This window comes from Arvicola amphibius, chromosome X, assembly GCF_903992535.2.
Source record: "Arvicola amphibius chromosome X, mArvAmp1.2, whole genome shotgun sequence".
NCBI classification, from domain to species: Eukaryota; Metazoa; Chordata; class Mammalia; order Rodentia; family Cricetidae; genus Arvicola; species Arvicola amphibius.
In genome coordinates, this window is record NC_052065.1 from 58,948,424 (window position 1) to 59,019,355 (window position 70,932).

General features: G+C 47.0%; 1 protein-coding gene across 7 annotated transcripts; it reads left to right on the forward strand.

Annotated features, from left to right (window-relative positions):
* Positions 1-4,078: 4,078 nt before the first annotated feature.
* Positions 4,079-55,290, forward strand: Dlg3 (discs large MAGUK scaffold protein 3). Of its 7 annotated transcripts, XM_038316158.1 has the most exons (21): positions 4,079-4,435; positions 7,330-7,383; positions 7,638-7,688; positions 8,088-8,212; positions 8,405-8,574; positions 8,876-9,012; positions 9,315-9,459; positions 10,027-10,186; positions 11,665-11,821; positions 12,224-12,326; positions 30,736-30,850; positions 42,803-42,979; positions 43,592-43,667; positions 46,463-46,508; positions 48,110-48,151; positions 49,354-49,404; positions 49,918-50,019; positions 50,685-50,857; positions 51,579-51,688; positions 51,990-52,081; positions 53,112-55,290. In XM_038316158.1, the coding sequence occupies exons 1-21, from the start codon at positions 4,079-4,081 to the stop codon at positions 53,216-53,218; spliced, it is 2,550 nt and encodes an 849-aa protein (XP_038172086.1). In that variant the 3' UTR covers positions 53,219-55,290. The 7 variants fall into 7 exon arrangements, with proteins under 7 accessions (XP_038172086.1, XP_038172087.1, XP_038172088.1 ...); XM_038316159.1 differs by lacking the exon at positions 48,110-48,151; XM_038316160.1 differs by lacking the exons at positions 7,330-7,383; positions 48,110-48,151.
* Positions 55,291-70,932: the final 15,642 nt, after the last annotated feature.

Consider the following 70,932-nt stretch of genomic DNA (forward strand, 5'->3'; position numbering starts at 1 on the left):
TCATACTCCATTCAACCAATGAAATAAGTGTGTGTGTGTGTATCTCTGGGTGGATATGTGAAGATGTGAATGCAGTATCTGCAGAGGCCAGAAGAGGGTATTGGATCCCCTGGGGCTGGAGTTGCAGGAGGTTGTGAATTGCTCTGTGTGGATACTGTGCTAGCTGAAACATTAAACCCAGAATCTCAGCTCATATCAGTAAATTCAGCCTGGAATGGTTTTATGTTCTGTTCACCACTATGGTATAGCCTTAAAATCTATTAGCATATACATTCTCCAGACCTCTGCTTGTATGAACTAGAAAATTCAAGCAGTTCTTTTGGAGCATAGTGCATCTCCTCAGGGTCATACTGTGTTCCTCACCTCTAAGAGTCTGGTTATGGGTCTAGGACTAACGATGGGCGAGAAGGAGGTGTTCTGAGGGGCATCAGCAACATCTTGCATGGTATCTCCTTCAGAGACAGTGATTGTTAGTACTATAGATAATGAAGGATTGATTCTCTTGAACAGTGATAGAGAGAACAATACTTCAGGGGACAGAGTGGGGATATACCTATTACTAAGAGTGAGAGACTCTTTGTTCATGCAAAATAAACTCAACACTTTGGGGGTTGGAGAAACGGCTCAATGGTTAAAAAGAAATTTATTAATATCTGAGGACTCAATGTTTTGGCCTCACTAGGAATTCCTACACAAGTCTATCTTAAGTTATAGGATCCCAGTCCTTGTCCAGTCAGTGTCCTCACTTTAACTGCAGACACCCTTTGAGGCTCCAACCTAAACTTGTGATGTAAGTCAGCTAAACTAATAATGGGGGCTCCTATTTGGTTTTTGGCATCTTCACCACTATGGGTGTTGGAGAGAGGATTCCCTCTCAGGGCACACTTAGAAGCTTTAGATTTTTTTTTTTTCTAGACAGGGTTTCTCTGTGTAGCTCTGGAGCCTGTCCTGGAACTAGCTCTGTAGACCAGGCTGGTCTCGAACTCACAGAGATCCGCCTGCCTCTGCCTCCCGAGTGCTGGGATTAAAGGCGTGCGCCACCACCTCTTGGCTGAGCCTTTAGATTTTTTACTACACCCCTGGAGCTGGAAAACCATCTCTGAGCTTACGTTTTCCCTTTGTTACTTGATCCAGAGATACTGGAAGCAACCAGTCAACACCATTATATTCCGTTTTCCAGAATTATTCAAAAGTATTATGTATAAACTCATCAAATTTTCTGCTACTCACAAGTGGTGAACCAGAAGTGTCCAATGCATTTATTTCACATATTTTTTTCAAGACAGGGTTTCCCAGTAGCTATGGAGCCAGTCCTGGAACTCGACCTGTAGACAAGGCTAACCTCAAACTCACAGAGATCCTCCTGTCTATGCCTATAGAGTGCTGGGATTCAAGGCGTGTGCCACTACCGCCCAGCCCACATATTTCTTTAAACAGCTCATGTCATGGATTTCCAGTTAGTGCTCTCCATGCTAGCAAGAGAATATATATATATATATATATATATATATATATATATATATATAAAATCAAATTAGAGAACTAGTTCAGAAATCATTAAGCATTCATCCTTCCTTCTCTAGAACTACTTATGGTACCAAAATCTGCATTAGACAGGCTTCTGTAGAGGAATAGAACCAATAGAATGCATGTATATTATCATAATGGCTTATTGGATTGGCTGACATGATCGGAAAGTAGCAGCTCAGAAATGGCTGTATGTATAAACTGTATGTATACTGGAAAGGCACAGAACCTGGTAGCTGTTCAGTCCAAACTGTATGTTTCAGCAGCTCCAAACAAGTGCAGAAAGCCTGGAGGACCCCTGAAGAGTCACTGATGTTAAGCTCATTTGGGAGACTGAAGACCATGGAGTCTGATGGCAGCCAACGATGGCAACAGTAGCGGTAGAGGCGCTCAGTCAAAAGGGAGTGAAGAGGGGCTGGAGATGGCGCAGTGGTTATGAGCATTTATAGTTCTTGCAGAAGACCCAAGTTTGATTACCAGCACCCACATGCACAACTATCTGTAACTCTAGCTTCAGGGGATCTGACACCCTCTGCTGTCCTCTGCCAGCACTGCATGCAAATGGTGTCCATACATGCATACAGGTAAAACACTAGTACACAGAAAATAATAAACAAGTCTACAGATGGGTTTTGAAAAGCAAGTGAAAGCAGGCAAATGCTTGCTGCAGTTCACTCAGACTTTTATCCCTTAGTGACCGACCAGAAGATGGCACTCATATTGAGGGGCAGCTCATATGCTCTGGAAATGCCCTCATAGATATGCCCAGATGTGTATCTTCTAGGTGATTCTAATTCTAGCCAAGATGCCAATCATGGCCAATCATCGTGACTCTATGATTAACTATTTCTGTTGTGATTGTCTGTCTGCATCCCCTCAGTAGAATGTAGGCTCCTCAAGGACAGGTTTGTTCTGTGTGTTCTATATTGTTCAGTCTTAACTGTTCTATCATCAAATTCTAGAACAGTGTTTGGCGTGAACATGGAGTGAAGCAGCACTAACGCATGGACTTCCATGGGGGGTTAGTGCTCAATGAATGTTTGTTGAGTTAAACCTAGACCTCAAAGCTGTAGGAAAACTTAGAGTATATCCATTATATGGGTGGTTTGAGTCAGAGGGCAAGGACTTACGTCTTTCAGCTATGTTACCTAGCTGTGTTAACGTCGCTGAACTTCCCATTTTTATTGGTAGAATTAAGGTAACTTTAATTCTGCCTTGATAGGGCCTTTTGTTTGTGCTTCAGACGATTTAATGACTCAGTCATTGTCTGCTAAAGAGAAAACAAAGACAGCAACAAAAAGTTAGGCCAGGTGACACCTGTAATGGCACCAATCAGGTAGTTGAGGCAAGATGGTCACTCAGTCTCAAAAAAAAAAAAAAGATTCTGTCTTATCATCATCCCTTTCCCACCTTCTACAGGGAGAGCCGGGAGAATCTATGGAGACCTCCTTCAGCAGGTATTCCTAGGTGCTTTTCCTGAGCCGCGGAGCTGACTTTTCTCACATCAGAGCTTTCCTTGTCACTTCCTTCTACTCTGGACTCCCTTTCCTCTCAGCATCCCAAGGCTTCTTGGCCTAACAATAACCATGGAGTGGAGGCAGAAGTGTCGGAGGCAGGCTTAAGTAGTTTTCTACTATTGCCGGTTCTGGGGTTAAGTCTCTCACTGGTGATGTAAGAAGGTCGACTATGAAATAGCCATTTCAGGGCCTAGAGGATCGGAGAACAATGGTCCCGATTCGGATATTTAACAGATCTAGATGCTGCCCTCTTCCTTGGTCCCCTGCAGGAGGCAGCACTTCTCGCACCCTGCCCAGATGCCCCTACGGTCTGTTCTGTTGCTGTCTTTACTTCTGGTGGCCCTAGCTTAGAGCAGATTTAGGGACCCATTGAGCATCTCACTGCAACTCCCTCTTGGAAGTGGGGCGGGGTGGAGTGGGCAGAAGACAGCCTGAAATTGGCGACAGGGGGACAGGGGATCGTGCTCCTAAGCTCTCCAGCGGTCCAAATTTCAGCCACCTAGACCAGGGTAGCAAGTACCCCAGAGAACGGGGGAGCTGTGGCTGAGCTCGGGGGGGCGCCTCTGCTTCTGTTCCTTTAAGGAGCGGCTGTTTAGCATTCCTGCTGCTGCCGCCGCTGCCGCTGCCTGATTCTGTAAGCTGATTGGCTGGAATCAATTGAGAAGGGAGCCAGGGAGAGATGCTCTTGACTCCACTCAGATCCATCCTGGGGACCTGAGCAGAAGAGGTTCTCGCCGCACCTAGCCTTTGCCTGGGCTCCCGCTTCTTCTTTGCCGCTGGGCCTTGGCCCAGAAGCCACAACGGGCGACACGGAGCCACCAGTGCTGGAGGGGGAGCCATGGGCGCGGGGCAGCGTGGGGGCAGAGGCCCCGGGACGCCCGCCCGGCCCCAGGCCCCGCTCCGCCCGGGCACCCCAACGGGCGCCCCCCCAATCCTGGTCTGAGCAGTGCGAGTGTGCTCGGGAGCCCGGTGGTGGTGCCGGTGGCGTGGAAACTGGCGTGGGCTGGGGGGTCCGAGCCGCGGGGGGCAGTGCCATGAACAAGCACCAGCACTGCTGTAAGTGCCCCGAGTGCTATGAGGTGACCCGCCTGGCCGCCCTGCGGCGTCTCGAGACCCCTGGCTACGGGGATTGGCAGGTGCCGGACCCCTATGGGCCAAGTGGGGGCAATGGGGCCAGCTCCAGTTATGGAGGCTACAGCTCGCAGACCCTGCCTTCACAGGCAGGGGCTACCCCCACCCCTCGCACCAAGGCCAAGCTGATCCCCACAGGCCGAGATGTGGGGCCAGTGCCCCCTAAGCCAGTCCCTGGCAAGAGCACCCCTAAACTCAACGGCAGTGGCCCCAGCTGGTGGCCCGAGTGCACCTGTACCAACCGAGATTGGTATGAGCAGGTAAGGACCAGCGGATGGGCGGGTGGTGGGGGCTGGTGGAACAACCCGAAAGGACTAGGGATTGGGGTCTAGGAAGTCTGGGAAACAGTAGGGATTGCTGGGGCTCCAAGTCTATGTGTCTGAGCCTTAACACTGCGGCTGACCAAAAAGATACTGTTGCAAATATGTGTGTCTGTTTGGGGGGTCTCCATCTGAAGGGGATTGGGAGGAGCTGTTTGTGTCGGGGGTGATGGTATGGCGGAGGGGCACATTTTTTAGTGTGGGGGATTTGGGTTTGTCTCAGTGCGGCGAAGGGGGGGGGGAGGTTGGCAGTGTCTCTGTGTCTGGCAGGGGGCGGGAGGTTCTGCGGGGGTTGTATGTGGTGTGTGTCTCCACAGGAGGGGAGGAGGGGGCATGGTGCTCTGCGTGGGGGGGACATATGTGTTTGTATGTATGTTGGGGTGTGTGGAGGAAAGTAATGGAGCTTGGGTGAATGTATGTAGCGGAACCCATGTGCGGGGCTGGCTGAGCTTCATCTCAATATCATGAGTCCCTCTCCGTCCCAGTCCCTTTGTGTGTGAACGTGCACATGGATGTGCGAGGATGACTCTCTGGATGTGGAGGTGGCTCTGTAGACGAGGCTACAGGAGTAGTTGTGTTTGCCTATGTGTGTTTCTCCATGTATATGTGTATAAGCATGTGGTTTCAAGAGTGTACACGTGTGTGTGCCCGCGCACGCGTGTGTATATGTGTGTGTGTTGTCCCTGGTGAGAAGCTCTTGACAGGAAAAAGAGGGGAGGGGGAAGAGGCGAGACACGTCCCGAGCAAGGCTGACAGGCTGCTGAGAAGGACACTCTTTTGTCCAAGCCGCTCGCTCTGAAGTGTGTGTGCTGGTGGGGGTGAGGGGTGGGAGGTGTTAAACAAGTCTCCTTGCTCCAAAGCAGGCATATTGCCTGAAGCCAGGCGAAGGGTGACTGCCCTAGTGCAGGGTCTTCCCCGAGTGGGGCATGGCCCTTGTAGGTACCCACAGATGTGGGAAAACTTAGCTCCCCAGCTCTGATTTGGCACAGCTTGGGAGCCCCTGGGTGCTGGGCACAACTCCGGCTTCCACTCCCAGCCTGAACTGCCAGCTTAGAAAATGGAAGGAGCATCTGTGGGAGAAGCAGCAAAATGGAGGCTGGGCCGGCAGAGCCAGGTCTCTGGCATGCATGGCGGAGGGCCTGTCTAGTTCTGCAGCCCCCAGGGTGGAGAGAGAGGAGGAGGCTTTGCCATTGATGGCCATGTGCTGACTGCCCCAAGCTGGTGACCATTCTGACCATCCCTGTCCTCCTCTGAGGATGGGATGTGTTTCCACCTAGAAGAAAAAGAGGGGGCTTCTTGGAGCGAGGGATCCTGTGTACTGCCTTTCTGTCTGCCTACACCTCTTCCTGTGTCCCCTAGCCTTGGTTCTTTGCCCTCTCACGTGAATCCCCTCTCCTTTGCTTCTCCCTTACAAACACATGCTCATGCTTGGCCTGCCCAGTGGGAGATAGGTGCCAATTCCAGGGCTGGGCCCATTGGGTACCATTTCTTTACCCAGACTGATCTTTGGGTGGCAAGGGTTTTGAGTGGGAGTGGGACCAGGGCTAGAGGGTGAGCTACTGGGAGCTGAGACCTCCAGGTGCCACCCAAACTGAGCTTGGGGGGCCTGGCTGGCACATGTGGGCACACATGGTGCACCAGGGGCACGAAAGAGCTGCATGGATTTTCTTTTTCCCTGTAGTTATTGCATTGTACTTCAGTCTGCTGTGTTGGTCTGGGGGTGGGGTCTCTGAAGAGCCAGAGACTGTTTTCCTCCTGGGACCAGGATGAGGCTAGAATCCTACCACTGACTCCTTAAGACCACAGAACAAGGAGGAGGAAATAAGGGAGGGACGGCTAGTCAGTCCTCTTGAAGCCAGTCCTGCAAAGGATGGGACTGGGAAGGGGGAAGCAGAGCAGGATTAGCAAATGAGCCCTCACCCCTCCCAGCTGTTCTCCCCTGGGGCTGAAACTTCCGAAAGGTGCAAGACGGCCATTGAAATCTGGATTAGTGCTGGTACACATGGGGAGAGAGACAAGGGGGCTTCTTCAGTCTTGGAAATGAATGTGGGAATGAAGAAGCAGGTGTACTTGTCTGGGCAGAATCAGATTTCCATAAGAAAACCGGCCACAAGCTTGTCCTGTCAGGAAGGCCACATCTGTGTACTGCTGAAAACAGCCTGTGTTTTGGGAATCATTCTCTTGCCTGTCTTCTCATGGCCACTGTGTGTTAAAGATCACACGTTCTGCTTCAATGTCTGTGGGCCATCAGGCTCTCCTTCACGGGGAATTTTGCCTACTCTAGTCCTGCCCTACCCCTGGTTTGTCCTTAGACTCCTGACCATTTCCCACCCTGACCCTTTCTTCTGGGACACAAAGGATTCAAGTCGAAAGTCCCTTGGGAAAAAAAATGGAATAGACTTTTTACTCCCGTCCATTTGAGAACTTGACTTTCTGGAACCTTTGAAGAAAGTGTAAAAATAGGGCTTCCAAGGTACTCTGACAGGAATAACATGGAGGAGGGATGAGTAGCCAAAACGCCACTGGCCTTGAAGCCTCCTATAATCCAAAGAGCACCTGGACAGGTTTTACACCCTAACTCCCAGTGTGCCCTTAGGCACATCCTACAACCTCTCTGGGTCTTAGTGTCCCCAGCTATCATGTGAAAGTGGTTGGCTAAGATGGTGTCTGTTGTCTTCCTGTATCTGACATTGTGGGAGTCTATGATCCCGAAGTCAGGGGGAGCTGTGGTTCAGAAACGGAGAGGTTCCCTGGCCAGGCTTCTGGGCACTTCCTATTGATGCTGGGTGTGGTATGGTTTGTCCACCATGCTCCATCTCTGCCATCCCCCTTAGGCCAGCCCTGCACCCCTCCTAGTGAACCCCAAGGCCCTGGAGCCCAGCCTATCGGTGAGTGCACCACTGATTGGCTCAGTCTCAGACAATTGATCTGGACTAAACAAGCTGCTGGCTTTGGACTTACACGGTTGAACGCAAGGGGAGGGGTGTGCTCGCTTGGGGTCAACCTGTCCCCATCTGTGCTCTAGTGATATCCTGTGGTGTGCTTGAGATCTTTGTGGGAGTGGGGAAGGAAGCAAATTGACTAGAGGGCAGCTGGCTGGGAGGGCAGGAAACTCTGAAGGAAGCACTCTGTGTTCCCTTAGGTGAACGGCAGTGATGGCATGTTCAAGTACGAGGAGATAGTATTGGAGCGGGTAAGTTTTCCAGTAGGGAGGGTGGGAAATGGGAAGCAAGGGTTGCATCCAGGAGAGGGGAGGGCCCTGAGCAGCATTTCAAGACTCGCAGGGGAGCCTGATTGAGAGTATGGGGAAACAGGGCCCTCAGAAGCCGTATCATTCATCTGCCAAATAAATCTTCATTGATCTTGCTTGCTGAGGCCTGGAGAATTGGGGTGGGGGGGTTGGTTTGCTGAGGCCTCCCCACCCAAATGGTCAACACAGGCTGAGAAACTGCTAAATTTCTAATGAATGTGCCCCATCCTACCATGGGACCTGGAGAACCTACTCTGGAACATAGAGGGAGATGGAGTGCCAAGACCCTTCCTTCCTGTGCTCTCAGAATGAAATGACTATGCCCTTCCACCCCCTTCTCAGGGCAACTCTGGCCTGGGCTTCAGTATCGCAGGTGGCATCGACAACCCTCATGTCCCTGATGACCCTGGCATCTTTATTACCAAGATCATTCCTGGTGGAGCAGCTGCCATGGATGGGAGGCTGGGGTGAGATGGCCTGGAAGCAGGGCTGTGGGTGGAAGGGACAGGACGGAGGCGAGAAGACGAGGGTCAGCCTGGCAGCATGACCCTTCCGTTAGGTCAGAGAGGGAAAGGAGAGAGGGAGAGGAGAGGGAGGCTATAGAAGACACGGTAGAGGGATGGTGGCCCCGTGTCATGCTTCTCGGGCTTTCCCCACAGGGTAAACGACTGTGTGCTACGGGTGAATGAAGTGGACGTGTCAGAGGTGGTGCACAGCCGGGCTGTGGAGGCGCTGAAGGAGGCAGGCCCTGTGGTGCGCTTGGTGGTGCGGCGGCGACAGCCCCCGCCTGAGACTATCATGGAGGTCAACCTGCTCAAAGGGCCCAAAGGTGTGGCCCTCCTGGTTCCTAGCTCTAGCCCCCCACCCCCACTCCCAGGTCCTAGGTCACAGCTGCTCCGTGGGGGAATGGAAGGGAGTGGCCTTCCTCCTAGCACAAGTCCTCTAGTCCCAGCTCATAGCCTTCTTTCTTGACCTCAGCTTTCACCCCTCACTGCCCTTGGGGTGCTAGGCTGGTGTTTGAGGTTCCTAGTGGGAAAGGAGCTTTTGGAAGGGATAGTGGGATAGCTGGGAGGGAAAATGCTAATCTCTCCTTGTGGCCCTCTCCCACCTTCCTGCTGGGTGCCGACTAGGCCTGGGTTTCAGCATTGCTGGAGGCATTGGCAACCAGCATATCCCAGGAGACAACAGCATCTACATCACCAAGATCATCGAAGGAGGAGCTGCTCAGAAGGATGGCCGCCTACAGATTGGGGACCGGCTGCTTGCGGTGAGACAGCCTTCATGGGGATGCCCAAGTAGTAAGGTGGGGAGGGGCAGCCCTGGTGACCCTCTCACTACACCTAAGCCTCAGCAGAGAAGGAGGCATTTCGGAGAATTTCAAGACTATCACTTGAGTTGAGTATACCCAGGAATCAAGACCCTAGTTCTTTCCATGGTAGGGTCAACCACCTTTATATCCCTTTAGTCCTACCCCACTTGGACCTGTTACTACACTCAAAGGCCATTCCTCTGAGCTCCCTGGAGAGGTTTCCCTTTCGTAGACCCACCCCAGGGTGTCTCCTCTTCTAGGTGAACAACACCAATCTGCAGGACGTGAGGCACGAGGAAGCTGTGGCCTCACTGAAGAACACATCAGATATGGTCTATCTGAAGGTGGCCAAGCCAGGCAGCCTCCACCTCAACGACATGTATGCTCCTCCTGACTACGCCAGCAGTATGTACCCGTTGGTCTTTGGCCATGGTTTCGGGGGGCCGGGGGTAAAGTGTCTGTACAAATACAAATGCCCGTGTCATAACTGAGTCCAGGCCCCAGCCCTGTGCTTGGGAGTTGGGTGCCCTTGGGCAGGTTCTTTTTGCACCTTTAGCTTCCTCTTCAGCCTAAAGGAGCTAATGATACATATGCTGCCTTCCTCATTGGGCTGGTGCAAGGATCAAATGGGATCCGGATGAGAAAGCCTTTGGAAACTGTTAGGCTATAGAGATGTGAGGGATTATTATTAGTCACACCCCTAGCCATGCCTTTCTTTGTAGACTGCCTTGACTTCAGCTCTTTCTAAGAGGCACAGGGGTAAGCCCAGGGTTTAGAAAAGGACTGAGGAGGAGGAACCCTGGGGTGAGAGTGGGGGAGTGGATAAAGCAGAGAGCTGCTGCCTAGGGAATCAGCATCCCTGGGTCTTTTTTGCACCTGAGGTAGGATGTATGGAAAAATCCTTGGAGGGGGTTGGGAAAAATTCCATAGTGGGGGCATCTCTGGACCATTTTCTTTCTTTTTCCACCTCAGCTTTCACTGCCTTGGCTGACAACCACATAAGCCATAATTCCAACCTGGGTTATCTCGGGGCAGTCGAGAGCAAGGTCACCTACCCTGCTCCTCCTCAGGTGCCCCCTACACGCTACTCTCCCATTCCCAGGCACATGCTGGCTGAGGAAGACTTCACCAGGTAAGACCCTATCCTATTCTTTCCACCTAGAGTGGAGTGAGGATGTATTTTCTGCCCGGCAACAGTGAGGCCTTGGGATTCTAGGAGGGGGCAGAGGTGGCTGCAAGAACGAGTTCTGCCGTCAGGGGGAGTGCCTAGCGAGTGGCCCAGAACAGAAAAAGCAGATCCGGGGTGGGGTGAAGCATTTAGGGGGCTGGGGGGAGGGGTTGGGCGACAGGGGTTTCCTGCCCCGCGACAGTGGCAATCCTCTCTGCGGTAGCCATATGTAATCCCTGAGGAAGGTCTTTCAGCCCTCGGGGTTGGCGGGACTCTGAGAGACCGCCAGGCCGGCCCGGGACTGCGCGGGGAAGGGCTCCGCCCCATGGTGGTGGCGGCGGGCCGGGGCCGTTGAACTGGTCAGGCCGGCCAGGGTTGAAGGGGGACAGGTTTGCGGGGTGGGGCCCAGGTGGCTGCTGGGCCGGCTGCAGTGGAGACGCAAGGGTAGGCTGAGCCGGGGAGAACCAGAGGAGCCATGGAGAGGGCTCGCAAGTTCTCAGGCTCAAGCTTGGCCCTGGGTTTGGGCACGGCCTCGGCTTCGGCCTGGAGGAGGGCCTCGCAGAGGTGGGCATGGCCGCTCCGCTCCCTGCGGCCCGGAGGGGATGCCAGGTAGGGAGCATCGCACCCCGAGACTCGGAATAGCAAGAAAGGAAGAGGCTCGCTTGAGACCTGGGCGAGGAAATATGTAACAGATGAAGATGGCAGGATGGGACAACGTGCTGGGGAGTCGGGCGAGTTGTAGAGATACACATGTGCAGAGAATTCCGCTCACCTGGTGGCACTATGACCATTTAGAGAAAGAGCTTCCTTGAATATGGCCAGTTTTAGTCAGTTTTAAAAAAAATATATTTGTCTCCTCTCTTCAGTGTAGCCCTTAAGCATCATTTCGGGACCTGGGATTTTTTTCATCTCTGTCTTCCACACTGGCCAGCGGTAGCTGTTAGGTTGTTGGGGGAAGGTAGACAGGGTTCTAGTTGGAGGGTGGGACTTCAGAGCTTTGGAGCAGCAGGTGTAATGGAAGTATCTTTTGGATGGTGAGGGCCATCAACCCAGGGTCACTCCACTGCCCTTAATAGGTTTCTCTTTCAGCCCAGGGCCTTTCACAGACCAGAAGACTCAGGAGAAGACGAGCGAGTGAGCTGGGAAATCTGGGCTTTAGAGTTCTGGCTGAGGTTCTGTTGACCCGAGAGTGCGGAGGAATGCCCATTGGGAAATTGACTAGGGCGCTTTAGGAAGAGGAACTGAAACTTGGCACCTGCCATACCAGAGCAGCCAAGCAGGTTTCAAGAGACAAAGGGGAAAACAGGGTATCACATATAGAAGCCCAAGTCTTTTCCTGCAGCAAGTATGGCTCTCGTGACAGACTGGTCTTCACAGGGTCAACAGTTCCTGTCATCCTTTGTCCTGACCTCCCTGTCATGTCTTTACTCCTTTCCCTCCAGAGAGCCCCGCAAGATCATCCTGCACAAAGGGTCTACAGGCCTGGGCTTCAACATCGTAGGAGGAGAGGATGGAGAAGGCATTTTTGTTTCCTTCATCCTGGCAGGAGGCCCAGCCGACCTGAGTGGGGAGTTGCGAAGGGGAGACCGGATCTTATCGGTGAGACAAAGGCGAGGTGGGAAGATGGGTGCTGTGCCAAACTAAAAGGGAGGAGGGGAGCCCTTGTGTCCGCCAAGCAATATTTTTTGAGATGAGGGAAGGGCTAAGAACTGAAGAAAATGTAAATTGTCTTTATAAATATCTTTAATGAGGGAAAAGGGACCAAGACCCGACTTGTGCTTGAGGAAGAAATGAATGTCCCTGGATCTTAAGTTTGATTGGCATTTGACTTCCACAAAAATAATGATTACACTAGTGACAGGACTAATTTGGGGAGGGGCAAGGATGGAATTTGGGGAAAACAAATCCAAATCGGCTGAGAGATGGACTGTAAGCCCCCTTTCTAACTGCTATGATTCTTTCTTGCCATTGGGGTGACTCACCGCTCCTCTCTTTGGACAGGTAAATGGAGTCAACCTAAGGAATGCCACTCATGAGCAGGCAGCAGCTGCCCTGAAACGGGCTGGCCAGTCAGTCACCATTGTGGCCCAGTACAGACCTGAAGGTAAGGGAAGACGGGAAGACGAGTTGAAACCTATACTTAGTGTTGGCTTTTCCTACCAAAGAAAACAAAGCCATTTGACCAAATCTGCGGTCCTCTAGTGCGGTAACCTCTTATTTCCTTTCCCTTCTAGACAGTGTGGTTGGTTTGGGTGGTTTGGGAGCATCAATCAAGGGGCGTTTAAGAGCCTGCTGATGAGGGGTGCAATATTACACAAAGCCAGTAGTGGGCAGCAGCCCACGGGGAAGAAGCGCCACAGATTTTAGGGCAACTGGAAAAGCCAAGGAGAAGCGGAGGGCTCAGAGGCGGTGATTGGAATTGTGTGCCCTGGAAAAAGAGTAACTCTCGGTTAGAAGGACTTCAGAGAGTAAGAAATCCTAAGCGATCTTGGATCAAATATTTGTGAATCCCATTTATCTCCCTTCATCAAAATGACTGCAAGACCCGCACAGGCTTTGAAAGGTGATGCTAAGCCCTTGGGATGGGGCGCGGTGGGGGGGGTTTCAGGAGAAGACTCACAGCCAGTTGGAGATTTTGTTTTCTCAGCTAGCAGGTCCTCAGCAGGGGCGAGTGGGCGGGGCCGGTTATACAAACAAAGGTGTTTGATTGGCCGGGGCCCGCGGAGGCCCAGGTGTTGAGGTGAACCATAGGAAGGCGCGCCCCAGCCTGCGAGCCTGCTGGACAACCATTGGCGCGCCGAGAGCGGCCTCCAGCCGCACGCCCCGCCCCCTGACCCAGGCGGAGGGCGACGGGCGCCCCTCCTCCCCTCGCGCCTCTGGCGTCTCCTCCTCTATCCCCTCCTCCTCCTCCCCTCCCCTCGCGCGCCCCGCTTTGTGTCCGTGGTCTCCCGCGCGGGACAGAGGGACCGGCCGGAGCCGGCGCTTTCTCGACACTAGACCTGAACTCCGACTGGGCGCCAGGTGAGGTGGGACGGACCGGGGCCAGGCCCCCTCGCAGTCCCCCCTAGCCTCTCCACTGTTCTGTTCTCAGCCTCTTTTCCAACATTGCGCCCCATCTCTGTCCTCTCCCTCGAAAGCCTGAGCTGCGCACCCCGCGGCCCCTTCTCCACCTCCGGGGCTTGCTCGGCCTGCATCTGGGCCGCGAGGGGCTCTCCGTCCACCGAACCCTGGCTGGCTTTCACCTCCGTGCCATCACCGCTTCTCACCCATCAACTGTGCCCCCCTTTTGCCCTAAAGCCTCAGTGCTGCCCACAGCCTCCTTCCTGCTGCGTCCCTAGCTGCCCTCGAGTCCTCACAGGAGTTTTCTAAATCATCCCTTTCCCTCATGCGCATTTCTCTCCCTAACCCTAAGAATGCCGGCAATTAGTTTAGGATTCTCGTGCCCCCTCTTCTCAAAGCTTTCATTCTGTGCCAGACGTCTTTCGTCCCCCCTCCCTCTTGTAAGGCTGGCCTTTGTCCCTTAGGGCTGCAGCGCCCGGGGTTCCTTGGACACCCAGGCCCTGCAGGCCTGTAACCCATGTGGAGGAAGGGACCTGGTCCTGGCAGGTGCTCCAGTTTTGCGAGCAGAACCGCAGAAGCCAGCCGGGATCCCTGTGACAAAGCTAGGAAGCCTCAAAAGCGACCACCTTTGTCCTTCCTGCCCCTCCCCCACGCTGGTTTCGTGCTTTCTGAGCCCTAAAGAGCAATGGCCCTGTCACCCTTTACCAGGCTCCTTGGGAGACGGGAGTGAAGGGAGGTAACTAATAGGCGATCTCGTTAGTCTCAGGTAATTAGAAAGAGAGATGCAAATGGACATCTCGACTCCTTCATCTCCATGTTTGGCTTTCAGCTTCCTGACAGGGAACGAACGCACCTTACGGATCTTGTTTTTTATGAATCAGGCTTGTGCGGTTTGCTTCTCAGGAGAGAATTCGCCTTTGGATTTTTTCTTAGCAACTAATAGCTATCAGTTTGGGCTCTCAGCTTAAGAGTGGGTTCTGCAAAGGAAATGGCTTCTCATTGCCTGCCTGTCCCCCTCACTGCTCTCTCGCGCTTTCTCTCTCTCTCTCTCTCTCTCTCTCTCTCTCTCTCTCTCTCTCTCTCTCTCTCTCTCTCTCTCCCTCCCTCCCTCCTTCCCCCCTCCCTCCCTCTCCCCCCTCTCCCCCCTCTCCCTCTCCCCCCCCCCCCCCCTCCCCCCCTCCCTCCCCCCCTCTCTCCCCCTCTCTCCCTCCCCCCCTCCCTCCCTCTTTCCCTCTCTCTCCCCCTCCCCCCCCCCCCCTCTCTCTGTGTGTGTGTGTGTGTGTGTGTGTGTGTGTGTGTGTCTGAAGAGCCAGTGCTGTTTCGGTTTTCTCTCTGATGCTGGGCATATGGAAACAATACTGTGAGTTTGTCTGGTGGTTGTATACTGGAAACTGGTGACTAACTGTTTCTCTGACTTTTGTTTGGGGAATGCAACTGGTCTGCATAAAAAGCTGTAAGTGGCTAAAGTGATTGCTGCAGGGTTTGCTGCTCTCAGTGTGTTTTTGAGTTTATGATGTCTACTGAGGAGCTGTCTTGTGGCAGGTCCTTCTACCACTTGCTGCACAGGGCCTTCTTTTCAGGAATTAGTTGAAGCACTGCTAAGCAATACCACCTCCCCAGTCTTATTTTTTCTTTGATTTGCTCAATTCAACAGAGTTCTAATAAGCCAAGCTTTGTCTTCATTTGCAAATGTATCTTTAGGTACTGGTCGAGACATTAGACATTCTGTATTGAACCCACACTTTTCTTAGATTAAATCCTTGTATTTAATGGTAAGGATTCCACATTGGTAATTTAAAAAATACATTAAATATGGTTCTTTGGAGGATTGCATCATGGTGGCTGCTTGCGAGGGGAATAATCCAAATAGATGTGTCTTGTTGGCAAAACTGGCAGAGACTTTGCATACTATTGGCTAAGCAACCGTTCAATTGGATTTCTCACTTAGAACATGAGCACTGGAAAGGGTCAGATCACAGTCAGCACCCCTACTGTGCAGACTGGAACAACCTTGGCAGAGTTGCTGAGGGTCAGCAAACCATTTGATTTTGAGGTCCACTAGGGGCACATGCAGTGCTTGTAACAACTGTGACCCAAGACTCATGCAGAGTTGAAGCCCACCAGCAACCGGGGTGGAGAAATACCAGGGGGCTAGGGAAGGAATGCGGGAAAGACAGATCCGAATGGAAGGGGACTCTGCGAAGGCACCGTTCCTGTGCAGGCTTTGACTACATCATATTTAGCACAAGTGCTTAAAATAGCGCTGACTAATTAGAACAGTCAGGATAAGAACTTTTTCCCTGCCTTTTAAAATGGTTTAGATGAGATATAAGTCATAATAGCACTCATTTCCCACATGTAGGTCTATAGTTCAATGACACAGAGTTGTGCCTGTATTGCCACAGATAAATTTACAACATTTTTATGACCCCCTCTCATTTGAATACATAATGAAGGACAAGCATTGGGGATGTGATAGGCAGTCACTTCCTAATGTATCTCCCTTGAACATTCAGGGGGCTGGATGGCAACTTAAAATGCTCCTACCTTGAGACTTTTTGTAAATGTGATTGCTTAGTGTGAACTAATGAGGTATAGGAATTGGCTCTCTCTATTTGTGCTTTACAGTGTGCCTAGCATGGGTGTCTTACAAAGTATTTTCATGATGGAGTTTTGGAAATATGAAATAGAAATAGAACTGCTAAATGAGAAGACACCACAGTAAAAGATGTTATTTAATAGTTTCACTTCTGACTGCTCCAAACTGTAGTGGATTTCAAAATCCTACCTGTTAGCTAAAAATATCAAAATGGAAAAATTTAAACAACTGGTACTTGGCAGAGGCTTTCTTCCAAACTCTTTTAAACTGGATAATAAGTCTCATTGACTTATGGAATTGCGGCACCAAGGTGACGGTGGGCTTGCCATTAACATTTTGAGATGTACATTTTTTTGCCTAGTTACTCTGTTTCGGCCTTTGCTTAAACTGAGCTAGTGTTTTTCTGGAAAGACCTTTTGTTTTTAGAGTAGAAACCTGACGTTCAAATCAGAAGTGAGTCAGAAATTGATCACCTAAAGTAGCCCAACTGGGGACTGATCCTTTGTGAACAGTTTTTTCCTACTGGAATGTAAATCCACATAGGGTAGGAGTATGCCAATTCAGAGAATGACTTTTTCCATTTTAAGGTGCCTTTCACAGAAGGCCTGGAACAGCTAGAGGCCAGGGCTGCTAACAACTAGAATGTTTCAAAGGGTTATTTTTCCTACAACATTTCTCCAAATCTGGGAATGAAGGGTGTAAACATTGCTACCCTATCAGTATGATCTGTCATGAGAGCAGAGGTAAAAGTACATCAAGGCAAAGAAAGTTTGAAACACCTACTGCATTCCTAAAGCCAGACCAAGGTGAGGACAAAGACGGTTCCTCGGTAGTGAAAAGGTGGAAAAGCCCCAAATGTCCATCAAGCCAAGAATGGGTAAACAAAATGCACTCCCAACAGAGACCAGGTTTTTATTCTACCATCAAACAGAATACAGAACTGATTGTCACAGCATGCCTGTGAACCTTAAAAGCATGAAGTACTCCCACCAGCACTTGAGAGGCGGAGGCAAGCAGGTGTCTATGAGTCTGAGGCCGGTCTGGTCTACATAGGAAATTCAGACCAGTCAGGGCTACATAGTGAGACCCTGCCTCAAAAACCAAACCAAAACAACAAACACAATATAAACCAGGCACTAAAGGCCACATATTGCATGATTTTATTTACATATATGGGCCATAAGAGGCAAATTAATGAAAGCAAAGGACCTAGGGCTGTGGTGAAGGGAGGAATGGGAGATTTTCTTTATTCTCCTTTTAATACACAGAGAGGGGTAAGCTTTGGGGGGGGGTGATAGGTTGAAGATACTTGCTTTCTAATGTATCTCCTGCACAACTAAGGGTTGGACATCATCTAACCTGTGGACTTGGCACATAGGTTGTTAAATTGCTTTATTTAGTATCACTCTGATACTTTTTTTTCTGAGACAGGGTTTCTCTGTGTATCCCTGGCTGTCCTGGAACTCACTCTGTAGACCAGGCTGGCCTCAAACTCAGAGATCTTCCTGCCTCAGCCTCCCAGTTCTGGGATTAAAGGCGTGCTACTACCACCAGGCTGTACTTTTTTTTGTTTTGTTTTTTGAGAAGGTTTCACTTTGTAGCTTTGACTGGCTTGGAACTTGCTATGTAGATCAGACTGGTGTCAAACTTCAAAGAAGCACTTGCCTTTGCCTCCCCAAATGCTGGTGGGATTAAGGGTATGTGCTACTACACCCCATTTATCTCAGCTTTTCAGTTCAGGTGATTGTACAATCCTGTCCCCAAAGAAATAGTAGTGGACAAGGGATTTCTAAGCGTGTGGGAGGCTCTCCTGCAGAAGCAAAGTGAGTTTCCCACAGAGAGTGATTTTGTTGTGGGAGGGGGGCGTTTCCGGGAGGTGCCAAAAGGTGGAAGTTGCGTCGCTCAATTTTATAGCAAATGTGTACAGGTTTAAGAATGTTAATGGCATTAGTAGGCATTTCTCATTTCTTTTTAAATTTTTTTGTTTTTATTAAGCTATACATTGATATCCAGGGCTTTATGTGTGTTAAGCAGGGGTGGTACCACTGAGCGACATCTCAGCCCTGTCACTCATTTTTTATGACCTTAACAATTTATTTCAGACTACACATAATGGAACTTAACAGCTTAACCATCATCCCCAAACTTCTTATCTCCCTTAGCCTCAGGCAACCACAAATCTCCTTTCTGATGCTTGTGGGGTTATTGTTTTTTCTGAATTTTTCATGTAAATGAAATTATATGGCATGTGGCCTTTTGAGACTGGCTCCTTTCACTTAGCACAAGATCAAGGCTAATTTATGTTGTAACATGTGTCGGTACTTCATTTCTTTTCATGAATAAATAATATTCCTTTTCCTGTGTTTGTGTGTGTTGTTTTTGAGTTGTTTCTACTCTAGAATGATTATAAGTAATACTTTATGAACAATAATATTCAGGTCTTTCAAGGGACATAAGCATACATATTTCTTGGAAATAGTCTCTGGATTTGGAATCACGTGAACACTCAGTGTTCACCCTTTAGAGGCCTGTCCAGGCTGCTGTCCATTTGTTCAGGCCTGTACCATTTCCGTGTCCTCCCCAGCACTTGTTAGCATTAGTCCTTTTGGTTGTCACCATCCTTCTGGGTGTGAAGTGGTATCTCATTGTGGTTTTGATTTGCATTCCTTGATAGTAATGTTGAGCATATTTCACAGGCTTATTGTTTGCTGCTCAGTTTTGCTCTGACTGGATTCTTATCCTGCTTATAGATTAATTTGAGAATAAATAGAAGGCCCGGCATGCTATTGGGCCAGTGATGGGAAGGCACCTGAGGGTAACTAGCTCTCATTCTTGTCACCTGCCTGCGCTGCAGGGGTTTGAGACTTGAGCAAAGGTCCTTTAGCTAGGCATGCTGACCTGATGAAAAGATAGGGCCCACCTTTTTGGAGTCAGGTTATTGGGATATAATTCACATGCCATAATACAAGCATGTTCGCTTGAAATATACATTTCAGTTGTTTTTACAGTTTTCAGAAAAGCATTTTGATCACAATTTTAGAATATTTTCTTCCCTCCCAAAAGCCTTGACCCTAGCAGTCACTCCTTGTTTCCCCTTAGCTCTTTCCCTCCAGACAGCCCTAGGCACCTTCTAATCTTTTGTGGGTGGTTCATGTAAGCCTTGCAATATGTGGCCTTTTGTGCCCAGCTTCTAGTGTAAGCTTTTCATGGTTCAGTCATGTTGTGACACGTGTCAGTTCTTCAGTGTTTCAGGGTGGAATAATAGTGCAGTCTATGGTTAGAGCACAGTTTGTTTTTCTCCATTCTTGGGTTGATGGGCATTTGTGTTCTCTTCACTTCCCCACTCCTGCGAATACTGTGTTACAAACATTCCTGAAGAAGTTTTTGTGTGAACAGATGTTTTCAGCTTTCTTGGATTCACACCTGGGAGTGAAGTTGCAATGGGTCAGAAGGTAACTGCAGACTTTGAGGAACTGCCAGACTTTTTTCTCAAAGTGATTACACCCTTTCAGGCCCACCCAGTTTTGTAAACTTAGAAGAGAGTGTGAAGCTTTCCTTATGGTTTTGTCCCCTGGCGCTGCATGTGTGTTTGTGTTGGGCTTTTCCGTATCCCGTGTTTCTGTAGCCCAAGGACATGGTAGTGAGATTTGGCGCAGCATCTTGAACCTAGCTAGGCAGGTGCTTTCTTGTCCTTGCTAGGTGGTGTGAGTCAGTTCTCGGAGCTTTGCTGGTAGTAAAATAGCAGATCTTCCTGCCAGGTGGAATGGCTACCGTAATATGTAGTAATGAAAATGGATTATTTCTTAATGTAATTATAGAGTTTGAGGGTTTCTTTTTTTAATTCATTGTGCTGTGTGTTGAAATCTTGACCCTGATATTGACACTGTTGTTAAAAAATACTTTAGAATTATATTTCATGATAGGGATAATGTTCTGTTGCTTTAAACAGGGGAATAGAAGTCGAATAATTTGGGACTACCATTGTCCCTGAAATTAAAACGAATGTCTTTGCTGACCTTGTGTAAGAATACATGCAAACACACACATGTACATCCCCACACATCTGTTAGCTCAATAGACACTAGACTCATACATATATGATATAGCGATAATATATCTACATCAGAGAATCCAAGCTCCTGAGAGCTACTTCTGAGTTTTTTTTTTTTAAAATGGATAAAAGTCCTTGACTCTTGGACTTAGTTTTCTAATCTATAAAAAGAGGACATTATGGAAAATGACTGGTGATACGTTTTCTAGCTAAAATTCTGTGTTTAGATCAGTGGAAGTAAGTTTTGAATTCAACTTATGAATTCTTGCTTGTATCTATCCACTTACTAAATCACACGGTCTTGAACTAATAACTGCCTTGCTTTGATAAAGGCTCCTGCCCACCCCTCTTTCTTGTGATAGGCTTTTATCATCTTGAAAAAGGCTTCTGTTTACTTTTCACTGAATTCACAGTTTCTTTAAAAGCAAAGGCCCCAGAGATTTTTTGAATTTTCTGCTTGACAAAATTAAGTGATGAAATAGTTTGTTAGATTAAAAAAATGAAGATAAACATGTTTTCTATAAATATGTACTTTTAGGATTTGGACTTCAAAAGAGAGAAAGAATTTTGTAAATGTGGGGTTAAATTCCAGACTGGATTTTCTAGTGTTTTCTAACCACCCTGAGAAAGAAGTTGTAAGCACTAGTCAGCCTCTCAGTGGACAGGCTTACTGCTTTGCGGGTTAGGAAAGTGTGGCTCTGGGGTACGCAGATTTCAGTGAGGCACTAACTTGGTTCCTTCCTTTTGTCTAAAATGGCTGGGTTAGAACAGTTATGTGTTCATGTGGATTTGTTTGCATCTGTTTGCTGAGCTAGAAGCAGTGTATATGGAAATTTCTAGTACAAGCATACCCTGGTTTTGTCCTTGGTACGCTGTTGGTCTGTTCAGTGTGCATGCTTACCAAGATCCCTTAAATTTTATTCTGGGATATAAAAATATTAGATATACATTTATGGACAATTGGAAATATAGAAAATACACAGTCAAAAAGTTCAAATCACCCGTCAAACCACCTGCAGGGATAATCCCTGGTTTATGTGCATCTTCGTATATTTCTTTTCAAACTTTATATATTTATATTTTATATATCCTTTAATGTGTCTGTAAGCTTTTAAAAATTAGATTATTAGATTAAGGTAGTTTTATATTCTTTCTACTATTTCAAACCACATCATGAATATTTTCCTAAGTCATTATATATGACTTGAAAAAATTATTTGAAGTCATTAAATAGTCCCTGGTGTGTGCCATAGTTCAGGTAACCAGGTAATCATTCTTCTGTTATTGACTGTGGATACTTAGTTTTTCTCCCAATATTATGTTCTTCTAAAATACTTTGAATATCCTTGTGCAAGGTTTCTATGAATCTATAATTATTTCCTGAGAATATGTTCCGTTAAGTGGAATTATTCATTTAAAGGATATGAACATGTTTAATGCTTTTGATGCATTTGGTTTTCAAATTAGTTTTTACCTCTGCAAGCAGTATAAGGTTCCCCCTCCAAGATTCTCACTAATGTGGATTAATTTTATTTCATTCTTTTGGCAGTTTTATACATGCATATAATGAATTTCAACCTTTTCCACCTCCCATTACCCTCTTTTATTTCCTCCCCTCTCATGCTGAACCCCTTCTTCTCATCACGTTCCTCACCTACTTTCATGTCTTTTTGCTCGTGTACCCCCACTGAGTTTAATTAGGGTTCCTTGCATGAACATAGGTGGGAAGTTATTTACCGGAGCAAGGGCAACTTATCATCAATTACTATACCATTAAAGAAAGTGACACCCCTTCCAGAGCCACCATTAATTGGCAATAGCCCCTTGTGGGACTGGAGCTTCATGAGCCCTTCCCCCTTCCATGATGAAATGTTGATGGTCCTCCCCAATCTTGTGCAGGTCTTATGTAGATAAGCAGGGTTGCAATGAGTTTGTGAGTGAAATCACGGTGTCTTTTTTTTGCAACATACTTCCCCATCCTCCAGCTCTTCCATTCTTTTCACCCCATCTTGATCTGTCCAATCCTTCGAAGCGGGTGATGGTGAAAATCCCTTATTCTCAGCAATTCCACCAATTCCGAGTCCCTTCATTAGCCACCGTTCAATTCAGTAAGAAGGTTTTCTGATAAAAGCGGAGAATAGCACTGATCTATGGATATAGACATGAGCGCTTAGTCGGCTCTTTGACCACATGTCCATCCAGAAAAAAACAATAGAGCCTATGATCTATAACCATCAGCTCTTGACCAGGTTTACAGTAGAAAGTTTGAATTCCCTTGTGGGGTGGTCCTCAAATCCACTCACAAAGAGTTACTTACCCCACAAGATTCATGCTATCATAGCACCAATGGGTACATCTTGCCAGGGTGGTCATTGTAGTTTACAGGGCTCACAGCTGGATTAAGACTGTTGATGACTCCTCTTCTAGTAGCCTGGGTAGCACCCTTTAGCACTATGAAAACTAGCCAGCTAAAGAGGAAGCTGCCAACTCAGTTCCAGCTTAATTTCTCCATGTCCTGTGACCAAAGTATGTGTACCTTCAGTAGTAGGATCTTAACCATCTAGTTCTGGTGGGCAGCCAACAACAGGGCCAGTAACTTGTATTTCAGTGCTGAGAATCAAATCCCAAGACCTCACATAAGCTAGTAAGACGCTTTACTACTGAGCTATACTCCTGGCCCTTTTTGTTTGAGATGGTGCTGCTGTGTAGTCTAGGCAGGCTTTGAACTCAACTATCCTCCTGCCTCAGCTCCCCATGTGCTGGGATTACAGCTCCCATCCAGTGTTTCCCTTTCATTTATTTGGTCTCTGTTGGGAGGTCTTGAAGGTCCTTCCCTATCTTGAGAGAAAATAAATACCTGGCTGTATTTTCTTCTAGTTATTTAATGCTTTTGTTTCATATTTAAAGCCTTACCTTGCCTACAGTTTACTTAGGCTGTAAAGGAGACAGGTGTTCTTTCTGCTCCAAACTGTAATGAGTTACTTCATTCCCATTTATCAAGCACTCCATTTCCCCACTGTCTTAAAGTTCCACCTTTATTATAAGCAAATTTATTTTTATATATTCATAATTTGGATTTGGGGGTTTCTTATTTTCTTCTGTCACATTTTACCCTGGATTATTTTATTGTTTTACTGAGAGATTACCTAAAAGCAACCACAGATATTTTAGCAACTACAAATTAGAGGAATCTTTCTCTAGGTCCCTTTTTCTGGGCGCCTTCTACAGAAACTGGACCTAAAAGAGATTCAGATGATGCTGTAGGAAAGATGGCCGAAGAGCTTGGGATTCTGTGGGAATATTACTGTGAAGGGTGTTTGAGATTAGATTGTTGACCTGCTAAAATACAGAAATTGGTTACATCAATTTAGATTGGCAAGCTTCATCATAAGCTTGTGTATTTTGGTCATTATGAGGTAGCATCACCATTAAGTAAAAATTTGTTCTGAAAATGCCTATTTGGTACTGAGAGCAGGGTAAAGGTAGAATTCTGCCTTCATTCTAAGGTTTTCTGCAAGAGGTATTTTGCTTTGGGTAACCTTTCTATATACTTTGACTTGTGGAGTAAGGGAGCCAAACACTTTGTTAATCTTTCATTGGAACATGCTATGTGAACTCTCCTTTGAAGTAGGGAGAAGGCCCTATTTGAAGCTTTTACCCAATGTGAATACTCGCTCTTAGCTTGATGGATGTAAGGCACTTTTGTACTCATTTCAGACCAGGTGACTGAGTGTAATAAAACCTTTAGTGAGCATAGCACTTTTACCCAAACAGCTAGCTCTTCCTACATCCTTCCTAGATGCTTGTGAGACAGAAATATAGACAGGCAGACACACACACACACACACACACACACACACACACGAACGTACGCATGCACCAAAACAAAACAAAACAAAGCAAAAAAAATAACCACCCAGTCTGTAGGGATAAACTGGAATTTCTTTATGGCATGCTTATACAGTGCATCTTGTTTTCTGTTTTGTTCTCAGTATACCTCATGATGCTATCAGAGCCCTGGCTAAATGTGTGTATGGCTGAGAGAGTACATTGTGGCAGGGCACAGATGAGAACAGGTTTCTGTTTAGGGCTGGTCATCATTCCAACCATTGTTCTAAGGGGAGACCTGGAATTAGTTCTCCATATGGAAGCTGTTTGTCGCTTGTGCTTTCTTACATAGCCTTGAGAAATTTTGTTTTGGCAATTTATATATTTTGCTTTTTTAATTCAAAGAGTTTGAGGTTATTTGTAGATTTTTAGATTTTGTTAAATAAATTAGCGTAATCCTAGATTTGATTCCTTATGAACCTCGCTGATTTTTTTTTATAATCATAGTGTTATAATTAGAAGAGACTTTCAGAATTGTTTAGCTTTAGAGATATTGGATTCTTTAAGTAGTGGGTCCATAACCCAAAGCTTCCTGATTAATTATAATTCAGAGAAGTGTACTTTTTGGCAATTCATGTATGCTGTACTAACAGGTTTCTTGTTGCTGTCCTGTTGAGAATGGTATCACTATAGTTCAAGCTGACCTCAAACTCACTGTGTAACTCAGGCTAGCCTTGACATTGCAGCAGTTCTGTGCCTCGCCTTCCTGAGTGCTGAGATTACAGATGTGTGTCACCATGCCTGGCTTGCTAACACTTATTTTACCTTCAACTCCATTCATTTATTTTGAAGACAGAAAGGGCTAGAGTGTTCCCATAAGTGTTTGTAGTTCATACACATCCCAAAGGTTCATCCTCCAAAGACAACCATAAAAGACTGAAACAACTTACACTCATCAAATCTGTGCCTCTCTGTGGAGCTCGTAACTTTGTTTCCACCAGTGCTCTAGAATTTTTCATAATTGGTGAGTCCTTAAAGCCTTTGGGATTCTCCACAATGGCAAACAAGAACTATGTGAGTTTCATATCTGAATGGCCATACTTCCATAAGGACGGATAAGCTTTTTGGATAGCTGTGTATTCATTTTGAACATGAGCTAGGTAGGGTTCAGCCATGCCTTCCCTACTCAGCATTTTGTGGGGCCTCTATCCTTCCTTTGGACTTAAATGTTACTCCCCCCAGGGGGAACTTTGCTGAGATCTACCGCTCCAAGTAGATTGGGACACCCTCTCTAAATCTCCCTCCACATTTTTATTTATTACAGGTTTAGCAGTTGTAATTGAAATTGTAATTAAATAGTTTTTCTTGATATGATTGTAGCTTATGGAGACAGTTTTGATTACAGCTAACACAGTGGCATGCAGTAGACACTTGAATAAATACACAAATGGATAAAAATCATACGGTGATAAAAGAATGCTGTTGAAGGGCACAGAGAAGGTTTGGCTTTAGGCAGTGGAGAAAATTTCAGGAGGAGGAATTAACAGATGTGAATGAATTATATTCAAGGGTCCCAGACCACGAATATCAAGAGCATGTGTATAATGAGAAACATGTAGATAATAGGCAGGAGAATGGTGGAGCAGTCCTTGAATGTTTAATTCAAATATCAAGGTAAGATTCTTTAGTTGCTGTGATCATAGATACTTGGATGGTGAAATCTAGAAAGTGAAGTTTCATGGTGACCAAGTAAGGATCTAAAGACCAGTTAGTACAATAGAGCAGTGGCCCAGAGAAAAGGTGACACAATGTGACCTAAGTCAAAACAGGGCAGGGCTGGGGTAGAGATAAAACATTATGGTACTGGTGTGGTAGCACATACTTGTAGTTCCAGCTATTCAGGAGGTCGAGGGTGGAGGATCATTTGAGGCCAGGATTTTTAGCAGGCTTGGGCGATAGAGTGAGACTGGTCTCTAAAGAAAATAAAATAGTCAGGAGAAAATGAAGAGAAAAGAAAGAAAACAATAGAAAGGCAATGGCCAGAAAGCAAGAGGTAGGTTGAGGACATGATGCGATCAGTAAGAAAGATCAGAACTTAAGAAACATGTTGGCTGTGCACAGGAAAAGTGGGGGTGTCAGTTATAGTATTGGGACATTTTAGTGTCAGGAAAGAAAGGCTTGGGTTTTTAGTAGGAGAAGGCACACTGGGTGGTCAAGTCTAGTCTTAGATGCTTATAGAGGCAGGTAGGTAGAACATTTTAAAGGTCGTAGCTGAAACAAGGAATTAACAGTGCTTGGAAAAGGGAGAGGGAGACCTGTGACTGGGGCTAATGTTAGAGTACTAGCAACTACACCCACCAGTAGAGCAGCTCTTTCCATTATTGTGCAGAGAACATTCTATCTTCCTTTTGTCTCTTCCTTTCCATACTTCATCTTAGTCAGAAGGTCAGGAAATGGTTTCTGTTCCAGAGTAAAATCTTGCCTTTACTTTGTATTACTGAAAGGCTCATTAAAGTCTATTTCCCAAACAAAAGATCAGTCTGTCCTCAAAGTTAAATTTTGCCTCTACTTCTTCTGCAGAAACCAGAAAGCTTCTGGAAGCCTCCAAACATCACTTTATTTCCACAGTCAGAAGGGCTTCAGAATGTTAGGGTCCCATTTAGTAGTGACAATCAAAAATTTGCTTTTTTGTAGCGCTGAGATGAAGCTCAGGATCACATGCATATTAGGCAAATGCTCTACCACTATCCTGTATCCTGAGCCCTCTGCTTTGGGAATGCAGTGATTGGTCATTTGACTCTGAACTTTCACTTTGGGAAATCTGTACTTCAGACAGGTTCATACAATTATAATGCAACATTGATTGCAATATTAAAAATTATGTGTGTGTTGGTGCATACCTGTAATCCCTACACTCCAGAGGCTGAGGCAGGATTCCATTGAATTGAAGGCCAGCCTGGGCTATACAACAACTGAACACTAGGCTATCCTGGTTATATAACAAGACCCTGTCTCAGTGAGCAAATAGTTTAAATGTACATTGACCAGGATATGACTGAATAAGATATTATGGCCTCCACAACATGCAACACTATGTGGCCATTAATATGTATGAGGTCTTATATTTTTGTACTGATGTGAGCAGGTTTCTATGACATATCAGAGAATAAAAGAAGTATGTGTGTGATGTGTGAATACATGGATATAAAAGATGTATGGAAGTAAGCTTGGATGGTCACATAAGAAAAATACTAACAGTGGTTGCTTCTGAATAGTGGAAAGAGGAAACCATACAGGAATTTCAAAAGAAGAAAGTGGAAACACTTTTTAAAGTCAAAGGCTGGCTTGAAGCTCAGTGTTAGGGTACCCGCCTTAGCGTACGTGAAGCCTTAGGTTTGACTCCCAGTGCTGCAAAATGTTTAATGAATCATGTGTTACTTTTGTAGATTTTTTTTTTTTGCATTTGAAAAAAGGCATTTATTGGGGAATGAGAAAACGCATACATGCAACAGACAAAGCAGGGTGAGGACTCAAAAAGCAGAAAAATCCCACTATTGTAGTTTTTTTTTAAACTTCCCAGAGCTAGGCGCACACCTTTAATCCCAACTCTTGGGAGGCAGAGGCAGGTGGATCTCTGTGAGTTCAAGGCCAGCCAGCGCTACACACAGAAACCCTGTCTTGAAAAAAACCAAAAACCGAAACAAAACAAAACGAAACCTCACATTGGGCAATGGCCTCTTTTGCATGGTCCTTTTTTGTGGATTTGAGATTGTATTGTCAGGTTTATTTTGGGGAGCACCCAGTCCTCTTGCCATGCCTTCCTTTGGAAGCTTTCTGAAGGACTGAAACCAAACCGATTCTCTCCCAGACCAGCAATTTCCAACTTGATGGGGCATGACAGTTCCTTGATGCTTTTTGGAGGTCGATCCCAGGGCTCAGCTCTGTTCAGTGACTTTTAATGCAGTGTATCAGAGGTTGGGTAGGGGGGCTTTCCAGAATTCTGATCTTAAGGGCTGCTATGTATGGTCCCCGAGAAACCCTCTTTCTGTACTGGCTTCTATTTGTGCCAGTTCTAGCTTCTTTCTCTCTGTATGATTAGCATTGGTAAAAGGGAAGGAGGAAGCAAAGGATGACTCATCATGGATATCTTTGTGGGTCACAAATGGTTGCGTTTATCTGAATGGGAAAAATGAATAAAGTGCAGTTTAATAGACTTGAGATTTTAGTAATAGGTGGTGCTTCTTTAAAGTAGTCTACTTGAAGTGGGGCCTCTCAGAAGGAAGGCTGGTCAAGTAGCTTCCTACGCAGTGACTTGGGCCTAAGAGATGCCCTTTAAATAATGACTGCTTTACTAGTAAGTGGAAGGGAAGGAAAAATCTTGCGAAGTCTTGCAATTCAGCTGTTCTTTTAAGTGACGCTTTTGTCATGGGGAAATATTTAACAATATTAAGAGTCACTGTCTTAAGTTCATTCCACATGCTTTTTTGTTGGAATGACTTTTTGTCTTTGTTCTATACAAAGTCTGTTAACCAGTCTAGCATGTAGCTTACTTCTGCCTTGCATGCAGAAGGCCTCTGTTCCCTCCCTAGCACTGCTGACCTGTTAACCCAGTGCCCAACAGGGGCTTATTAACACCCTAAATGGTGTTGGGCAACCTCAGTGGCTCCCAATGTTACCCCCTAGAACCAAAGCATCAACTCTCCCGGAACTGTAGTTAGAGACCCATGTGAGCTGTCCTGTGGGGCTGGGAACCAAACTCTGGGCTCTCCACAAGAGCAACCTGGTGCTCTTAATCGCTGAGCTATCTCTCCAGCCCCTCGGTACTTTTTTTTATTACCTTTGAAAATCCTCTGTGAAGATGGCTCCATCAGTTAAATAAATCATTTGCTTTATTAGTTTGATAAGAGATGGACACAGTTTTCTAAATTGTCCCTCATTTATTCAACAGTCATTTAGCACAGGCTACTAGGTGCCTATGGACATTAGATACCTATCTAAATAGAAGCCAGAAACTGATAAGGAATGAAACTCTAGGGGGTTCATCTGAATAAGAAAAATTAATAACACAGCCTAAGGAACTTGAAAACCAATAACAGATTCCTCAAAGCAGCAACTTTGCTTCCCTTCCCTCTGTTATTTTAATTGGGTCCTCTGGTCCAGAATTATCAACCTTGGATTATGAGTTTTAAGGAAATGGTGGTTTGGTGGTTGTTTTTAAAGGATTTTTTGAGAAACACAGTTACTAAGCAACCGCTGTGACCTGCTGCTGCTCAGTTAGAGTTCAGTGGGCAGGGTCACCTCCAAAGAAGGCAATATAGACAAGAGCAAAACGCTTGCAGATAAATTGGATGTCATTTTGCTGTTATCGTTCTGAGTTTAGGGGTTGTGTTGTTTTAGTGAGGCAGGGTCTTATTCTGTACTTTGGGCTAGCCTGGAACTTATGAGCCTTCTGCCCTAGTCCTATGGGTGCTGTGATTATAGGTATGAGCCACTGTGCTAGTCTGGTTCCCCGTTCTGTGTATAGTTCTTTGGTTCATCATCACCAAGAACGTGCTGCCTAGTCAAATCTCTTGCCTGCAAGGTTCCTCCTCCCTGAGTGAGCTAGAAGAGAGGGCCAGAAGGAAGGAGGAAGAAATGATCCCTGTTCAGGGTTAGAGGCTAAGCCCTGGGGTGAGGTCAGTAGCCTGTCTCACTGCACAGCCCAAGGCGGCTATGACAAATCAGTCACCACCCTTTACGTGTAGATTAAGACGCCTTATTTATATTGATGTGCTGCCTTGTAAGTCTCAGAACAGGGACAATGTCCAGCTGCTGTGCTCCCTCCCCCCACATTTAATAGGTGAGTCAGTGACTCAGTGCTTCCTCCAGGATAGTAGGGACAGGAGTTAAGTAATGAGGACAAATCACCATAACACTCAGTGCGTGATGAATGAAAGAACACACGAATTTAACCAGTTGCCTTCATTGCTACCACAGTGAAGAAAACCAACTTTGAGAAGAGGTTATTTACATGACTTTTAACTCCACTCCCTCCTCCTGCTTGGCTTCTTAGCATTTCCCTTTTCACCCAGCTGAAGGTCAGGTTGCTTTGCCCAGGGAGCTGAGGGAGGCGAGGGGGAGGGCAGGTGTTGGAGCAGGTGTTGTGTTTTCTCCCACAGAGTCACACAGACTAGGTGGGGTTCTTCTTGCCAGCCCCTCTATGGTGCATGAAAATGCTTTTGTGGAAGTCTTTCCCTGGAAGTGTTTTTAAGCAGTTGTCCAACCTTCAACCTCCAGTATAAATTTTGACAGCTTTTAAAGTCAGCTTGTCATTGAAGTATGCCTTGTTTTCTGCCATTTCTATAGCCTGTGTCTCTCAGTATGCCCCATTTTACAAAGCAATTACAGACCTGAAAAATGTTGTGTAAGAAGACATTAGATTTAATGCTTGACAAATGATTGCAGTTTGTTTCTTTTTAGACTTTGTACTGGGATCCACTATCTCCCCACTAAAAAGTCATCCTGGGAAAGCTGTCCTCTTTACTTCACAGTGATTGAGTAGCCTCTGGTCCTTTCCAGCCCCCCTGCCCTGCGTCTCAGGGCCATCTGTTCTCTGCACTGGGCTTTTTGGGAAAGTCTCCTTGCCCATCTGCTCTCCTTTGGCCTTAGTGCCTGCTCTAAAGATTTATAAAGGCCACCCTGGAACCTCTTTCCAGTTGTTATTTTTTAAAGATCAGTGAGATTTTGAAGCAGATAAAAGCAGTTTCCATTTGACAAGCCCAAATGCAACATTTTTTTCTTGGTGCTTTTTTCCCTTGGGGGGGGGGTTGGTCTGTCTTTCTCAACCTGGGGGAGGGACTCTGCTTATCAAAGCAAAGATTCCACCTCCCGGCTGCTTTGAAGCTAAGTCTCCTGGCTTTGTGGCCAAGGGTGTGCTGGCCCAGGGAGCTCCTTGGGTTCATTCTTTTCCCGTCTTTCCCCTTGTCTCCCTGACAGAGTACAGTCGCTTTGAATCCAAGATACATGACTTGCGAGAACAAATGATGAACAGCAGCATGAGCTCTGGGTCTGGCTCTCTCCGAACCAGTGAGAAGAGGTCCTTGTATGTCAGGTAAGTTGTCCCTCTGAGCACCAGGCCTAGCCTTTCTTGTCTAACTGTAGGGTGGGGCTTGTGTACTCCCTGCACTAAAACTACACTTTGCACTGTGTGCTCAGGCTGTGTATTTTATGGTCAGCATCTCCTCCCTTCTGTGAACTGGTTTCTTCCTCTTCGCTCATGAATGAGTCAGTACGGGAAATGTTCAGTTTGCTCTAATTGTACAACTATTAGGTGATTGTTGCTAGTCAGCATTCAAATAACACTTGAATATTCAAAGCATGGTGCTTGCAATCTGTGCTTTGAGGGGAAAGCTTAGCATCCCCATCCCCTTCCACTTCCACATATTCACGATACACACAAGGGTTGTGTTTGAGCATATCAGTTATCACAGTGTTCTAGTACAGGGTCTCTAAAGAGACCAAAGAGCTGGCAGGTTGCTGTATTCTGCATGCTTTGCTGTGTTTCTATCCCCCTCTCTCCACCCGCTGCATGTGAATCATAGGACAAAATGGTGTATGCTCCCTAAGAAGAGAAAGGCAGGGACAGATGATCACATTGTACTAACTGATGAAAGCTATGTGGTGACATTGTCAAAGACTGAGCTTTTGACCCTTGAGGGGGTCAAAGTACAAAACCTTCAACTGGTAGACTGATAAGGGGGGGCACTGAACTTTTCTTAGAATTAGGGGTAGTTTCCTTCGTGCCGGGCTATTGAGCAAAATCTGGCCACCAGTACATTGTAGCTCTAAAGGGGGCATAGAAAGGTGGTGGGGTTACTTCCCAGAGCCTGAAGTAGTTCCAGGCTTATTTAACTGGTTGAACATTTTATGGTGGCCTCTGATACTTGCTGGAGGCGGGAAGGAGAGGCCAGTTGCCTGGTAACGTGACAATTATTGTGTCCTTGGGGTGTGAAATGACGGTAGCTAGCTGATGTCAATGCTAATTGCAGTTCTCACGTGCTCCTTTTCTTTTTCCACAGTTGGTTATCACTGACCCTGCTGCAGGGAGTCAGCCTAGGGAGCATTTTGTGCATCTGAGGCCCACTAGAACCCTTTGAGCTCTTTTCTAAAGTGAACCCTGCACTCTACTCTTTGTGGGTGGAGAGTATTTGCTGCATTCGCCTCCTGCTGGCAGCAGAAAAGGGTAGAAGAGAGGCTTGGCAAGGCCCAGCCATCCTTCCAGGTTCCCTCCTGGAGAAGAAAGACCTGCTGGTGGTCACTAAAGCCCTTGCTTGGGATCTCCAACACGGGCAGTGGGTCTCTGATGGGGGAAACCATCATGTGCTATTACCCCCCAAAGTGGGTAATACTTATGTGACTTGGTCAGGATTGTTCCGTTCTGTGCTTCCAGCCCCCGCAGATGTGGCACTCCAGTGTGCGTGGGAAGCTCTCTTTAGGCAAGACAGTTCCTTCAGAGAGCTTTATTTTTAGACCTCTCCTCTCCGCCTAGCCTCTGCTAGTGCTGTCCCTGCCTGGGTAGGGAACCGGGTACTGGCTCTTGATGTGGAGCACCCTTGTGTGGCTCAGGCAAGGCATCCAGTCAGCTGGACTCTGGGAAGGAAGGAAAAGACCAGGACGCCCCTCCTAGTGAAGCAGTTTGATACAATCCGCTCCTAACCCCGCCTAGATAACTGTGTCCTCTGAGGAAAGGAGACAGAATTTAGAATAAGAACTGCTTATGATCACTAGATGCAACCATGGAGAAAGGATGTTTTATGGTCACAGCTGGGAGCAGGAGCCCCTTCCTAGGTTAGCCCGTTGGTCTGCCCTTCTCTGTGCCTTCTGTATGTGAACACACTTGCCTCTTTCGTGGGTGGTGGCAGTGGTGACTGGGGATTATGTTGGGACTTGGACTTAAGGTCTCACACATGCTAGGCAAGAACTCTATTACTCAGCCACATCTCGGCCCCTTTTATTTATTAATTTTTTAAATTTAAGATATGCATGCTCTCACTAAATTGCTCAGGCTGGCCTGTAAAGCACCTTGTAGCCCCACATGGTCCTCTTGCCTCAGCTTTTTGAGTAGTTGGGATTACAGGCCTGCACAACTAGTTTCAGCTTGTTTCTTACATTCGTAAAAAGAAAAGAAAGCATTCCATTCATACCAATAGTTCCTTAAACTATTTACCTCCTCTCTTCTTTGGATTCTGTGGTAGGAAACACTAGTTCCTTGAAAGATTGCTATGACTGCATAGAAAAGCAAGTCCTTTAGTTGTACTGGGCAAATATGGGCTTAAACAGAGGAAAATGGGGTTCTTCTTTGTGTGTGTGTGTGTGTGTGTGCTCAACTGTATGCTTGCATACCTGTGTGTGCATGTGTAGGCCAGGCTGGCTGCCAGAAATCCTCTTGCCTTTGCTTCCCCAGCACTGGGATTATGAGCATGGACCGTCCTGCCCGGCATTTTTATGCAGGTGCTAGGGACTGAACTCAGGCCCTCATGTTTGCATACCAAGTACTTTTCTGACTGAACCATGTCCCCACCCTCAAGAATGGACTTCTTTACTGTTCTTAGTCCAGAAAACACGGTCTTAGGCAGTGTTGCCCCTAGAAATATCAACAAAGGACTATCATTTGCAGAAGCCTATCCTCCTAACATCCAGGCTGGGAAAGTTTGGAATCATCTGTACTCTCTGCTGCCACTTCTTCCAATCACTTTTTTCAGTGGCCTCGCATGACTGAAACCAGCTTTTCAGCCTGGTGATAGGCCTCCTGAGCAGCCCAGGAAGGCTCCAGAGGAGCCTCGGTCAGAGATGAGCAGTGACTTCGGCCACCATACTCAGTGACTGGCTCACTGGCTCTTCAGCACCTGTGTTTCTTCAAGGCCTCGCTTGCTGCTTCAAAGGCTCTTACTACCTTGCTCATTGTCTCTAAACACCTCGTTGGCTCTTGTCCTGAGATGGCAATACCATTGCCTTCCAAAGCTTTACATCACACAGTTGTAGAAATGACCTCCAGCCCGCACAACCTGATGGACATATGCACAAACTAAAACTGCTCACCTCCTGCTCCAACAAACTGGGTTCTTCTCCCTCCCTCCTCCCAACTCTGCTTAAGTTAATTGCCTTACCTTGTCATGTGGAAAAGGGATTAGATTTGTTCTGTCTCCCAGGGCATATTTCAGTTCATTGTAAGGAAGAAAGCTCATAATCGAAAGTCTGCAAAGGATTGGACTGCTTTTTTGAGAGAAGATACTTGATTTTTTTGGTCACTGAAGGGGTTATACAAGAGCCTGGGTGACCTTTTGCCCTGGGTGGTGCAGAGTTAAAGCTAAGGCAGTATTCTAGGCCTGTTCTGCTCAGAAGCTTTCCATAGTGCACTGGCATCTTCAGCCACCAAACGTCATGACCTTTGTTATTCTTTTGAAATGTTTTCAAAAATCCTTTAAATAATGCTATATTATGATCCCATTTTCCATAAGAGAAAACTGAGGCTTGACTCAGACTGCTAAGAAGTTCCTAAATTGGAACTGAGTTGCACTGACCTTTAATTTCTTAAATTTCCCCCAGCCCACTGACTGATGGGAATTGGATGGGTTGCTGGTAAAAATACATTCCTAGCTACCTCTTCTAGAGATTCAGGTCACTGTGCATAGTGAAATTTTTGGTTGTGGTTGCTATTGTTTGTTTGGTCAGTTGGTATTTTCCCCCCTAGTACTCGGGGTTCATTGAAGCTAGGGCTTCTTACCACTGGGCTACATGCTCAGCCCTCTTTTCTTTTCCTTTGAGAGAGTCTCACTGTGTGAACCAGGCTGACCTCAATCTTGTGATCCTCCCACCCCGGCATCTCAAGTAGCTGGGATTACAGGCCTTTGCCACCAAGCCTGGTACAAAATGTGTTTTTAACAGTTAGAATGCTCAAGAATGGCCACTTTCTGCCATGATTGACGCTTATTTTTACATCAGTGGAGCAGCTAAACATTATGTTTCCTCTTCTGTGGAAGGCGGTAGCACAGAACTAATAACTTGAGCCGAAGGCCGGGGTAAATTCAGGGGAGCGGCTGTCTGTTCCTGTCCTGCAGCTCGCATTTTACTCAGAGGGTGATGCAGCGTTCCCGGTTTCAGTTTGGTTGTTGTTTCCCCTCTTGACACCTTTTCCTTTTTCTTTCCTCTCTTCCCCTCCCCTCCCCTGTCCCTTTCCTCCCCCCAGGTTCTATCCCCCTCCTGTTGGCATGGGTTTGCAGAGCTATTTTGAAGGAGGTATCTCCCTCTCATAGCTGCACTGAGGCTGTAGCAGGTGAAATCCTGTGAGCTGCAACTGTTTTAACCATAGGGTGATGGGAGTTTTGAAGAGGGGCGCAGGAGGAAGAAGGAAAGATAACAGTGTAAAGCCACCAGGAAGTTAATGAGAAAGGCCTTTCCACTCTTTACTGTACTAGAATCATCTCTTATTGGGTGAGTGTGATAAGCTGAGCCTTTTCCTGCCCAGCTAAGGCTTTTGCTCTGCTACTGCAGTCTTTGCTGGTAGAGACCACAGAAATCACCTGTCATGCCACGGCTTCCAGTGTGCTGGCTAGGCTGGGTGTTTAATTTAGGCCATTTGCATGTGAAGGCCCAGCAAAACTGCTAATTAGGTTAGCATTCCAGAGGTGACTTTGATTTTATAAATGAATGAATGAATGAATGAATGAATGAATGACCTTGGCCTCTAAAGGTTGCCAGGAGGCTCTATAAGCTGTACTGTAGAGGTAGCTTTTGAAATGCTGTGAAGCCTCAGGACAGCATTCTGGCAGTTTAGAAATCTTGGCCTCCTGGCTGGCCATCTCCCAGCCTTCTTCCCACTTGAAAATGGAGGTCCTGTTGGGATCTGTAGTTTCCATTCAATGGGACAATGTTAGTATATTGGCTTGGTCATCAAAAGACTAGGGGGTGCTTCTTCCATCAACAGCAGGATACTTTTACCCAGTGGTGTTCGTCGAAGCCCGGCTTGGTTTATTCACTAATACGTTTCAGTAGTAGATGAAAATGCTAATAAGAAAATGTTGGCAGGCTTTACTGTCTGACAGACTTTGGGAGTGGCAACAAGATTAGTTCATTTTTGGAGGGCTAGGGGTCAAATATAGGACCTCACATGGACTAGGCAACTAGTTTGCTGCTGAACTACATACCCAGGTTTGTTAAAAGCACCAGTAATATATGGAAGTCACCAGTGCTACCAGCGGTGCTGGAACTGCATGGTTCCAAGAGCTAGTGCTGGTAATCCTTCTGCCCATTCCATCATTTGCAGGGCCTAGGAGCCCTGCATGGTCTCTTATTGTGAGTTGTTGGTCCTTGAATGTCTCTTAAGTTTCATGGTTGCCTGTTTAGGGCCTGGCACTTTTAGATAGACTAGAGATGAAGTCCCTGACCTGCTCCTTTTTGGAAGGTGCAACAAGATGACTGACTCTGCTAACCACATTTGGTGCACATAGTCACTCTTATGAGTGTCTCCCTGAAAGTTTGGCTTTAGAATTTTAGGATGTTCTTGGTAGCTGCTGGAACCTTTAACTTTGTAGCAAGGTCAAGAACTGGTGTCGGCTCTATGGGTTTCTGTGTTTGTGTTAGGCCAACCGGGCAATGCATGGGCTCTTCAGTCTTTGGATTATATGCGCCCTAGAATATATAGCATTTTAGCAATGCACCAGGCCTCAGGTGCAGTAGAAGGGAAACACAGCAGAACACGAAGGATGGCCTGGGCTCATCCACTTCACACGCACTCAGAAGGGCTTCCTTGGTGATAATTCTATGAAAACTCAAAAGGAATCATGGGAGAATTAATGGCAATAAATAGGGAAGGTTGCTACCAAATTCCTGGAATGGATTAAGAAACAGGATCACAAAGCAGGGATGAGTTATGTGCTGGGCCATGGAGGATTTATGCAGGGGACTGAGGGGAGCCACACAACCCAGGCAAGACAGATGGCTTTCAGTAGGTCAGGAGATGGGCATAATCCTAAGAGAGTTCTGTAGAAGCAGCCCCTTGCCTTTGAGGCTCTTAGAAGTAAAATGTTTGCTGTGTTGGGAAACCTGCCTAACCAGTTCCCTTCAAGTAGTTGTGTTTTCATTGTATTCTGGCTTGTTGAGTTTCAGGTGCCACAGTGGCTATGCGAGGTGCTTATGATTTCTTCGGATCTTTTATACTCAAGCTTCACAATTTAAGATCTGAACTGCAAAGACTTTTGCTAGGTAATCTGTTGGCTTAGAGCTGATTATATTTTTGCTTTCCCCTCCACTAGAGAAGGGTCAGCCGAAATGAGGATTGGCAGTGCTCCTCAGAATATATATTACCCCTGTGGATGGGCACATGCAAGATCTCTTTATAGATATTTAAAAGGTCACTTTTTAAACAATATAGCTTCAAGACGGTTGGAAACATTGTCTCCTTAGAGAAGCAGGCTGTGGCCTTCAGTGTTGGTATGCTACAGACTAGTCTGGGACTTGAACTTATACACTCCTGGAAGCTCTATTCCTTCTCGTGCTGATGGAACAGCACCGAAGGCTTCTTTGTTGTGTGCTCTTATTTATTTTCCCGGGCCATATTGCTTAGCTTCTTCTCTAAACAATTCAATGTTTTTCTGCTTTGACCTTGATGATTGGAAAGTTGTAGGGGTACCCAGGATCTGTCTCTTCTTCGGGCTTTTTAGATACACAGCCATGGTCAGAGCTGGAAACTCGCCTTCTGCTGTGTACACAGAACACTGTGGCTATGGATTTGGGAGTGGGAATATTTTTGGAAGCTTTGGTCTTTCATAACATAGTGTTTCTTAGAGACCTCACTGATCATTAACTTAACCTTAACTGCTTAAAATTCTTTTTATTGAGCCAAAACGATGGCTAGTGGCTGAAGGTGTTTCCCATTGAAGCCTGATGATCTGAATTTGATTGGCTGGATCCCACCCACCTAAAGGTTAATTAAATTAAAGCAGATAACCAACCCCACAAAATTGTTCTCTGATCTCCACAATGTGCTGTGACATTCATTGCCAATAACAACAGCAACAACTAATAATAATAACTGAGGAAGAAGTTAAGTTCTTAAGTTAAAAAAATAAGTTAAGAGCCAGATGGTGGTGGTGCATGCCTTTAATCCCAGCACTAGGGAGGCAGAGACAGGAGGATCTCTGTGACTTTAAGGCCAGCATGGACTACAGAGTGAGTTTCAGGACAGGGTTCTTACACAGAGAAACCCTGTCTCAAAAAAAAAAAAATTAAGACTCAGAAAAAAAGGTGGGGGGTTTCTCAGTCTTTTAGTCTCCCAACACAGCCATCCGCCGGTAAGCTTCCTTGTGTACACACGCAGTGGCAGATCATTTTATTATGTCATTTTTTAGGTGTGTGAGGACAAAGGTTTGGCTTTCTTTTTTTTTCCTTCCTGCTGTCTCTTTGAATCAGATGTTGAAATGGTTCTGTGTCATTTGGGCCTTGCATGTGGTAAACTTCAACTCTGTGGCAGCGATTCAGTTTGACTTAAAAGGGGGCCAGTATCTACCTTAACTTCCTTAGGCTAAAGGTGGAGAGGAGGAGCTTTAAGGGTCATGGAGGAAGAAGGTGCTTAGAATAAAAGGCTTGGACCATCACTTTGTTAGGACTCTAGGCTGTTTGACTGACTGTTGCTGATAGAAGGCCACAATTTTCTTTTAAATTCGTTGACAATTTCATAAGAATATATTTGTGTGAAGGTGGAGGAGAGAGAGGGAGAGAGATGTATTTTGGTCAGCTATCATCCCCATTACCCTCTCTCGTCCCTTTTGTTTGTGACCCATGAGGTTAATTATGATTGCTTGCGTGAGCATGAATGGTGAGTTATTTACTGGAGCCTGAGGAACTTCTCAGTGGCATGGAAGAAAATGGCTCCCTTCTCTTCAGCAGCCGTGTTAGATGTTCCCAGTTTAGCATGCTTTTTCTTAAAACATTTTTAGATAAAAAAGACTTAATGTGAATGAGTATTTTGCCTGCATTACATACGTGTACGATTGTGTTCCTGGTGCCTGTGGAGGTCAGAAGATGGGGTCCGGTCTCCCCATTATGAATGGTTATGACATACCATGTAGGTGCTAAGAACAGAACTCGGGTCCTCGGCAAGAGCAACAAGTGCTCTTAACCTCTGAGCCATGTTTCCAGCCCATAGCATGCTTTTCAAAGATCTTAGATGATGATGATCGCTGATATATTTTTAAATGTTTATTAAGGTTTAATTTATATACCTTTTTTGGCTACATGAAGCATGCTATGTGAGAGATTGACTTTAATCCCCTGGCTTGTTCTCCTTTGCTGTGTTCATTTCCACACGAAAGCATAACATGATGATAATGAAAAAGTCAAGGCACTGAAGTGGCTTACACAGGCCTATTAAGTGAATGTCACACCGCTCAGCTGGACAGTCCAGCTGCTCTTCACTGTCACCCAGTCAGATAGGGATGCCATGATGAATCTTGCCCATACCTTTTATTTCTTCCTTCCAGGTCTTTGCTTACTCTGCCTGGAGAGACTGTTTTCTCCCTATCTTTACCTTTGGAAATCTTGAACCTTTATTGAGGCTCTATTCAAAAATCAATACCTTTTTATTGCTTCTCAGGTGCTCTGTACTCCCTGGGAATGATCTAGGCCTTGCTTTGCCTCGTTTCTGTGCTTCTTGCAGCACCACACTCAGTGTGCTGTGCTCCTCTGTCAGAGGGCAAGCTCTGCTAAGCCATTCAGTGAAGAATATTAAAGATTAATTAAGAGCTTTCTTTTCTGTCAATCCAAAATGCAAATAGAAAAAAACTTAGCATAACATTGTTTTGTGCTTGTCATATATATCACAATGCCTGCAGAAAGAATACTCCAAATGTACTTAAATAATGAAGGAACGGTATTTTATAGATATAGCCATATGGCAAATTAGTGTGTGTATTTTTAAAGATACCTGGCTATGACTTAGACCTCATGACATTTTTTTGACATTTAAGGGTCCTGATCTGATAGTGCAGAACGCTGACCTGTGTACTGCTGGGTCTGACCTTCATCTAGGAGGATGCCTTCTATCTAGTTCTTTAGCATAACATCATTTCAGCAGGAAAAGAGGAGGAGCAGAGTTAGAGGAAAAGGCCATATCATGGGTTTGGAAAACAGACCAAAATCAGGACAAAGCAAGGAATTGTTGAAGGAAAGATCCAGACTCAGCAAGCGCTAAAGCTAGAAAGAAGCTCCAAGAATGTGTAAGAAATTTCCCCCTTTAGACAGGAAAGTAGACAAAGTGAACTTGGAGGGCCCAATGTTCTGCTGAGTTATTTTCCTATTGGCAGCCCTGATTGATAGAAAAGGAAATTCTTAATTCATCTTTGGGTTCGTAACTGCATATATTTACAATATTAAAATTAGTTACAATTTCAAAGTGAGATTTCATGTTCCTGTGTCCTTAACAAAGCTGTGGCTTAAAAGCATTGCCCATCCCTGTCTTTGGTGTAGGCTTTCCCATCATTCATAAAGCTGTCAAACAAAATCCAGATGGAACAGGTGCTACTTTTAGTGGGAATTTGGAGTTATGTAACTTTTGACCTTATTTGCCAGGGAACTTGGAGCCTCTCCTGAAGTAAAAGGCTCAAGCCTGTACTTAGTGGAGCTGTTTCTAAATTTCTTCTTTAATCGACTTACATTTTTGGAAATGGTGAAAGGAACACACGCTGTGGTTACAAACAAAGCGAGCGGTCCAGCTCCTAATGTGCATCGATAAGTGCCGCCTTTCTTGCCGGCTTTGGTCAGGCTTTGTTCCAGCTTGACTTGAGTATGTTTAATGTTGTTCAGTGCCTGAGCTTATCTTGGAAGATGTCACGGAAGTTTTAGTAAAACCTTCAGATGTTTTAAACTGACAAATTATTGGATTCTTGGAATCTAGAAAATATACTTATATTACTTTCTCCTATGTTCCCCAGCTTGCTATTGTTGTTAGCAAAGGCTAAGCAAGCCCTGTTCTTTGGATGCTAAAATAGGCCTTATATTTCTACCCAGTCAACCCTGCCTTCTCATACACGTACATTCTAGTTTACCTTAATTCTTTTGTTTGGCTTTAGTTTTGTTTTTAATTTTTGAGACAGGATCTTGCTGGTTGTCTTAGTCTCTTTTTTATTACTGTGACAAAATACCATGAGCAAGCACCTAATAAGAGAAAGCAGTAATTGGGGGCTTCCTTACAGTTTCAGAGGGTCAGTGCATGGCCATCGTGGTGGGGAGCATGGCCGCAGGAAAGGACGCATGTCACTGGAGCGGTAGCTAAAAGCTTGCATCTCATCAACCAGCAGCGGGCAGAGAGAGCTAATTGGCAATAGTGTGGGCCCACCTTCAGTTGACACACCCCTTCTCACAAGACCACAGTTCTTAATCCTTCCCAAACAGTTCTACCAAGTAGACCAAGCATTAAATACATGAGCCTATGGGGGCCATCCTCATTTAAACCATTACGCTCGCTGTGTATGCCATGCACTCATGATCCTTCTGCCTCAGTCTCTCCGGTGCTGTATCCTACCAGCCTGGGCCACTATACCCAACTCCTGATTCATTTTGACATCTTTCTGCTCCTCCTCCAAACTTCTAAACGAAAGTGTGCTTACTACAAATTCTGTTCTTCTCCAGTTTTGAAGCTCATAATGCAATTATGTGTTGCTCATCAGTTAGAATTAGGTTGCTCCAGCTTGTTGGTCTTTGTAGAACAGCTGACAGATGCCTGCCTTGCTTTAGGTTGCATGGAACTCAATTCATTTCAAGTGCATTGAGTCTGGTCCTGTCACATAGAGCTTGGAAAAGACCTTATAGACCAAATGCCTTATCTGCTGGCCTCTGCCTCTGCTCTTATTGTTTGGAGTGTATGCATTGAGAATTAAAGGGCTTTTGTTCAGTGCTTGGGTGTTTTCATCTTCAAGTTGTCTTGACATCAATTCTCAAGGATTCTGGTTCTACATCCTGTCTTTCATCTGTGCTTCTACACATGGAGATATGGTATGTTGGACTCGTAGCTTCCATCTAAGTGAGACCAGTGGGATGGAAGTCCAGTCTTAGCACTGGGTGCTGGCAATCCCCTGCCCTGTGTATACTGTTGAAGAATGAGAGAGCCAGGCACAGTGGCACATGCCTCTAATCCCAGCACTTGGGGAGACAGAGGCAAATGGATCTAAGTTCCAAGGAAACCTGGTCTACATAATGAGTTCCAGGACAGCCAGGGCAGCACAGACAAACTCTGTCTCAGAACAAAACAAAAAGGAGGAGTATAGGAACTAAAGGAGTGGCTCAGCAGCTCAGCTGCTGTTCCAGAGGACCCGAGTTTGGTTCCCAGCATCTAAGGTGGGCAGCTTCCAACCACCTGTTCCTGGAGCTTCAGGGGATCCTATGCCCTCTTCTGGCCTCTGCAGGCATCAGCACACGTATTTCTTACACATACATAAATAAAAATAAACTTTTCAAAAAGAACATGAAGAAGATAGAGTCTACTTTCTGGGTAGAAAAAAATAACAGTTGTTACTGGAGTCCCCTATTTGTGCTGGCCCCACACACTCAGAGTTACTATAGGATGGGCTGGATAGTTTATTCAGGTGTGTTTGTTTCCAGAGCAGGAAGCTCTGGTGATAGGCAAGCTTTCCCAAGACCTGAATTTTGGAGCTTTGTTTTATATTGGCTTCCAAATCTCCTGCTCTCACATCCTACTGCATTTGAGAGTGGAGAGTAGGCAGCTGAGCAGGTCCTACTTTGGGCTGCTACTGTGTATCTAGAAGCTGGGAGAAGATAGAATTTGTGAAAGAATTTCCCTTATGTTCACCGGGAATAGAATATTTCTTTGAAAAGCAGGTATACATTTACTCGCTGGGGACTGAAAGGCTGCCATCTCACAAGGTCTTTCTGTCTGCCAAGACTACTACTATACCTGTGCCATTATTGGGCAGCCTCTCTTTCCTCTCCTGTCTGACTGCAGCCTCCCAGAAGTCAGGGTTGGGGTGATCTCTTCACCTCTCATGTCTTTCAGGGCCCTGTTTGATTATGATCGGACTCGTGACAGCTGCCTGCCAAGTCAGGGACTCAGTTTCTCTTATGGTGACATTCTGCACGTCATTAATGCCTCTGATGATGAGTGGTGGCAAGCGCGACTGGTGACTCCACATGGCGAGAGTGAGCAGATTGGTGTGATCCCCAGTAAAAAGAGGTGAGTTGTCAAGGTTTTTAGAAGCTTTTTCTGACTTCTTGTGTTCTCCGCCCCACCTTGCGCTCTCTCTCTGTCTGTCGTTGCGCTCCTTCCACTTTCTCTCTCTGGTTGCTTTATTTGTTTTGTGAGACAATGTCTCACTTTGTAGCACAGACTAGCCTGGAGCTTCCTGTTTGGCCTAGGCTGGCCTCAAACTTGTTGCAATCCTACCGCCTCTGCCTCCGGAGTGCTAGGAATCAGTTGTGTTCCAGCACACCAGGCTTGATGTTTTTGTTTTTTGTTTTTCTGTTTTTCGAGACAGGGTTTCTCTGTAGCTCTGGAGCCTGTCCTGGAACTAGCTCTTGTAGACCAGGCTGGCTTCGTGCCTCCTGAGTGCTGGGATTAAAGGCGTGTGCCACTACTGCCCGGCTCAGGCTTTGTTATTTATCTTTGTTTGCCTGGCATACTGTAAGTTCCTTAAGAGCATTGTATAGGCCTTATTAGGCCTTTTAGAAAGAGTCAGGACTTGGGACATGGTATTCACTGAATGAGCAAGTGTGCTTGCTATGCCTGTCACAGCCCATTGCTGAGCCCATGTGCTGACAATAACTAAACTTCCTGACTCCCAAACAGGGTTGAAAAGAAAGAGCGAGCTCGGTTGAAAACTGTGAAGTTCCATGCCAGGACAGGGATGATTGAGTCTAACAGGGTAAGTGGGGACCCCCTGGCCAAGGCAGGCAGCCAAAGTGTAAAAGAGGGGTGAGAGGCAGGAGAACTGGGAAGCATGGAAGGCTGTCTTTTTCAGGGGGCTGGCTCTGTCCTGCTAGGAAATTGCCTGCTTTTCAGCAAGCAGCGGGAGCACTGAAAGCCCAGTTAGTGTGCGGCCCTGCTGTCGGGTGACTGATTCCAGAAGAGTTGGAGCTGGCTGACTTGGTGGGGAAGATGAAACCACTTGTGCTTGTCTCCCTGGCAGCAGACCCTGCCAGAGCTATGGAGACCCTGAGCAGAACCCATTGTCATCTTGCCGAGGGCCAGCCCCATAGCTTCTGCCTGTTTGCAGACAGCACAGGGCAAGGGGACTCTCCCACCGTTTCCTCTTATGAACTTGGGAAGCAGTAGAGGGAGGAAAGGCATGGAGTAGATGACTGTGTCAGTGGCACCTTGGGGCGGTGTCTAGGAGGCAACAGTGACCTTTATTCTGTAGGAAGCCAGGGAGTGATGCTGGACTAAGCAGAGCATCTAACATCCTTACCACATTTTCCTGTAAACATGATTCTCTTCTTAACATCAACTTTCATTTAATCTCATAGACTCCATTTGTGGAAGATGGTCTTTTATTTAGTTCATCATTGTCTCCATTTTAGTTTTTCTTGCATGCTTTAAAATCCATTGTTGTTTTTTTTTTCTTCTGTCCTTCCCCCCTCCATCTTCATGTTCTTTCACAGTCGATCAAAACGAAACGTAAAAAGAGTTTTCGTCTCTCTCGAAAGTTTCCATTTTACAAGAGCAAAGAAAACATGGCCCAGGAGAACAGCATACAGGAACGTAAGTAGCAGCAGAGTCCAGAGAGCAGACCATTCACAGCCCTGTCTTCTCGTCCTCAGTTGCCCCTTCCCTTAGAAGGAGTCGGTGGCCGCCAAGTGCTTGTCTGCGTGCACCTGCCTACTTCTAGTCGGGCTAGAACCTGGACTGCACAGGGAGACATTGGGGCTTATTGCACAGCCCCTCACGTATTCAGTGTTGGAGGCTCTGAGGATGGCCCAGGCACCTGTGCTGGAAGTGTGAGACAGAGCTGTGCTGTGGTGATAAAGAATGGTTTGCAGCTAGGGTCAGGGTTAGAAAATGGTTTTTCAGGAGAACAAGATCAAGGAACTAAGTGTTGCTCTCCTGGCTCCCGCTCTTATGTTTTCTTTCCCACAATTTCATTCATGCTTGTTAAGAGAAGAGCCTGTCCCTCCCCAGATCTCTAAAGTTGGGGGCTGCTTTTGGAATGCACACACATGTGCAAGCGTAAGGATACCCACGTGACTCATAGCAGGCTTCCTGTTATGTCAGGTACCTGTAGAGTCAGTTACCACAAGAAAATATTCCTGCTCACATGAATTGATGTGGACACAGTGTTTGTTGCTCAGCATTATCTAAATAAAGATTTATTGAGAAACACAAGCCGGGCTGGAGAGATGGCTCAGAGGTTAAGAGCATTGCTTGCTCTTCCAAAGGTCCTGAGTTCAATTCCCAGCAACCACATGGTGGCTCACAACCATCTGTAATGGGGTCTGGTGCCCTCTTCTGGCATGCAGGCATACACACAGACAGAATATTGTATACGTAATAAATAAATATTAAAAAAAGAGAAACACAAGGCTAATTTGGTAGAACAGGCTGCATTAGGAACCAATTCAATCCTGCTACATTATCTTACTCTACCACATGCCTCAGAAATTAGTTGCTCTGACAGTAACCTTAAATACCATGTCAGGTTTGTACAGTAGGTTCTCATCCATGTCATTGTGACATTGTGAATTGTAGCTGTCTCTCATTTCCCAATCACTCCTCCATCTTTCATGGAGCAATCTTGTCATCAGGAGTGTGGGGTCTGACAGGAGACTGACTAGTTCCGGTAGAAAATGGCCCCTAGTAGGCCCACTTAGTTCATGATTGTGATATGTGTGGGTTGTGGCCACTTGGGATAACCTTGATAGGACAAGGTGTCTTCATCCGAACGAAGACCAGCGCTTACTGTCCTGGGCTTGCTCAGTGGCAGGGGACAGAGGAGGTTGATTCTGCTCATGAGGAAACCTGAGACAAAGATCTCAGATAATGTTGCCACAGTTTGCCAGATAAGCCCAGAACCTCCTCATGGAGCCTAGCCTGGGGAGATGTCACTGTTTAATGGCCTAACCAGTTGGGGGTGTCCATTGGCCAATAGGGTTGCAATTTTCTGGTGCCTGTTTTCCAGAAACCAAGTTTAGGGAGCTTTGGATACCACACCACAGAGAAGTTTGCTTTGAAGGGCTTGGACAGATTGGGGTAGTGTGGGGGTGATAATTCTTTCTGCACACTTGGCATATAGACGTGTCTCTTTCATGCACCAATGGGAGATGTGTTGCAGGGGCAAAGCAGAGACCTGGCCTCTACAACATACATTTGATCAAAGAAGGTGTTTTTAAGCCTTGGAGTGGTGCCTGTCATGTGCTATGGGTATATGCGATATAGACTACCTCAGAAAGATCGTCTACTCCAGGGCCTTTTGGCCACAAGCCAAATAGCACCAGGGCCAGATAATCTTATATGACATGGGCTATTCTTTCTTCAGCAGATGACTTCACCTTACTGTAGTTCTAAGTCTTCATGGGACTTTATACTCCTATCGCTGATGCTCACCTGCCTCTGTATTCTTCCTTCCCCTCGTTTTTCTGTTTTTTCTCTTTTCCCCGGTTTTCTCCTTTTTGTCCCTCCCTCCCCTTCCTGTACCCTTTCTGTCCCTGCTGTCTGTGAAATCAGGACTTCCCTGGGTTAAGTGACGATTATTATGGAGCAAAGAACCTGAGTAAGTCAAACATACACACTATTAACTATTTTTGGCATGAATGGAGATCATGGGAGTGGGGGTGTAGGGCACATGGGTGAAAGTGAAGGGTGAGGGAGGGCAGTGTCTGTGAGCCCCTTTCCCATGGCAGAAGGAGATGTGTGTGGCTTCAATACCATTGTCCCTGGTACTCTAACAAATCTCCTGTCTGTGTTTTCCTCCTACACCTCTGAGTGGTAGGGCATGAGCTCAGTGGCTGGAGAGAAGTGAGCTGGGTCTAGGTGTGTTAACAGGGTGCGTGCTCGCTGATGTTTAGCCTCCTGGGGAATTAACCCTACATCAAAAAGTCAAGGTTAAGAACTGCAGCTTTTCATAGTCCTTCTAACCGGAGACAGGGTGAACTCCACATCTCAGCTGTCCCAGGGGGTCCAGGTGTTAACATAAGGCCAAGGCCAGCTGTCCATAGAGCATCTTTGTGGGGCCGCCTGCACCACTTAAGGGCCATGTATAGTTAGTGCTTTTATCTTAGAAAAGCTCTGACTGACATCTCTATTCTAGAACTTAGTCCAGATTGAGGACTAGGAGGGCCTAGATGAAGGTTCCTTAGCAGCTACCCTTGCTTACTGCACGCATCCACAGTACAGCCATATGGGTGGGCTCTGTCCATATATGTTTTCCCTCAGTAAAAGATAAAGGTGAAAGACACAGTAACTGTCCTTGGGGGCTATTCAGGGCTGAGCCATGTGTCACGACAACTCAGCAAGTCCTTAGGGAGGTGGGCACAGCGTATCATGGTCCTGGCTGAAACGAGCAGCGTCTCTCCATGTTTGGTGTGTCTGTGTCTCATTTCCATTTGCCTGCTGTTCTTTTGAGAGGGCTGCCATGTCTGTGCCTCCTGTGAATGCAGCTCTTTGCTTGAGCTTTCTCCACCCACACTCCAAGATGGGCTGGCCCCAGCTGTCTGTGATGGGAGGGCTGGCTTGTCTTCCAGATAGTCTTACTGGCTTGTTGTTTCTATGTATCTGACATGTGTTTTCTGGTGGATCGAGGCACATCCCCCCACTGCTGAAGCCAAGCTTTCCTCAGCAATGGGAGAAAGAAGGCTATGGGTCTCCTCGAAGGTCAGAGTAGTGTGCCTGGTAACTGTTCCATCATCCAGTGATGAGCCTCTAAGTTGGAGAGTGTCACCCGATTCTGTACTTTTGGTGACTCTGTCTTGAAAGGAAATGTGTGAGCAGCAGCATGCCTGGACTTTTCTCTTTGACTGTCCTATTTTTCTCCTGCCCATTAGCCTTAGGAGATGAGTTCTGAGGCAGGATTTGGAAGCCATCCAAATCAGCTGGCTTGATTCAGATAAAGAGAATGCTATGAAAGGGAATAAGCCTTCTAGTGCCCATGGAGGGACTTGGCAAACTGAGTGGGCTCTGGGGGTATGGAGAAGATGGCCAGAACCTCAGGATTGGAGCTCTGCTTCCCAGTTGGTTGCCTGGATGTGGCGGGCCTCCTGTGGCCTGACTTGGTTGGCAGCTCAGTGTCTCTCTCCCGGTGCATTTGAGTTTGTGCTGCATGGGACCTCTCAGTGGTGTGTTCTGAATTGGAGTCTCTTTCTTGTTGGCTTGCAGAGGGAGTGACATCCAACACCAGTGACAGCGAAAGCAGTTCCAGTAAGTGTGTGTCATGCCCCCATGTCCTGTAGCTCCACCATGTCTCCCAGCCGTCATCATTCCACTGTTGTGCTGCTGCCATCCCTGCTCAGAGGCTGCTGCTCCTTTTAGCCATGTACACTTTGAGCCCCTGGAGATGCTGTGGCCAGTTCATTCACTTTGTCGGATGGAATTTGGAGATTAGAGAGAGAATAAGCCCCATAGCTCTGGCCAGGATCTGGTTTGAAACCATCCCTGGGGTATTGGGGGACGGGTAAACTGCCAATGATCAGGTCCTTGCCACAGGCATGTAGACTGTTGAGACTGCCAGGTTTACAGATTTGCTCAGAGACCAAAAGTAAATGGCTTCTGACTTCCATCTGCCTTTCTGGGCTCCTAGGACCACTTTAACTTCTGACTGGGTTACATAGTCAGGAAGGAAATTGCCCAGTATGCTTTGGGAGTGCCTATGACTACAGCATTGAAGCCATGGTTCAAACCTCACAAGCTTTAGGAACACTGGCCTTTGAGGAGCCGCAGTGACTAGAGGTCTTAAGAACTCCACCCAGGAGTCAGTCTCAGGCTCAGAAGAAGCCCCTAGCAAGTATCCTATGACTCCATGCAGATGCCATTGCCTTTCCTAGCACTGCTAGTTTAAGGAACCGTAGGCAGCCAGCACCAAGTGTCTTAGTGACTGTTTTAGGAGACTTGATTGCCAGGTTGCATGGGGTCCACCATGAGCAGAGAGCAGGCTCAGCATTGCTCTTGAAGGGCACTGGGACCTTAGCTCAGATGTTCCCCACTTTCCAGATGCTTCTGTATAAAGTGGGTAAATAAATAGATCCATAAAGGGGTGACATTAGGCTAAAGCTTGTGGGCTTGGGCTAAGTGTCTGGACTCAAGTAAAGTGACTGGCAGATGTGTTTCAATCACTTGGAGCTTCTCTGTGGTTTTCTTCAGAAAAAGGGGGCCACTGAACATAACCAAGTAGTTCCCTAGAGCTTGGGATAGTTTGGTAGAGACTTCTTGGCTTCTGGGTCTTGGTCCATAATTGGGCAATATTTTACTGAATGAAACAACCCAGCCCAATGCTGGTGAATGGCTTCTTAGCCTTCTTGCCAACAGAAGGTGATGATACTGTTGTGGTGGGTGTGGGCTATGGTGAGCACTATGTACAGACAGTCAGCTCATAAATGGCTAATGTGTTTCCCTTTTTATTGCAGAAGGACAAGAGGATGCTATTTTGTCGTACGAACCAGTGACACGGCAAGAAAGTAAGGCCCTTCTGAGAGTCTTGCCTTTGTGCCAGTCTCCCGGCCGTGGGGCTCAGTATAGACGGTAGCTAGGGGGCAGGGGAGGAGGAAGCTTGGCACATCCAGCCGTTGGCTCCTCTCTAGCATCCCTGGGCATATGCCATGCTGCACATACCTCCTGTGATACTTTTGCACACTGCTAGGACAACTTCCAAAGGGCAGGCAGAATTTGAGGAAAGCAAGGGAAGGTCTGTTTCAGCAGAGGCAGCGTGGTTGTAAAGAGGGGGTTGCCTATCCTCCCCTGGGAATCTTCTTTGCAAGAACCTGTGTGGAAATTTTTCTGACTCCTTTGGAAAGGGAGATGCATCTGATTTCAGACTTGTCTGAACCTAAGATTGTCAAATTTAAAGACTCTTGGAAGTTTTTATAGTTAAAAACCTTGTCTGAGTAGTGGTCACAGAGCCTCTATACTCAGAGGTGGGCAGGCTGTCCTGCGGGCTCTGCTCACTCACTGTCTTGTGCTCTCCTCCCCAGTTCACTATGCCAGGCCCGTGATCATCTTGGGGCCTATGAAGGACCGAGTCAATGATGACCTGATCTCTGAATTCCCTCATAAGTTTGGATCCTGTGTGCCACGTAAGAGCCCAGGCAGACCCAGAGGAGTGAGGTTTGGTACTTTAAGGAAAGGGTCTAGAACCAGGGCCTTTGGGGACCTCCTCGAAGAGAGTAAGTAGCAACAGATGCACCCAAAGTAGATGGGATTGGTAGGGTTGACATCCAACTTGGCTGCTTGATTTATGCTACAGAGTAAAAGTTTGGGTGGTGATGCTCAGGACTGATTTTACAAATGAGGAGGCCCATCATTGTTTGGGTTTTTGTTTTTGTGGTGCTGGGGATTAAACCTAGGTTATTGTACACAAAGTGGTTTAAGCAATGATCTGTTTGGTTTCTCTAACTCCCATGCCAAGTTTTATGCCCTCCGCCAGGCCATGTCTTAGGAAGCTCTACCTTTTTGACCCATGTTAACCTCAGGCACCCTGTATTTAATATCTGGAGTTTGGAAGAGAAATAGGCCAGACAAAATTCTTTCCAAATGCTTTTTCTCATTCATCTGAAAAATTGTGTAGTGGCTTTGTGTCCCTCCCATGAGAAAGGATGAAGTTGGTTTTTATAGCCCAGATCATTGTCTTTGAGGCACATATCATTTCCTTCCTTCTTTTTCCCTATCTCCCTTCTTCCCTCCCTCCCCTCCCTCCCTCCCTCCACCCACCCTCCCTCCCTCCCTCCCTTCCTTCCTTCAGATACCACTCGGCCTCGCCGTGACAATGAAGTAGATGGACAGGATTACCACTTTGTGGTTTCCCGGGAACAGATGGAGAAGGATATTCAGGACAACAAGTTCATTGAGGCGGGCCAGTTCAACGATAATCTCTATGGGACCAGCATCCAGTCAGTTCGGGCAGTTGCAGAGAGGGTAAGCAGAGAGGAGATGGTCTGGCTACCCTTGAGCCATGGGAAGACAAATGCTCAGGACTGGCATCCACTCAAACTCACATCCTTCCCACACTGCCTACCAAACCCATGGTGTCTCTCCACGGGCCAAGCCCCCAGTCATGGCATATGTCTCTGTTGTGCAACTCTCATTGGAGCACCAGCCAGCAGGGGAAAAGGCCCTAGAGGAGCAGCGACCTTTTCTGGTTAGTGGAAGCCGTGTCCATCAGACTTCTTCTCTCAGTGACAAAACAACTTGGAAGGAACAGTCATTTTGGCTGTGGCTTCAGAGGCTGGTCACTTGTGCTGGTCACTTGTGCTGGTCACTTGTGCTGGTGCGGGCATAGCAGCCCGCCCAGCTGCTTACAGCCTGCTTGTCTTGTATCGGGCAGGAAGCACAGAGAACCTGCTCTATGGGGGCTTTCTTATTTCCCCCTTTTTGTTCCATCTGGGGTTTCCAAGGCCATGGGATGACAGTTCTTTCCCCTGAATTAATCCTCTCTGGGAAGGCCCTCACAGGCACAGCAGAGAGCTTCACTAATCTGATCTATTTAACAGCGAAGACGAACCGCCACAGAAACAAAAAAATAGGCTTTGAGAACTTCTCTGGGTGCCCCTCAGTTGATGTTTGGAATACCCCTTCATTTCTTGGTGGGGCCCTGTAGCCAGGGACTGGATGAACTGATATGGGTCTGCTTTTTCAGGGCAAGCACTGCATCTTAGATGTTTCTGGCAACGCTATAAAGAGACTGCAGCAAGCACAACTTTACCCCATTGCCATTTTCATCAAGCCCAAGTCCATTGAAGCACTTATGTAAGTGTCCATGGGGCTCAGGTGACCTTGGGGAGGAAGGAAGTTGATGTGTTGGGTAGGGGTAGGACCCAGAGAAAGCCTGGAACCAACTCTGAGTGCCTGCTGTTCCTCCTGTTTGGGGGCCTAGGCATGCGCTTCCCTCCCAGTTGGGCTTTTAGACTTGAAGGCTTTGAGGAGGGAGTTTGCTGTACGCTACTCTAAGGGTTGTTTAGCAGATTTTTAGGAACTCCAGAACATTTTGTTGTGTTAATTAAAACATAAGCTCTCCTTTAGAAATGCGTTGCTTCTGTGTCTTTGGCAGGGAAATGAACCGACGGCAGACATATGAACAAGCAAATAAGATCTATGACAAAGCCATGAGACTGGAGCAAGAGTTTGGAGAATACTTTACAGGTGAGATCCAGGAGTCCGTGCGCTCCTGAGTCTGTGCGGTCAGCCCGGCCAGCTCAGGGAGACTTAGACAGAGCGAAACTGCCTGGGGAGCTTTCCAGTCACTGAGCACAGACCTTTCTCCAGGCGCTCAGCTTTCCTGTCAGCTACCAGTCAGCCAGGTTTTAGCACAAGCCACTCCCAGACACTGCTCTTGTAGGTTGCTTTGTTTATTGTTTTCTTGCTCTGTGAGATTGCACGTTCCTTCGTCTCTTTCCCTCCCTGCTTTTCTTCCTGAATTTTTTTTTGCCTTGCATGCTTTGGTGCTGAGTAAATATTTGTTGATGTTTTCTTAGTCTGCATGTGTGTACATGTCACCTACTTTAGAAGGCCAGTTCTTAAAAGATTGGGAAGGTTCCCTTTAAAGTACGGTACTGGATATATGTGTGCAGTCTGGCAATGAATAAATTCAAGCTCAAATCATTGGGTTAGCCAAGTTAGGAAATTGTTTACATGCTGTGGGTCTTTGGAGTCCTTTTAAGCATCCATATCTTTGTCTTTGTTTGTCAGACTGACCCCTGACACAGCAGATGTGATGGCTCATAGGAGCTCTGCCTTTTGCCAGAAATTGTGGTTTTCTGCTCTTCCTCTGCGTGACTGGGGTTTTCCAAAGCTTTGGGTGAAGCTGCTTTAGAATTATAGGCTGCCAGCCCATAGCAGACAAAAGCAATGGGAGCTTCAGTGTCTGGCATGCATTGGGTACTCAGTAAATATTTTTACAATACATGCATTTCCTGTTCACTGCTGGTCTCACTGTCTGTGGCCTAGTTCAGCCTGATGTCCAGCCCTGGGCTCTAGGCACCTAGCCAACTATACTTCTGCACTGAACTCTAGACAGTTAACTTCAAGAAGCCAGACCCATGTTTCTGTGAGTGTCCATCATCCCCCAGGGACATTACAGGAGGGTTGGTCATAAGAGAGGCAGGATGGCTGGGGCATAGAGGGGAGGCTTATGGACCACAGTGATAATTTTTTCTCTCTCTTTTCACTTTAGCCATTGTACAGGGTGACTCACTGGAAGAGATTTATAACAAAATCAAACAAATCATTGAAGACCAGTCTGGGCACTACATTTGGGTCCCATCCCCTGAAAAACTCTGAAGAACCCCCTCCAACCATTCTCTTGTGAACAGAAGAAATCAAGTCCCTCTTCCCTCCTTCCTCTTCATTCCTGTCCCCATGGGGAGAACAAATGACTACTGTTCTTGTCCCCCTTTTTAGATACGTCAAAAATTGAGTTTTCTAGTCCTGTTCTTTTTTAAAAATTTTGTTTTGTTTTAGTTAATTTTTTGGGATGACGCCATCTCACCCATCACTCCTGCATGGACCTTTCCCGAGCGCTAGCACAGGTGCAAACCCATCAGTTGTTCTCGTAAACACCCAGCAGAAGCGAAGAGAAGAGGACTGACTGATGGAAAGACAGACTCTGGACAACTAACTGCACAGCTTGTGAAGTGACGAAAGAGCCCACGTGATGAGGTGCCCCTGGGCATTTCTACCCTGTACTGCTGGCTTGCAGCTCTGAACAGTGCAGTGTAATGGCGACAGAAAGTATCTTATTTATATATAGATATATATATGTAATTTATATAAAATATATAGAAATTATTATATATATATATTATACACTCTTCTATAATATATATATATTCACATACATTGGGACTAGAAAAATCTATGGAGATGTCCATCAATGGTACTACGTTATTAGAGAAATGCTTTAATTTTCATATTCCAATCAGATGACATCTTATGTTCCACCTGGTTGGGAAGGGGTTGACAACGGTAGTAAGTGCTACACCAAAGCACCCTCTCGAATTTGGTCATTCTCTTCAGAGCTAAGGTTTGCTCCAGGTGGGGCCGACCTGCAGCATGAGAGAAGGGGCTTTGACTGGGAGCTTGAAATTGGAGACTTGACTGAAAGCAGTTGCTGCCCATGCAGGGCAGTGGTTCCTGTGCAGAAAGAGAGAATGAATGGCTAATGATGCTCCGGATGAAATTGCCTATTGTTTTATGCCGCCTGATGTGTCTGCATGAGAGGTTTCCTTTTTGTTCATTTCTAAGCTGCTGTTAAACCAAAACCATGTCGTGCTACTGTGTCGGCCTTCTCATTCCTCCAAATGTCCTTTTCCTATTTCAGTGAATGCGTAGAATCCTATTTGCCAGTGCTCTCAAGGCTTGTGAGGTTCTGAAGGACAGGCCTGGGATACAGCAGGTAACTTAGGCCTGGCCATCCAGTCAGCAGAGGGAAAGCAGGGGCTGGTGAGGGCAGAGAGGAGAAGCTGAGGCTCAGAGTTCCCATGCTGGACTTAGCTGGGGATTCCTTCATGGGGCCACTGGCAGGGATGGGGGTGCTTGCCGTCCAGCTCTGTGCTGGGACAGTGAAAGAGCACCAGGCTTGGCCAGCCATGTAGTGAGTTGGATTTGGGTTCTTTTCTTTTGCAACTGCTCCATTTGCCCTCCCCAACCCCCTCACCAACAGCTGGTAGCTTACTGTTTCTTCAAGACAAAAGTAGACTTTAATGCTGTAAATTTGAGCTGTAGCGCTAAGACTCGCTTACTGGTGAGCTGTGAAATCGTGTTGCTTTTTCCCCAGAGTCTGATGGCAGTGACTGGTCCAGGTAGTTTTCCTCCCGCCGCCAGTGCAGGCAGCAGGTGTGGTCTAGGCTCTACCCCACCCCACTGTGCTCCTTTGAAGCCAACGTGCCTCCCTCACCTCCACACTGGAGGGATGACGCAGGGGAGAACATAGAATTGCTTGGCTCTCCACTGGGTTAGGACCATTGCAGGCAACTCGGTGTTGTTGACACTTTAAAGCACTACCAGCCACATTCAGGAACTCTCTCTGGTCACAGGTATCCTACCAGCATAACGAGGCTAACTGTGACATATGTGGGGCCCAGATCTAGGAGGAAGAAAAGGCAGCAGCTTTCTCTTGGGCAGTACACTGGATTGAAGGCAAAGAGGGATAAAGCGACAGATGATTGTGACTCTCATGAGGGGGGTGAGCAGGGAGTGTGGATTCTCTGATGGGAACTGACGTGTCTGTACAATGCTCAGCCCTCCCTCCAGGGAAGAAAAGCAAAGATTCAAAGTAAGCATGATAATAGTTGGTTTACCAGTGTTCCTTCCAAGGAGACATATATTTTTTAATAAATGATAGTTGCAATGAACCATGGCTCAGAGACCTTTCTGAAGTAGTCGAGGAGGGTGGTTGGGGCCCAGCAACAGGAGGAACAACTCAGACCAATGCTTCTTAGAGATGGGGGGGAGGGCTCGCCAGGCAGTCCTCGAGAAGAATGTGGCCCAGGGTGGCACTGCATCCTTTGCTACAATAAAGCTAAGAGTGTGTACTTGGGCTTCCCCCTGACCTAGAAGCTGCCCTTCACATCACCTGCTACACAGGGCCCATTTCTTTGGTGGCAAATACTTTTCTAAAAGTTGGGTTGATTTGGAAGGTGCTACCATAACAAAGGCACATGCTAAAGAAGCAGGAGCCAGCCTGGCAGCACGAAACTGAGAAGAATGGTAAGAGAAAGCCACCTGCCAGCTGCCACTTTGCCACAGTGGGGAGGTAGCAGGCGTCCTGGTGGCCCTCAGACACTGGGAGAAGTTCTTGAAGCAGGTATTTCTGACCATAGCTGATGCATGCAGGCAGCTCGTGGGAAGAAACCTGAGGTGGCGCTGCCATACTTATGGTACAAGAGTAGAAACCTGAATGGTTGGGCCACCCCTAAGCTGTGTGGGCTGAGCCCCAGGAAGGATGATCACCTCCTCTCATTTGTGGGCTTTCATGGCATGCACAGCTCTTGCCTCCATACATTCTCTCGGTTGTTCGAGGGGAGCCCAACACAAGGGAGCCCCTAAGAGCTCTGCGGGGTTGAGGAAATTCACTTGGCAAAAGCAAAGGGAATAAAGAGTTGGCCTCTAGTCCCACTGTACTAAGAGTCTGTCTTCACAGTGGATGGCCCATCGAGAGGAAGGCCAGCTGGAGGAAATTAAGTCCCAACACAAGAAAACAATGGAGTAACTTGGGACCGCCAAAGGGAAAGAGGCCCTAGTGTGTGGGCCCTGACTGCCAGCAGTGCCTTGTCTCCATGAAGTCAGGCGGGCTCTTCCAAGTCTGCTGCTGACTGCAGCCAGGCCTGACTCAATTTCTTCTTCGCCTCTAACAGGAAGAACGCAAAATATCCAAAGGGTGATACCTATAACTAAATAAAATACTTGTTGCAACACTAATTACCAACTTGATCCTAATTTGAACATTAGTTAATGAAAGTGAAATCTTTACCTGAAGCAAATGTAGGAGTTGAGAGGCCAGGAATGAAGCTAATAAGGACACACAAGAATGAGGTTGAGTACTTGGATAGCCAGACAAAAGGTAGGGCTGAGAAGGAACCTTTGGGCTCAAATCAAACAGTCACTGCTAATGGCCACCAGAATCTTTCCTGAAGGGACTTTGCCTGCCTAGTTTTTTTTTGTTTGTTTTCTCATTTTTTATTAAAGATTTCCATCTCCTCCCCTGCTCCTCCCCCTTCCCTCCCCTCCCTTTCACCCATACCCCCACTCCCTCCCTCTCCAGGTCAAAGAGCCATCAGGGTTCCCTTCACTATGTTAAGTCCAAGGTCCTCCCAACTCCCCCTAAGTCCAGGAAGGTGAGCAACCAAGCTGACAAGGCTCACAGTGAGCCCGTCCATGCTGTAGAGTCCAAGCCCATCGTCATTGTCCTTGGTTTCTCAGTCCTCCTCCATGGTCAGCCACATTCAGAGAGTCCCGTTTGGTCGCCTGTTCCATCAGTCCCATTCCAACTGGACTTGGTGGTCTCCCGTTAGTTCTGTCCCACCGTCTCAATGGGTGAACGCACCCCTCACGGTCCTGACTTCCTTGCTCATGATCTCCCTCCTTTTGCTCCTCATCAGGACCTTGGGAGCTCAGTCCGGCGCTCCAGTGTGGGGCTCTGTCATTTTCTCCATCCATCGCCAGGTGAAGGTTATATGGTGATATGCAAGATATTCATGAGTATGGCAATAGGATCTGGACATTTATGGCTCCCTCTCCTCAGCTGCCCAAGGAACTAGCTTGGGGCATCTTCCTGGATACCTGAGAACCCCTCTAGAGTCAAGTCTCTGCCAACCCTAGAATGGCTCCCTTAATTAAGATATTATTCCTTGTTCCCATATCCACCCTTCCTATATCCCAACCATCCTATTCCCCCAAGCTCTCCCCATCCTCCACTTCACACTTTTCTCTCCCCATCCCCCCATCCCCCCATCCCACCCCACCCCCAAGTTCCCATTTTTTGTCCGGCAATCTTGTCTACTTCCAATATCCAGGAGGATAACTATATGTTTTCCTTTGGATTCACCTTATTTAGCTTCTCTAGGATCACGAATTATAGGCTCGATGTCCTTTATTTATGGCTAGAAACCAATTATGAGTGAGTACATCCCATGTTCATCTTTTTGGGCCTGGGTTACCTCACTCAGGATGGTGTTTTCTATTTCCATCCATTTGCATGCAAAATTCAAGATGTCATTGTTTTTTACCGCTGAGTAGTACTCTAATAGGTATATATTCCACACTTTCTTCATCCATTCTTCCACTGAAGGGCATCTAGGTTGTTTCCAGGTTCTGGCTATTACAAATAATGCTGCTATAAACATAGTTGAACAAATGCTTTTGTAATATGATTGGGCATCTCTTGGGTAAATTCCCAAGAGTGGGATTGCTGGGTCCTGGGGTAGGTTGATCCCGAATTTCCTGAGAAACCGCCACACTGCTTTCCAAAGCGGTTTTAAGCACTGTTTAAGCCAAGGGAGCAGTGAGATGAACAGGGGTTCCCAGCATTCACTTTTTCAGGGCAGCTAGCAAGTTAGCGCTGAGCATAGCACAGGCCCAGAGGCCTCATTGTCCACGTAGCTGGGCCGTGGCACTTAGTCTCTCCACTTCTCAAGTTTCGTCTATTGGCCCGGTTTCCAGCTGGGCTTCCATGTTCTCAAGTCCACTAATTTTTTTTTACCCATTCGGTAATTTCCTAGGCCCCTATAGGACACTGTATTGTCATTGCAAATCATTTCTGAAGCTTAAATCCCAATTTCCCCCAAAACCTCAGTCACTTCCAAGAGAAATCAGAACTAGCTCCTGGACTTTGTCAGAAACTAGAACCTCAACAGTGACACCCCAAGTACTGTGTGTCTGCAGAGCCATCACCACTGGGCACGGTGACTCCTAGTGGGTTTTTCTCATGTACATCAGACTGCATGAGCTACTTCCTAAGGCTAGCCCTCCCTGACTGGGTTGCCCATCAGCACTCGGCCAGGGAGGAAGAGAGGCAGAGGCGAGCTGCTTGCCACACTGTCCACCTCCAGGAGCCCATTGCTCTTTGGCGTGGCCTGTCTGTCAGCCCTTGGATTTTTCTTACATGGCAGCCTCCTCCAGCCATTTGCTTTCCCTGAAGGCGCCCCACCCCCAATACCCTGAGTCTTGGCTCTCTGCCTAGAAATGCCCACTTCCCCATCATAGTTCCCTAGAAGACCCATTAATATGTCAAGACTTGGTACAAGAATCTCATTCATTCCCTCTCACGGGGCCACACCGTCTTCCCACCAGGAGACAGAACTGATGTCTTTTATACCTTGTCATCTCTGTCACCATTCACACATGTGCGCTCGGTCATCCATTGCCAAGAGCAGCTGTAAAGGAGCTGCCTTAACACTTTCCTAGGTAAGGAAACTGAGGCATGGTGTGATCATGTGGTTAATAAGTCACAGAACCACGAGCTAAACACAGCCTATAGCTACAGCAGCTGTGCGCCCAGGCACCCCAGCAGCCTGTACCTTTGCTCAGGACATGGGACATCGCCTTGCCCATTTATGTGTCTTTCTGAGAGCACTCTTGCTGCTCCTCCACAGCCCCCCCCCCCCAAGTGCTGCCCCAGAGGGTGAAACGAATGAATGAGCAGCAGTCCATCTCAACCCTGGGGATGGGGATCTGACTAGGGGGCTCCTGCCTGTGGGCGACGCTTTGCTTTCTGACCTTGCATCTTCCATTGGAATCTTGCTCCGTTGGCTTAATTTCTATTCACCTTCCAGCACTGCCTTGCTCTGCTCATCCCTCTTTCCACTCTGCTGTTGTACCAGAGCTAACTGGCCACCCACCGTGCACCACGGACAAGCGACGACATTAGGGCTCAACTAAGGCTAGCCTTGAACAGCACCAGAAAGCGCTCAGATGCCAGCCTTTACTTTCCCCAGCAGGACATTCCGGGCCCTGTCCTTACTCTCCACAGGGGACTTCATTTAGCTCTGAGCAGAATCCTTCCCCTCCAGTGGCTCATCCAGCTGGCAGATCTGTCCCTGTCCCTGTGGGTGCACCACATTTTCCTATCCCCAGGCTCAAACCTGATCCGACTCCTTGGGTCATCATATAGACTTTCCAGCCAAAACTTGTTGAATATTTATGACTCTTCAATATACTTCTTTGTTGCCATCCTTGTCCAGCCTGTACATCAGGAGCTGCTGCTTGAGGGCACTTACAGATAGATAGGCCTTCGTCTTGGTGATAGAAAGACAAGGGCACAAGAACAGTCCCAGTCTGAAGGAGCCTGTGATCTCGTAGGGAGCAAGGAAATAGCAGACGGAATTTTACATTAGGGCGAAGGCGACGAAGGAAATACACAGGATGTGGACTTTGCTTAGGAGAGGGTGCACAGGGACACCTCTGGAGGTGAAATTCAGATCAAGACCTTTAAGACCTGCAGAAAAAGCCACTGGGGAAGGAGCTGGGGAGTGGGGGAGGGGACAGGTTTTGCTGAGCACCCATCACTACACTGGCCACACTCTGCGCTACAGGACTAAGCACCTGATAGTTCTTGAAAGACCAGTGTAGATCCATGCTTTCTTACCTAGGAGCAAGGCCCCTGTCTGGAGTCTCTGTAGTCCACATCTCTTCTGTGAAGAAACCTTGAAGCTCCCGCTGAAATGTCAGTGACCTCTCAAGAAGAACCCCCGTCTCACACCCTCCTAATAGCTTCTACTGACTTACTCCTTTTTGCAGGTCAGCTGTATTCATATGTACTTATCCAACTAGACAATGTTTCTAGAAGGCCTGGAGCATATCTGTTGTATCCCACCATCCCCTATGGCAGCTAATATACACCCTAAATTATTGGTGCTGGCTAAGTGGCTGTCAAAATTTCCCTTTCTGAGCCAGGTGGTGGTGGCGCACGCCTTTAATCCCAACACTCGGGAGGCAGAGGCAGGCGGATCTCTGTGAGTTCGAGACCAGCCTGGTCTACAAGAGCTAGTTCCAGGACAGGCTCCAAAGCCACAGAGAAACCCTGTCTCGAAAAACCAAAAAAAAAAAAAAAAAATTCCCTTTCTGGGCCTCAGTCTTCCCTGAACTCTAAGGTATTTGGGCAGGTGATCTCAAGGCTCTCCCAGCTCTAACATCTACTGAAATGATTCAGTAGAATTCTAATGTGACTTTGCCAGATCCTTGACAAAAAGTTCATGTTTCTGTGAATTTGCACTTAAGATCAACGAAACGGGTAATGTGAAAGGTGTAAGAACAGCTGCTGAAGAGGAGCATTTGTTACCACAGCCAAACATTACTCGTTGGCAGGCTAGGGGTTTTCTTCTAAGGAGCAAGGGAACAGGTCCTGGGGCTCAGACCAGGGGAAGTTGTTTCTATTGGCTGCTCACAGGGGTCAAATTCCAGAGCAGATTGAAAAATTAGAAAGCTCTGGATTAGAATAGATCATTCTAATTTTATAAAGAAGTTGTGCTGGGGAAATTTGAATGAAGGTAACAGGGGGGGGGGGGAACACCCAGAATAGATCATTTGAATTTCATAAAGAAGTTGTGGCTGGGGAAAATTCGGGAATGAAGGTACCGAAAAACAAAAAAAAACACAACAACAACAACAACAAAACCCAAACAAACAAACAAAAAAACCCATCCAGATGCCTGCCTTTGGAGAGATGAGGTGGTGGGCCTTGCCTGAATGGGGCTACTGAAGCAGCAAGAAGGTGGCAGGGTAGCAATCCTGGGTGATACTAACCAGGTGTGAGTCCTGCTCCCAGTGCCCTGCAGGAGGGCTCAGTTTGTTTTGTCTTCCCGGTGGCCTTACTTAAAGAGCATGAGTGAGGGGTTAGGTACAGAGTGTGAGTGACCCCAAAGTAGCACACCACCAAAAAGTCGCCTGAGACTAGGTGACTTCCCCACAGAAGCATAGATAGAATCCACTCTACACTGTACTGGTATCACCTCCGGAGACCACAAGACTCACAGCTTTGAGAGAAGCGTAAGAGGAGTGGCTAGAATCTTAGGTGAGGTTCTCCTAGCCCTCCTCGCTCCCCCTTTTAGGATGGAATGTCAATAAATCCCAATGAGCCAGCTGCTCTGACAAAGGTGGTAATGGCTGTTATGCTCTGAGGACATGGGTCTGTAACTCTCTACCCCTTCTATGTCTTTGAGTTTCTCTGTCCCACCTCTCACATGTTCCCTGAGTTTTGGAAGGGATGATATAGAGATGACTGTTTTCTTCCATTTAGTTGAGCACTGGGCCCCTGTGCTACAACAGTCGCTTACTCTTGACTAGTTTGACCAGTTATGTCTCCATAGTAGCTACTATTCACAGCAAAAATAATCTCTCCTGGCCAAGGCTGATAGCTGCAATAATCAATGTGCATAAATATATTTAGAAAGAAATGGGGCAGGAACACTGTATTTAACAATTATAGTTCCTTCCCCACTAGGGTCTATGACCTCGTTGGCCACAGGTTTTGGTCTGACTTACAGTACCAGCTATGAATTCCCTCCCATGGAAAAGGCCTTAGAGTCAACTGGAAAGTTCTATTAGCTTTCTGTGCCGCTACTGTACATTTTGCTGACAGTGTCAACAATGTAGCTGTCTGGGAGTACTGAGACAGTTCTCTCCCAGAAGTCCACAAAATGCACATTCCTGCACTACCGAAGCTAGTCAGCCAACCGGGAGGGAACTCTAACTCAGTCCCAGCTCCATTTCTTCATTGCCTGCAACCAAAGTATGAAATGTCTTTGCCAATGGGAGAGGAGGCCTTACCATCAAATTGTAGCATATGACCAACATCAATAGCCTTTGTCATTTGGAGGTATTCTGGGGCTTCCCTGGCCAGAAGTCAGGGAGGTAGCCCACCCCTGGCACTGAGATTTTTTTCAATTAATAACCATATGGCCTCTGAGAACATCTTCCAACACCTCAGCCCAGAGTACTTTTGTTCATCTTTAACACTGTTTTAACATTTACAGGTTCGTTTTCTCACTTGCCTGCCGTGTGACCTATGCCTCACCCAAACAAAATGTCTCGAGAACCCCACCTGTGCCTCGCCTTTCCACTCCTGTTGACTGATTTCCCATGCTGGCTCATCTAAGTGCACTGCCTTTCGGGCGATTTTCTACATCTTGCCGACAGTCAGAGGTTAGCACTGGACCATCTCTATGATGCAGTCTTGTTCTAGAGACTAGGCAGACTCTCGGAAGGCCCACTACTCTGTTCATGCCACCAAGCAAGCATCAGCTGTTCCAGGAGTCAGCACCTAAACGGACAGGTACTCAAGAACATTAGCAAAGTTCAAAAAAGCACGGGCTGATCTTATGGCTTCTGTCAGTTGTTTTCCTCAAAAGAGCAATGCTGGGTACAGTGGCATGGACGGTGGTCCTGTTGATATAACCTACTATCTTTATAATCTACAATCTATGATCTGCATCTCTACAACCAACGGTTGTTCTCCTCAAGCCGCGGTAGTCCCTCATCCTGTGGTGCTGCCATTGGTACCCATGCATCTCCCCAGCCCAAATGGGCTTCGTGAGGCTGACTCAAACTGCTCGGCCGAGGTCAAGAGAGAGTGAGGCTGGGCTCTCTCTCCCGGCTTGCTCACTGCTTTGACTGCTCCCCCTCACACCGCGCCCCCCCACCCCCGTGTGATAGGCTCTGGGTTAGCCCTGTGGCTGCAGCTGCTGGCTCGCCATCAAACACACCTGGCTGCTGAGAGGGACCATAGCTGGGCCCTGGCATACGTTTTGTGTAGGAGAGAAATGGACACGGCTTACTCTGGGGATACCTGCCCACCCCTGGGACATGCCATCTTTACCTTGAGCGTCTTTTTTATACATTTATGCCTTCTAAGAACTATAGTCTTCTAGGAGTTCACTAGTATGGCATTTGGCTGTCATTGTCCTGCCCCCCTTGGGAAGGCTTGACACCTTTCTCTGCTCTGTCCTTCTCTGTCATCTCTGGATTGCTTTATCATTTTACATGTCAATCTAAGTCACTCAGATCAGCCAAAGCCTCTCCGACTTCACAAAATACCTCACCAAGGGGCTCAGCAAGGCCACTAAAGTTCCTTACTACTTCCCAAGTCCATAATGAATTAAAGTCTTCTTTTATTGTGTTTTTTTTTTTTCATTTTGTTTTTGAGACAGGATCTCTCTGTGTAACAGCCCTGGCTATCCTGAAACTATCTGTAGACCAGGCTGACCTCGAACTCAGAGATCCACCTGCCTCTGCCTCCCAAGTGTTGGGATTAAAGACGTGCGCCACCACCTGCAGTTTTGAATACTTAACTCTCTGGTGAACAGAGTCTTATCCGGCTCAGTGAACTGGGCATCAGACATTACCTTGGGCATGCCCAGTTCCCTCAGCAACTCCTGACTCCTCTCGTCTTCTTCCACTCACTGACATTCACGCAGACCTCAGCCTGTGATAACCAAGTGTCCCGAATGGCCCACATGAGCCTGTCAGTCGGTGACTGATTTCCCTCATATTGCCTCAGGCCGTGCAGCTCTGAATGACAGTTCTGTCCTGCAGATGACTCACCACCCTCCATCAGCCAGGCTGCGAGAGGCTCTTTCATTCCTTTAGAATACCTTCCCTAACTCAAGCAGCCCCAGAGCTGAATACTCCCAGATTCTAACAGTGTACTGGACCATTTTTAAGGCTCCGGCCTGCATGCCGAGTCATGGATGTTCCCTTTCTCTGTAATGTGTTGGACCCAAGGGTCATCTTGTACAATGTCCACGCCACTTTCTTTTTTCACGCTGTACAATTCTTCCCACGGGTCCCCAGGTTTTAGAGCTCAAGAAGGGCTCTCTAGCATAGATACAACTATACTCTCCATTCCCTGCTCCCTGCCATCTTTAAGAAACAGCCAGCCAGGGCCGGGGCCGGGGCTGAGTGCAGCTTCAGCTCAGCTGATAGACAGTGCGTGCCTACCAAGTACGCACAGAGCCCTGGGCTTGGTCCCCAGCACTGCATACTGGATTCTGTGGCACATGCCTATAAATCCAGTACCAGGGATGTGAAGACATGAGGGTCAGAAGTTCAAAGCCATTCTTAGCTACATAGAGCCAGTCTGGACCACATGAGACCCTAACTCAAGCAAGCAAGTGAGCAAGCAATAAAAAATACAGCAAGGCAACACCTCCATCTCTTCCATCCCTTTTCCCATGTTACAAATTGGAGGCAAGTGTAGAGGATTGCATGTCGTCTTCTTGTAACTCCTCGCTATGCGGTCAAGGTTTTCTCTCTGTGCTGAGAGCGGCTCCTCAGTTGCATATCTTATCAGCCAACTCATGTACTTGACACCCCAGCTCCTTTCAGGGAGTTTGGTGTGTTCTCTAGTTCATCAACGGTTTGGGGGACATCCCATCCATCCAGTTGCCACGGCACACGGACTAGATAGAGAAGATGGTGACCACAGAATTCCCACCAAGAACGCTCCCTCTCAGCTTACCCTTGGTTACATGTCCTGTCATCTGCCACAGGTGTGCAGTCACCAGCACAGCAAGGAAGCACACTATAGCACACTACATGGGGAGAGGGAGCCACATCAGGATCGCCCCTGCGGACTCGCTACTCTTTCATGAATTGGCCTCAGTTGAAGGTCTCAGCCCCTGCTGCAGGGCTGTGCAGTCACCCCTCCCAAACTTAGTTCTGGTTCTGTCATGTCTCTCTCTGTCTTAGGCACCAAGAGTTTGGGGAGCTTTTCCTAAGGAAATAGGAACAAATGCCTACTTACCCTGCATAAAGCACCAATCACAAATCAAAATCCAATTCTAAAGTTGGGCGGTGGTAGCACACACCTTTAATCCCAGCACTTGGGAGACAGAGGCAGGCGGATCTCTATGAGTTCGAGGCCAGCCTGGTCTACAAGAGCTAGTTTCAGGACAGGCACCAAAGCTACAGAGAAACCATGTCTCAAAGAAAGAAAAGAAAAGGAAAGACATTAATTAAACCTGTAACCTGTATCCAGTAAGCCAAAAAAAGGGACAAAGTCCAATTCTACCAATTTGGGGAGCTAATGAGCTTCTTTGACTTCATTATAGAAGTCTGGGTGAACAGCCAAACCATGAAAAAGCCTCATCCCAGCATGGCGAGGCCTTCTCCATAATTGTCTGAGTGAAGCCCAGCCTCCTTCAGTTAACCTTTCGCCTATATACTCTTACTTCCTGAGACCACCAGCCCGTGTGCCATGGGGCAAGGCTGCACCCAGCTGGCAGGGAGCTGCAGGAAGGTGTGGCTGAGATCTCAGGTGGAGTCTAATGACCCTCCTCGCCTCTTTTGTGAGGAAACCTCAACAGGAGTGAGGGCAAGAGTCTTGAAGGAACGCACTGCTGCTCCGAGGAAGATAATGGCTGCTACGCTCAGAGGACACCGTGCCCTGGCATAGGGTATAGTCTTGGGACTGATCAGAAAATAATCACATAAATATGTATTTACTGCTAAGTTCTATTGTTAAAGGTTCAGCGAGTAACTGCAATGGCTTCCAAATTAGCCTTCCTGCCTCTTCACGCTCCCTTCCCCAATTTACCCACTGTTGCCTAGGTTACCATTCTTAGGGGCCAGCTCTGCCTCTGCCAGTTCCCAGCTTAAACTCCTTCAGTGGTTACGTTGCTCCTGACTCAGGAAAGGGCAGCTTTTTTCTGACTCTTTCTTTTGGACACTGCCCAGAACCTAAGTATGCTTTCTCCTTATACTGGGGGCTTGCTTCCTCAGTCTTCCTGAAAAGTCGCCATATTAGTTATTTCTCCGTTGCTGTGATAAATGCCGTGACCAAAACAACCCAAGAAAGAAAGACTTTAGTTTGGCCTTTAGCTTCAAAGGAGGGTGTCTACAGTGGTGGGGGAGGCAGAGAGAGAACAGCTCCAGCTGTGAACATGGAACAGAGAGAGCCAACTGGAAGCAGGGTGGGCCCCAGTGACAGACTTCCTCTAGCAAGGCTCTACCTCATAAGAGTTTTACAGCTCGCCCCAAACGGTTATCAGCTGGGGACCAAGTGTTCAAATACATGTGTCTGTGGTGGGGGGTAGCGTGGATGGTCTCATTCCAAACACTCCGCTCCATTCTTTGGCTCCCATAGCCATATCATAATATAAAATGCATTTAGTTTAACTTCGAACGTTCCCATAGTCTATCACAGTCTAAACACAGTTTAAAAATCCAAAGTCTTTTCTGAGACGCAAGGCAAACTTTTCATTATAAACCTCTCCCATAAACTAAAAAAGCAAATTACATCCTTATAGCACACAATGGCATGGAATATACATTGCCATTCAAAAAGGAAGGAACGGGGGCATAGCGAGGAAATACTGGACAAACCAATAATGAAACCCCATCCTGTAGTTCCATGTCTGGTATCTGGGACTTGAGCTTTCAAGGGCTTAGATGGTTCCTTCCAGCTTTGCGTCCTACAACACACTTTTCTTTCCTGGGCTGGTTCGCCTCCCTGTATGCAGCTCTCACTGGCAGAACAGCTCTGGCATCTCCAACATCTTGGGGTCATCTTTGCAGCATCCTGTCAGGGCCCTCTTCTTGCAGTGACTCCAGCGTTGCCACACCTTGCCCACCCTCGGTGGCTCTCTGAAACCATCATGGAAGAATACATGACCTTCCACTTTGCCTGTCTCCAAAGCCACATCCTGTGGATGACACAGCCACGTCTGAGTGGACCTTAGAATGGACCCTGGTCCCTTAAGTCATATTTGCAGTACATTCTGTATTCTGTGTTCTGGAAGCAGAAAACTCATTAGGCTTCTTCCTTTCACAAATTGGAAGCTTAGCTATGTGGGACTCTTGACCTGAGGGCACCCTTCCCATTGTTCCAAAGCTTAGTGGCACTAATCTCCTTAGCAATTACAAGCTCTCTCAGCACATGCTGTAACATTAAGCTTCTTAGTGCCTTTCTGTCCAAACTGTACCTTTTTTATTGCTTTTTGCTCCACTTGCTCTTGACATTGTACGCCCAAATAAGAAAAATCAATAATGACCACGTGTCTTGCTTAGGGCGTCTGTTACTGTGATAAAAACACCTTGACCATAAGGAACCCAGGGAGGAAAGGGTATTATTTTGCGTATGCTTCCACATCAAAGACCAATATCTATGGAAGTCCCGCCAGGAACTCAAGGTAGAATCCCAGAGGCAGAATCTGAAGTAGCAGCATGGAGGAGCACTGCTTACTGGTTTGTTCTTCATGGCTTGCTTGGCTTCATTTCATATAGCATCCAGGACCACCTTCTCAGGGCTGGCTCTTCCCACATCCATCACCAACCAAGCAAATGGACCACAGGCTTGCCTACAAGTCAATCCAGTGGGAGCATTTTCTCAACTGAGGATCTTTCTTCCAAAAGGTCCCTAGCTTGTGCCAAGTTGACATAAAACTTGGCAGCCCAATTGACCTTTGTCAACTTGACACACAGACACGTCACTATTCAACTAGAACCTTTCCTTTCTCGTTTATCCCCAAGATGGCACATTAATATAAAATGATAATACAAAACATAAATAACTTTAAAAGTGCCAACCTGTAAATTTAAAACATGTAAAGTTTCTTTCAAAGCTCAGTGTTTTTCTACAGTATCCAAAGTCTCTGTAAAATTTCATGGTCTCTTAACTGTGGGCTCCTGTAAAATGAAAAAATAAGCCTCATAATTTCTTTTTTTAAAGATTTATTTATTTTTATGTATACAACATTCTGCCTCCATGTATGCCCACACGCCAGAGGAGGGCGCCAGATCTCAGTACAGATGGTTGTGAGCCACCATGTGGTTGCTGGGAATTGAACTCAGGACCTCTGGAAGAGCAGCCAGTGCTCTTAACCTCTGAGCCATCTCTCCAGCCCCAGCCTCATAATTTCTTAATCCAAGGAGGAAGAACCAGGGCACAACGACAATGTGAACAAAGTAAAACCAAACTCTCACACTGATAAAGACCCCTGGGACTCACTCAGCATCTTCTGGGCTCTGAAGGGCTGTGCAGCCATCCACATATAGCACACACAGCTTGTCTTGCAGGATCAGGCCATCACCATTCCATGGTTGTTGTTGTCCCATTATACTGTCATCTCCAAAATGCTGGTGTCTCCTTTGGAACTGGGCAGCACCTTCACCATAGCTCCTCCGAGGTTCTCTTTAGGGAGTCTAAACCTGCTACATAGTGGCCAGCCTCAGTCTCTCTCCATAACTCCTTCCACACTGGGGTGTTCACTGATACTGGGGCTTCACTTTAGCCAGTGGCCTGCCTCAAATATCATAAGTCATGTCTCAGCTGCTCCCCATGGCCCCTTTATGCTTTTAAAACCAGTACTTGCTGGCAGCATGAGATTCAGCCTCAACCCATTCTGGACCACAGCTTCTGTGTGCTGACCTGAGGAAACACTTCTCAGAAGACTTCAATTGTTCCAGAAAAGCAAAGCTTCCACTTTAGTGGCTCTGGTGTTTTGTTAATGACAGCTGACTTTTCAGCCCCACATGACTAGAACCAGAAATTCTTCATTGAAAATATAGAATGGCCTTAACAATCTTAATAAACCAGGCCTCCGTCACCTGCATTTCTTCCGCCATTCTCATCTTCCAAGCTCCCACAGAACAGTCCACTGAGCTCCGAACACTTAATGGCTTTTACAGTCCAAGGGTCAACTGCTACCAAAATCCTTACCAAAAAACATGGTCAGGTCTGTCACAGCAATACCCCATGAGTTGGCACCAATTTTTGTCTTAGTTATGTTTTCTATGGCTATGATAAAATATCATAACCACAGGCAACTTGAGAAAGAAAGGGTTTCTTTTGATTGCACTCCCACATCACAGTCCATGACTGAAGAAGGTCAAGACAGAAACTCAAACAGGCAGAAGCCTGGAGGCAGGAGCTGAAGCAGACATCATTGAGAAACTCTGCTTACTGACTTGTTTCTCATGGCTTGCTTGGCCTGATTATAACATCCAAGACCACCAGTCCAGGGGTGACACTATCCACAGTGACATACACGGACCCTTCCACATCAAACATTAACCAAGAAAATGCACCACAGGCTTGCCCAGAAGCCAGTATAGTGGGGGCATTTTCTCAACTGAGGTTCCCTCTTCCAAAATAACTCCAGTTTGGGTCAAGTTGACATAAAACTAAGCAGCATGTCATGCCACAAATATTTAAGACATTATGCAGCCTTGATAGCTCCTTTGCAAAACATATTAGTCCAGTACTTTCAATTTGACTTCAGGAAAGTTCCCAGAACATGGGCAGAAATGGTCTCTAGCCCTGTTGTTTTTGATTCCCTCTGAAACCTGTTGAGCCAGGCCTCTAAGTCCAGCTGATTCTCAGCATTACTGTTTTCCAGGTCTGTGCTAGGAAAGCCACTGAGCTCTACTTACAGCATTCAGCCAACGTTTTAGTCCAAAGGTCCAAAGTCTTCTACATTCCTCAAAACCAAACAACAGCAGCAATAAAACAAAACAAAACACCAAAAAGAAACAACACAGTCCGGTTGTCCCCAGCAACAACCTACTTTCTGGTGCCTCAATCTGCAGAGGCGGATTTCTCTCAGGGAACAGAACTGATGGCTGTCTCACACTGGAGAGGCCGAGAATCTGGTAGTTGGCTACTAGGCTGGATGGCTCAGTAGTCTCAGTCTGGCACCGGCATGCTGGAGGATTCCTGGAGAGCTGCTGCCCGGCAGCCTGTGTTGGGAGCCCTGAGAAGCCCTGTCTGGAACCAGAGAAAGGATGCTACAGCCATGGAACTGATAAACCTGACAGCGAGAGGGAGGGAAACAGGCCCAAGCCATTTCCTCCTTTCTGGGCTGCCTCCAGAAGGCGCCGCCCACATTTAGAGTATGTTTCCCTGCTTCGAATGATCTGATGAAGGAAACCCCTCAGAGGAGTCCCGGCAGCTTGTGTTTTAGTTGGTCCCAGAAGCAGTCAAGTTGACAACCAAGATTAGTCACCACAGCCCCACCTCTGCCATGTGGCTGCTACTGCCATGTGGTGGATCTCCACGCTCTTAACTCAGATGCTGTGGCTTTCTCCTTCCCTCTCCTGCTCTCCTTTGGGCAGCTGCTCAGATTTCCAGCTTGCCTGCTCTGTTGTTTTTCTTTTAAATTCCAATAAGCCTGTTCTTGAGCTCAATAAAAATAATCCTTCAAAGTCCTTAGAAAGATAGTGGGAATCCTTCACCCTACCTTTAAAGCCTTTCCCCTCCCAGTATTCTCTTTTGAGCCCCAGCATGGCAAAGGCACAGAGCCACTCACAGCGCCTCCTGCAGGAGCCTGCGTGCTTCCCTTGGTCATATCCTTCCCCTGGTGCTTATGTCCAAATCGTACACTTCTTCTTTCTTTTCTTTTTGTCTTGTTTTGTTGCCCAGGATGGCTACAGACGTGATCCTCTGCCCAGCCTCCAGAGTACTGGGACTCTGGGCAAACCTCACCACGCTGAGCTCAGATCGTGTCTTTAAAGCCTGCTCCAATACCCTTCACAAAGCACGTCCTGCTCTTCTGCTGTGGAAT

Coding starts and splice junctions, on each gene's coding strand:
- Dlg3 (XM_038316158.1), top strand. CDS start 4,079: ATGAACAAGCACCAGCACTGCTGTAAGTGCCCCGAGTGCTATGAGGTG. Junction 42,980..43,591: donor GTGATCCCCAGTAAAAAGAG/GTGAGTTGTCAA, acceptor ACTCCCAAACAG/GGTTGAAAAGAAAGAGCGAG. Junction 50,020..50,684: donor GTTTGGATCCTGTGTGCCAC/GTAAGAGCCCAG, acceptor TCCTTCCTTCAG/ATACCACTCGGCCTCGCCGT.